The sequence below is a fragment of the Micrasema longulum genome, unplaced genomic scaffold, assembly GCF_059751315.1.
Source record: "Micrasema longulum isolate JH-2025_06_02 unplaced genomic scaffold, ASM5975131v1 h1tg001794l, whole genome shotgun sequence".
NCBI classification, from domain to species: domain Eukaryota; kingdom Metazoa; phylum Arthropoda; class Insecta; order Trichoptera; family Brachycentridae; genus Micrasema; species Micrasema longulum.
In genome coordinates this window covers 32,532-104,620 of record NW_028278968.1, presented here as the reverse complement: position 1 = coordinate 104,620, position 72,089 = coordinate 32,532, and the positions used below count along the sequence as shown (strand labels likewise).

The 72,089-nt window shown below is 32.8% G+C and overlaps 1 protein-coding gene across 3 annotated transcripts; it reads left to right on the top strand.

Annotated features, from left to right (window-relative positions):
* Nucleotides 1-15,441: 15,441 nt before the first annotated feature.
* Nucleotides 15,442-63,954, top strand: LOC148273963 (organic cation transporter 1-like). Of its 3 annotated transcripts, none has more exons than XM_088237866.1 (10): nt 15,442-15,658; nt 38,194-39,030; nt 44,315-44,418; nt 47,299-47,492; nt 48,572-48,692; nt 50,890-51,025; nt 51,132-51,822; nt 59,303-59,434; nt 62,206-62,387; nt 62,997-63,954. In XM_088237866.1, exons 2-10 carry the CDS (start codon nt 38,482-38,484, stop codon nt 63,189-63,191), a joined length of 2,304 nt encoding a protein of 767 aa, XP_088093992.1. In that variant the 5' UTR covers nt 15,442-15,658; nt 38,194-38,481; the 3' UTR covers nt 63,192-63,954. The 3 variants fall into 3 exon arrangements, with proteins under 3 accessions (XP_088093992.1, XP_088093993.1, XP_088093994.1); XM_088237867.1 differs by lacking the exon at nt 15,442-15,658 and adding an exon at nt 37,602-37,775; XM_088237868.1 differs by lacking the exons at nt 15,442-15,658; nt 38,194-39,030 and having other exon boundaries at nt 44,329-44,429.
* The last annotated feature ends 8,135 nt before the right edge of the window (nt 63,955-72,089 follow it).

Here is a 72,089-nt window from a genome sequence, read left to right as displayed (position 1 = left end):
ACTAATTTATTTCTACAAAGTTGTTGTTCTCTTTACAAACTGCATTATGTCAATTATGTGTGATCATATTGCGAAAGATATACCTTTAAAAAAATATACTGGGATCATTAATTTATTATTAACAACTGTATTAAGAACATAACATAAAATGCATCTAATTCAGGCTTAATACATTACAAAATCACATACACAACAGATAAATCCAACAAAACAAACAAACCATCACGCCGTTTCCACATAAGGGTAGGCAGAGAGGATAAAACGCCACATCACTCTATCTTTGCATACAGATCTGGCTTGTATGACAATGTGGTAGAAGCTAGGAATTTATGCCAGGATAGACGTGTGCGGCGGCCCATTTTCACTGCCTATCCCTACGGGGTAGTGGCGTAAAGGTAGTAATAGTGGTAGTAGTCATTGGCGATTTTTCCAATATCACCGGCGCGGCGAGGCGCTTTACATGAATATTATTTTATAATATCCAGCCAATGCTCGACTGTAAGAGCATTTCAGCATATTTGGTCACCGCTTTCAACTTGCGGCAATAATAACATCGTGGAAACTGGGCCATTGTTGTATCTAATTAATATTCACGCACGACGGAATCCATTACATTTATTATCCGAGAAAACGTCTTATTTACAACGGGTTTTGAAGCTGTCCATGCATATTTTTCACGACTCGATTCTAATATATTACTTCTTCTGACAGCGAATCAAATGACGCGGAAGAGTTATCGAGGCCGAAAAGTGTAAACAAACAAATATGAACCTAAAAATAAAACGGCGTCAAAAAATATATCGTAGATATGGAATACATATGATGTATTGGCTCCAGACCTTGAATATTAATAAATCAAGTTGATAAACAAAGAGTTAAATATGATGAGGTCATGTAGGGCAGAGCGGGTCTAAAGTAACACGGGTACAAAGTAACAACGCCCTTCCTTGCTCTTCTGTAAATAATAGCGAGAAACCGAATCCGCAGTTTGAAGCACTACACCTCGCAATTTACTAGTTAGCTGTGTCGCAAAGCGTACGTCTAATATAAGCCCTTTATCCATAATTTAAAGCTTCATGCAAGTATTAATTTTCCTTATTTTTTAGATAATGTGGTTAAACCATTTTAGCCACATTATCTAAAAATACATCTATATGTAATCAATTAAGTTTTAAATTATTTTGAAAAAAAAAATTGCTACCAGTGTTACACAATTTGTTTTTTTTTTTTTTTTTTACAAGAACAGTACTACAGTTTCGGGAGAGTACTCCTCCTATTGACGGGTGATATAAAACTAAAAGTACATACATAATATTGTTGTTAATAATTTGAACTTAAAATTTATGTCTTATTTAAATGACTTAATTTTCGATGTCATTCAAGGAATTCTTTATGGTTTTTGTAAAATTTGAGATAACACTTTAAAATCGTGGTTTGTGGTCCGAAGCAACAAATTTATTTACTCCAAGAACGCCAGAAATAATGACAAAGAGAATGTCGTGGAGGATTATTTGGCTGAGAAAGATTGCTTTTGCTTGATATGTATGGAAACGTAATCAACTAGTCTTCTCGGAGAAGAGTGCGTACAATGTATTTACTGCAAAATATGGACTCACGAAGAATGCACCATGGTGGAGGGAATCTTTGTATGTCAAATTGTGAACCTGATTAATACATTTTTGAAAAAATATTTAAAATTGTTTGTCTTTTCTGAGATTAGATTAATACGCAACACGTTACGTTAACCGCGTTACGTTAGACCCCGATAGGGTCCAAAGTAACACTTACTAGAAAAGTCTCAGAAAATCCTCAATAGTTTCAAATACCATGAGTAGGCAACACATTAAATTATAGATAAATATGCGCAGTCCCCGACTGTTTAACGAGTTTTATTTTGTAGTCAGTAGATTAGATTTAGCACAATAAGTTCAAAAAATTATTTTTAAAATACTTCAGACCCCACTTTCCCTACCTTATGTTTCCGTCAAATTTTACCAAAGTAAATACTGAAATATTTGATCAAGAGGTTTTGCTTGTTACGGCATTCCTCCGAGAGTATATTTGTATGTGTGTATATAATACAATACAATATATTGTGTATGTATTTGTATTATAACATTAAAAATATATCTTTACTTCTTATATTTACAAATTCAAAGTGTTAATTTAGTATATTGCAATGTAAAAATATGTGTACATTTAAATTATGTAAGATCATGATATTAATCTTAAAATGAGTTTTTTAAATAATTTATTTATCATATCATACACATTATGCATTAATATAAAGTAGCTTTTATGTATAACTAATAGATAATATAATATACAGGGTGTTCTTTAAACCCTGTCACATCCGAAACCACGATGATCAGTATGAGCAAGAAGACATATTGGCACATTAAAATATTTTTTTAGAACGAATAAAATTTAAAAAAATAAAATATCGAAAAAAGCAAATGGTTGCTTACTTCTGCAGGGGTGAAACGAGAAGGGGGAAGAGGGGAGTCTGATACTGCGCCGCGCTCCCCTCACTTCTCCCCTGCAGAAGTAAGCAACCATTTGTTTTTTTAAATATTTTATTTAAAAAAATATTTTTTTTTTAAATATGCTCAAATGTCTTCTTGCCCATACCGATCATCGTGGTTTCGGATGTGACAGGGTTTAAAGAACACTCTGTATATGTACATATTTATATTGCCAGCGGAGTGGCAATATCAACAAAAAAGTATAAATTAAATATTGAAAAATAACATACATTTTTTTTTATAGAATTGTAGATATTTATATTTTTTTTTATTGTTGGTTTATCGAATTGAATTGAATTGAAAAAATGAAACTTTCTGTTTATCAAAAATATTTGTAAACTGTACGTCTGAAGATAGCAGTTAAAACTTGGCTCTTTCTAGTTCCCATAATAAACAATTTATTTTTAAAAAAGCAATGGGAACACGACAATGATAAATATCTATCTATTGTGTGTAAAAAAACCACCGCTCTAGTGCCACGACCCAGGGAGAAAATATAATAAGTTGAATTACATACCCAGGAGTTACAACAACTCAAATCGGGACATAAATAATATTAACATTTAGAAAATAACACATATTGAGAACAACAAAAAAACAAAGCAAGTTTAGCACCTTTATAACTAAATATAGCACAACATTATATACGCCTAAAACCACTTTCTACACAAGCAGAATATATATAAACAAAAAAACGCTTTTAAGAATAAAAAAGTAGTGAATCCACTAAGGGAGATAAGGTCATTAACATCACATGATATGCAGATGATGCTGCCGTAGTGATGATGAGAACATATCCATCTCAGTTAGTAAACATCTGGATGCCTAAGAAATGTCGTATAGTACAATGCACACATGATTATTGGAAACATAATTCGGATACACAAAACGTGTGTCAGACCAAATCATGGTGTATACAACAGAGGCGAGGATAGATAGAGAGAAAATAAAAAATACGAAAAACCAAGTAGAAAAACTAAATAGAAAAACCAAATAACTGCTCAGAAATTCGGAGATGAAAGTGCTAAAGGCAATCGCAGGGAAACCCAAAAGAGGCAGAATCAGAGTCAAGAAGTTAGACGGTTTCCCTATTCTAAACATACAAAGGATTTCACGAGCCCAAATGAACCGCGATTCGGAATGCGATAATAATACCGACGAACACGTGATAATAATATTAAAATATTCTCACAAAACACATTACTCAAACTAAACATTTAAGTTCAAATAACATTATAATTAATGAGCTGCCATTTTTCATTCATCTACAAAGAAATAAGTAGAAAAAATATTTTTACCGATCAAGCAAAAAATAGCAAATCATAATAATATAATATGTATGTACATATATTTTTTATTAATTATTTTTTGCATTTTATAAAACACTAGCGGACCCGACAGACGTTGTCCTGCCCGAACGTTGGCTTGCCTGCTATTTATTACCATGGAAAAAGACTTTTCATTGATAAGTAGGTACCTAGGTACTTGTTTATGGTTGAATTCCAAAACATAAAATAAATATTTTTTCAAATATGGCATTCTTTTTGCAAACGTCAAATTCCGGTCTTCTCACCAACAGAGGGGTGTACTTATGTTGGAATACGATTTTAAAAAAAATGATTGAATTTAATATTATTCTAGTATTATCAAAAATCCAGTAAAAATAAATGAATGGGTAGGAATTTAAGGAAATAATCGGATTGAGATCCACAAAAAAACAAATGCTGATTGTAAACATTCAAAAACTATCTTTTTTATACACAAAAAAACAACATCATTCAATTTTTGTAAATGCATTCTCCTCGAAACCCTGGTATATCGATAAAAAAAACATTTATGCTCCTTACTTCTTTTTTACATATTGGATTAAAAAAATTAATATCTACGAACACGCACAGTTCGAAGATCTATATTTCTCTGAAAACCGCACGTAAATCGGTTAAGCCGTTTAGGAGGAGTACGGTGACATCACACGTACAGAGGAATCATATATTTTTATTTTTTTATTTATTTGTTCATATTTTTCGCTTACAAACTATAATTAATAATAAAAATAATGTGACCTCACTGGGGTTTCCCGTGCCGAGGACACTTAACAATTTAGTTTTTTTAAAATTATATTTGAGAATAAACAAAGAAGACTAACTTAAAAACAAATATAATTAACAAATATTCAGACAGTTTTAAAAACAAGGTATTTATGTACATCTATATTATTTATATTACAAAACACACAATGAAAACAACAAAAACCTAACATAAGCTATACAGTTGTGGAGCAGTTGATTCAGCATTAGTATGGGCGAATGAGACAATCCATTTTACTTCTACCTAGCTCCACTATCCATTTTTATAGCCTTTTTAAACATTTTCTCATTACCAATTACTTTAATAGATAGTGGAAGTAGGTTATAGATTTTAATTGAATAATACTCAAAATCCATTTGTCCGAAAGTGGTATTAGTTTGTATTTGTTTAAGTTGTTTATGTGTTGAGGATCTAGTGATTATATTATTTGTATGTGATGTATTGTGGGGGTTATGTCTTTCATTTGAGTAAGAGTAGTTTTTGAATCTATAAGTGAGTATTGTTTTAGCGTATAATTGTTTTGGTGTCATAAGTTGTGATGGAATATTTCTTCAGTAGATGTCTGTATCGGGACTCTGAGTATTATTTTAATTATGGATTTGTGAGCAACAAATACACTATTTAAAACTGTGTCACTCGCACCACCCCAACCGATTATACCGTACTCCAAAATTGATTGGCACAATGCAAAATAAATCTTTAAAAGTTCCTGTACATTAATTATATTTCGAATTGTTTTGAATATATACGTTATATGTAAAGATATATTTTATTTAATATTTTAATTTTTCAATTCAATACAAGATTTACAAAAAATATACACACATACATAATACATTTAAATTGTATTTTTAATTTGTGGATGTGACCACTTTATAGCCCACAGGCACGTTCTGGAGTGTCAGTGTATTATTTATTTTATACATAAGAGTACTGGTGGATTTTTTAAAGCTGGCGCGTTCGCAATACTTACACAAACGCATTGTGTAGTATCTGTGAATAAGCCCATGGCATGATATCGCACGGCATACGCATTATGAAAATAATCTGTCTCTCTCGCGCTCAGGCGCGCTTATGAGCGTGACATAGACAACTAATGCTTTGTTAGTTGCTAATTATACAGTAATAAAATATACACAGGATGCTTCTGCGTTCGTCTGAATTTTGCTGCGATTCTTAATAGTAAAAATATAATACTATGTATTCGATGTATATGTATTTAGGCTATGGATTAAAAACATTGGTATTTAAATATATATATTCATTTAATCAAATCATGTATAGGTCGATTATCTAGTGCTGGGCGCTTTCGCAAAACTTACACAAAAACATTTTTAATTATATATATTATATATCCGTACATTATGTAAGGCTGAGACGAGCATTATCGACAAAATCAAGAAAGGAGCTCTGCGCTGGTTTGGACATGTAGAACGAATGGACAGCGAGAGAACGGCTAAGAATATTTACAATGCGAATGTTGATGGATGCAGAAATAGAGGAAGACCGAGAAAGACATGGCATGACCAAATCCAACAAATGCTTAAAGATGGACATGTCAAAAGTCGGAATAATCGGCGCGCGTGCATGAGAAGATGTATGAATGTAGAGGAAGCGAGATCTGTATGCAAAGATAGAGTGTTGTGGCGTTCTATTCTCTCTGCCTACCCTTACGGGGAAACGGCGTGATGGTTTGTTTGTTTGAAATGCTTTTAAAAATCTCTTTTGGATTCGAGCGAAAAAAAACACTTAAGAAAATGTCATATACCTACTCGTATATATTTTTTTTTTATGTAATATTTTGTGTTCATTGTAATAATAATTAATAGAGAATAATTGAAATATTGGAGAAAACATGTAAACACACTTATTAATAAAAAATAAAGATAGCACATTTAGTGATAATTCAATATGACCTTTTTTTAAATCAAAATCCTGATAATTTCAAATGCGTTTGTGTGAGTTTTGCGAACGCGCCAGCTTTAGTTAAACAATCAGAACTTTCAGTAGCATTGATATAAATGTTGCTTACCAGGTACCGAAAAATTGTAGTGTTTTTGTCCGTAATTTGTTTTTGTCATTGGTAGCAGAAGTACTTTCATATCTTGTTGTCCGTCGTTATGTCTACCAGATTTTATGGAAGTGTCGTTAAATAGTCCATATAAAATATATTTGTCTTATGCCTAGTACTGGAAATAGTGTAAAAAGTCTGTCTGTAGAGTGTTGATTTGGCTTTTTGCTGGCCACTTGCATTGAGGCTTTTTGTTCTTTCATTAATGTTTCTATTGTGGTTTTACTTGTTCATCCCCATCCTATGATTCCATAATTGATAATTGATTGTGACAGTGCACAGTATTATTTAATAATTATTGTTTTGTTTATGAAACGTTTTAAATAATGTGTCTTCATTGGGGTAACCTATGCCGAGGACACTTTACAGTATATATGTTTTAAAACATAATATGAGAATAGAAATAGAATCATCATCATAAACTCGACAGTTCTGGGTGGGCCTTGACTGAATCCAGGAGCCTCCTCCACTCTTGCCGGTCTGCTGCCCTTCCTCTCCAGTTCCTCACTTCCAACATTGTCATATCTGCGCTGATGCAGTCCATCCATCGCATTTTGGGCCTTCCTGGTCTTCGTCGTCCTTCGTCGTCCTTCGTCGCTCGGTAGAAATCGCATGGCTCTCTATTGTAGCGACGACGCCAATGGTTGATTTCTCTCACAGAGCCACATATAACTCTGAGGATTCTTCTTTCGAAAGCTGCAAAGGTTCCCTCAAAATTCTTTGTCATAACCCTGTTTCGGAGGCATATATCAGGATTAATTTAATCAGAGTTTTGTACAGTATTATTTTAGTATTTTTCCGTACTAGTTTGGACCGAAATAGCATTTGAAGCGCGAAGTAGCAACGGTTTGCAGCCATTATTCTCATCCTGATTTATTCCTGTGTATTGCTGTGAGACCCGGATCTTCCACATTCTGTGCTTTAAAATATTGTTTTTCAGTCTCTGTTGAGACCAATCTATCCTCGTACCGGTCATCAGCACCGGCCGTTTTGAAAACAGGTAACCCATTCAAATTTTAATCAGCACAAATACTCATATAATGTATTTACATTAATTATACTATGTATTTACATATTTCAAATAATCGTCGGATAAATAACAAAATCTAAAATCTGCCAAAATCTAGTAAAATAATGTCCCCTCAAGCTGCTTGTAAAAAATGTTCCCTCAAGCTGCTAGTAAAGAATGTTCCCTCACGCTGCTAGCAAAATAATGTCCCCTCAAGCTGCTATTTACTAAAAGATGTCCCCTTAAGCTGCTAGTAAAAAAATGCACTCTCTTATCATCATCATTCCTTTTCCACACCTAATGGTGCACAGGACACTGCATTAGTACACCAATAGCAGCGTATCTTGATCATATTTTTTTGTTACATAAAGTTAAGATGATCAGTCTTAGGCTTCAGGTATCAATCCAGGGACTATGAAATATTCTAGTGTGAGAACACCCTTTAAAATAAATATTTCATATAAACCATGTCGGGAATCGAACCCGAGACCTTTTGCATGGTAGGCAAACGCACTGACCATTACACCACGAGGACGACTCTCTGTAAACTCTCTAGCTGCTAGCAAAAAATGTACCCTCAAGATGCTAGTAAAGAAATGTCCCTTCTAGTTGCAAATAAAAAAAATACCCGCTTTCACTGATTTATAATTTTGGAAAAGGAAATATGAATTTATACAGAAAAAGTACAATGATGAATTATTTTGCAAAAAAATTGTTTTACACTTACATTTATACAGGCATATAACAAAAAATACCTTTGAAAATAAATAATATAAAATAAATATCTCTAAATAGGGAAATATCACATACTACGAAAACCGCTAAAAATATACGAAATGGATTTAGAAAATTCATTGTGTTTTCAAAATCAATATGGACATTGTGAAATAATGTTTTCATATATAACTTGAAAAAAAAAATATGTCACTAGAAAAACGCGACATTGATAGTTGTGACGTCAAGATTAGTTGTGCCATGAAAATTTTAAAAGTTGAAAATGAACATGAATCGTGACGTATTAGGGGCGTGGCTAACGCAATGACCGTTTTTGCGGAAATTCAAAATTGCAAATTTAAAAATATTTTTTGTGCTACAAATAAGTAGCAAAACATTTTTTTTAATTGACAGTATTCCATATACCCTTATTAATTTTTAAAAGTAATGAAGAGTGAGATTTTCCTATTGGTCAAAACGCAGATTCGCGACTTAGTATTTGACCCGACGAAATACATGAGTAGATGCTTTTATTTTCTTTCTGTCTTTTGTGTATTTTGCATAAATGTCTTGTTTGTCGAGAATATTTAAACATAATATTATGTATACATATATACCTACATACCTACACTTGTCACACACTTTGTCTGAAGTTTGTACGATCTTGTATGGATATGGTAATTTATGCGAATGACGTCGTCAAGTAATAATTGCTGAAAAACTCATACATTTCTTTATAATATAGTGTTCAAGTAAAGCTATTTACAAAAATAATCGATAGTTTTTACAACGTTACTGAAAAAATATCGATTTAATAATTATGTTTTCAGGCAAATCTTACAGCTTATCATAAACTATTAAAAAAAACGTTTTACACTTACAAAGTTAATTAAGAAATAACAGACAGAAAAAGCAATATAAATTCAAAAATACCAATATAATATAAATAATTATTTCAAATCAATGAGCGAGGTAAATTGTCATCACCTCCATTTCCTTTACCTAATGATGCATAGGAAACTGCATTAGCGCACCAATGGCAGAGAATCTTGATATTTTTTTACACATGAAGGTAAGATGCTCAGCACTACGCTTCAGGACCCGTATTACTATTTGAAGTTAACATTGACCTTCAATTTACCTAAAGAGTACTAAGTATTCTGTATGAAAAATAGATTAAACTTACTTTAAAAAATATATATATATTTCAACAGAGAGGGAAAACATTTTTGAGAAGGGAATATAGAAGTCTAGGCATTTACAGGGCTTATGACCTGTCATTGGCTGGTTTAAGTGGCCGCTTTACACACTGTGTAATATTCACCATTGTGCCCATGTTTGAACGTCTACATTTCCTCAACTCTTCCATCTGTTGACTTTTGTGAAGTAAAAAAGATGAAACCCTTATCACATGCGAGAGATTCATCCGGCTGAACCAAATCACCTACTAGGCAACGCCTGAAAACAATTTTCCAATTTTTATATTTCTTCTTTTACCAGGTAGTAATTCAACAATGTTTGAGTATGTCCAAATGCTTGCAGACTGGCTGGATTTCCTCCCTAGGGAGTTATTCATATTTAAATTTATTGCAACAGAGAGGGAAAACATTATTGAAAAGGAAATATGGAAGTCTAGGAATTTACAGGGTTTATGACCTATCATTTGGTAGTTCAAGTAGCCCAGTAAATGCCAAGACTTCCATATTCCCTTCTCAAAAATGTTTTCCCTCTCTGTTGAAATAAACTTTTTTTTGTTTATTTACATGTTACCGACGAAGACGCTTTAAATTTACTTGTATACATTTTCGTACGTAAATATTGATTTTACTTTATTGGCAGGAGCTAACTCTGTTTACTTCCGATTGTAATAGGAAAATATCACATACATACTACGAATACCGATAAAAATATATGAAATGGACTTAGAATGATTAATTTTATTTTCAAAATCAATACGGATATTTTGGAGAAATGTTTTCATACATAAATTATTTTTTTATTTAATTTTAAATACGTCTCTAGAAAAACGCGATATGTTTGACCTTGATAGTTGTGACGTCAAGATTCGTGACAATGTTCTAAACAAATTTGTATGGTCATGAACAAATAAACATGAATCGTGACGTATTAGGGGCGTGACCAATGTAATGACAGTTTTTGCGGGAATTCTAATTGAAAATTTAATAATATTTTTTATGATATTAATAATTAGCAAAAAAAATTGTTTCACTGGACGTTATTTCATTGTGATATTTCCCTATTGCACCACTGGGGTGCTATTCTGAACCGCTCTCGCGGCCGTAGAAAACACTTTTATATCGTGAGTTTATATACAAAATACGCGAGATAAAAATATTTTCTACGGCCGTGAAAGCGTTTGGAATATCACCCGTGGGCCCTTACTTACTACGCAGTTTTTTCAAGACATGTTGCAAAAAATGAAAATTTTCCACAAAATATTAGTTTCATTTGCAGATTCATGTTATTGGCACCGAGTTAATGATATAATACGAGTTTACAAAAAAAGGCTTTAAATAGGGTTTCAAATGAATAATTCATGAAACTGACAATAGTTGCTAATAAGTTTTTTACGATTCAATTAATTTAATCCAGTCAGCTTCAAACTTTTGGCTCAAATAGTATTAATACAAAATTATTTAGGCTGTATGAAATATTATCTATACATATCATCATTGTGCCCCTCCCCGAATCCGATGATGTATAGGGCACTATTTCATACAAATATACAAATTTTCGTATGTAAATATCGATTTTACTTTATGCCGTCTCGATATGTCCCGATGAAGGAAGCGTTTGTAATCACAAACATGTCCAGGGGTGCAATAATGAATCTTCTCTATCCCCTAGAGAGTGGTTAATTTGGGGATATTTAGTTTTTCCATGCGACTAATATTTGCTTCATATATGGCCACACTGATGATTAAAAGTAAAAAAATATGAACACGTGAAATAAAACATGATGATTTTCATTTAGAACATTATTGCGGCCTTAAGCATTACCCAAAACGCTTAATTAGGTTGATTTGACCAAACCGTATTAGTTTTATTTCCGTTTTTGAAGCAGTTTTATACACCATTTGACGTTGAATCATCAGTGTGGCCATTATATGAAGAAAAGTGTCATTAGATAAAAAAAATAAAACCTTCAAATTGATCACTCTATAGGTAGAAAAGATTCAGAATAGCACCTCAGTGGTGGCTCTTTTCTACCATAGAGAATGATTAACTTAAGGATTTTTATTGTGCTTTTTTGTACTTTTTAAGCGTTTTATTATAAATATGTCGAGAGGAGAGAAAAATAAGTAAGTTTTGAAGTCGAATTAAATTCCGACATAAGTGTCACTTTACTAAAACGAACGCCTAGATGTGAAAATAATGTCGCTAGGTTGTGTCATATTAACAAATTAGAATATCTAGGGGTTAGACACAGATTATATGCGTCAGAAAGTTACCACTGTAAAGTGGCCACTTTAACCAGTCAATGAAAGGTCATAAGCCCTGTAAATGCCTAGATTTCCATAGTCCCTTCTCAAAAATGTTTTCCCTCTCTGTTGAAATAAATTTAAATAACAATTATTTTATTTATTTTCTCATAAACATATCTACTATAGAAATTAGAAATTGCAAGTGGCAATAAGTCTGCCATTTAACTGTGTATACTATTATTTTTATTTTGTATGTATGACATTGTATATTATGGTTAATAAAGATTTATTATTATTATTATTATTATTATAAAACATAATTATCGAAAGTCAAATAAAATGGGAAGCTGAGCATAATCGCTTATTTTGACAATTCGCCCCTGGTATGTATACGGAAATTATCTAATTAGTTAATGAATATTTATTTATTAACTTCTTTCAATCTTAATAAGAATTTAAAATTTTCCGTTTTTCAAAATTGTTTATGACATTTGTAACACCGTACGTCAGAAGACGGCAGACAAAAAAAGACGTTTTTTTTAGTTTTTGGATGATCCTAAATCCTGTAAGAAACAATTTATAAAAATAGAAAAACAATAGAGACATGCCAATGGTAATCAGTGTGTAGAAAGATCATTAATGTAGAGCCATAATCCAGGGAGCAATTTCAGGACTACGTTTGTATGAAGAAAAGTAAGACCCCGTTTACTCTTATAATACACCAAATCAATATACAGATAGACATATTTAAATTAGGATTTTTTAAAAACATATTTGATTTAGAAAACACACAGTCATAAATGATAAGTATTAAAAACAAACATTTTATAACATAAAAAGACCATTTCAGTTTTAATAAATTAAGTAAAAGATGGAAACATTAAATGTGACAAAAAAAAAAAAACAACTTTAGTGAGAAAAGAATAATCGTTAATATTTACGTTTTCTATGCAGGTAATTATTGGTAGTAAATAAAAATACAGAATGCACACTCTGAGTCATCCATGCACAAATATATGAACGTATGCATATATACACATGCATTCGGATATCTACGTGCATATAAAAACATACCCAAACTCATATATTACACGCGGTACATATACATATTTTAAACCACTCAAGATGTACATTCAGCAACTATCTCAAATAATCAACTCCATGAAGGAATTTTTCTGTATAAATGAAATATGCAGTTGAAAATGCCTACATTAATACTGAATCCATTATACTTTTTACGGGCACGTCTAACAAATGCAAATGAGGAATAATAGTGAAATATATATTTTTAAACGTTTTTTGTGTAAAAAAGGTCTATGAATGACTGTTTTTGCCCTCGTGGTGTAATGGTCAGCGCGTTTGCCTGCCATGCAAGTCTTGGGTTTGATTCCCGACATGGTTGACATGAAATATTTATTGAAAAAGAGGTTTTTACACTTGAATATTTCATAGTCCCTGGACTGGTACCTGAAACGTAAAATTGATCACCTGTTAAAAATTAATCGAGATATGCTGCGATTGGTGTAAAAATGCAGTGCTTTATGCACCATTAGGTGCGGAAAGGGAATGATGATGAAAATTTTTGTTTTGCTAATTATTAGTAGCATAAAAAATATTTTTGAATTTGTAATTTTTAATTGCCGCAAAACCAGTCATTCCATTGGCCACGCCCCTAATACGTCACGATTCATGTTTATTATTTGTTCCTGGCCATTGAATTTTTTTTAGAACATTATCACGAATATTGACGTCACAACTACCAAGGCCAAACACGTCGCGTATTTCTAGCAATGTATTTTTATTAAATTTCTTTTTTATGTTTATGTATGAAAACAATTCTCCACAATATCCATATTGATTTCGCAAACACAATTTATTATTCTAAATTCATTTCATATATTTTTATCGGTATTCGTAGTATGTGATAGTCCCTATTAAATCTGGAAAAGCGAAGAGGACAACAGAAACCAATATTTTGGAAACGGTACGGCGAATCAACCATATTGTTGAAAAAATTAATCACTTTTTTGTAATGATTTTATAGAACAAATCAACTACACGTCTTTTTTAAACTTTTTGAATTTACCTACTCTGGATGATCGCAGGAAAATAACTGACCTAATATTTCTAAATTCGATTGTTGCGATAATTTATTAAATATTAATATACCAACACGTAGAACTAGACAAAATAGTCTTTATTATTGTCACCCTTCTCAAACCAACTATCTTTGTCACTTACCTATACCGCGTATACACAGACGAGGAAACGAATGTACATCTCATATTGACCTTTTTAACTCGAGTCTCTGAATTCAAAGCATCTCTTTATAAATATTTTATTATGTTCTATAGTAACGATCAACGAATTATTTGCAAAAGCTACTTATGCTAATGATCTGGTGTTTATTCATTTTATATTTTTTATATCTTTTGTATGCTGACATACATTCATGTTTGTATATCTATTTCTTGTTATTTTTCTTTTCCTTTTTATACCCGTGTTTTAAAATTGCTTTTTTTGTTTTTAATTTTTGCATATCTGACTAACTCGTTATATTGTGAAAGGCACTTGTGCCGTATAATAAATAAATAAATAAGTAAATATTGAATTAAGTGAGGTCAAAAGAACCCAACAAAATATAAACACTCGTTCAGCAACACAAATTAACTGTATTGTCCCATTTGTATCAACCGCCTTTGGTAAAAAGCAATACAATGTAATTGCTCCAAAAATATTTAATGATTTATTGCCAAATATAAAAGACTCAAAATGTAAAACCAATTTTAAAATAAAAATAACTGCACATATAAATAGTGTAGCGAGAGATTTTTTTGAAATATATATTTAAATAAAAAAACGTGTTTTTTTTTATAATTGGTACACATATTATTTATATTTTTATGTATTTCATTGCTTTATATTTGTTTTATTATATATTATACTATTTTATTTATGTTTAAGTGACATGTATTCTTGGCACATATATATTTATTTTATATTTGTATAATAACGATTTTTTATTTCTTACATTTGATTAGCTAGGCATTTATAATTAAGTAGTTATAGTTTTTTTTTATGTTATTATTTTATTAGTATAGGACTACTTATGCTCTAAAGATAAAAAATCTCCATCTTAGAACAGGCTGTGCCATGTTAGATGGAGACTATCATAAACAGAGAACACTCCGTTTTCATTTTAGATTAATTGGTTTTATATAGATTCCCTGTTATTAAGTAATAATATTTCCCTGTTAAGGATAAAAAAAATTAAGGATTCGCCGTGATCATTTTCAATGTTACCAAAACGATATTCCAGCTGATGATGCGAATGGGGTTCGAAATTACAAAGGTTGGTGTATAAAGAAAAATTAAAAGATCTCAAATTAAATAGCATGTTATAAAAAATATGAATTTCCCACGAGAGCTTCTAGTTTTTCCAAGATCCATAACTTCACCAATACAGCTAATGATTCTGTGCAAATGAACAAAGCGATGTAACGAACAGTTCTATTTCTGCCTCAGAGAAGTTATCGCGGATCCAAGAGAATATCATTTCAATTGATAAAACATAATAATGAAAATAATGTAATAAAAATAATTAAATAATGAAAAAAATTAATTGTTATGTAAAACAATCAAACATATTAATGTTACAACAGTAAAAAACAGTGTTTTTAGAGAAACTCAAAAGTGTTAAGAACTTAAATTAGTGTATTTGTAAAAATGTGAAAAAATCAAAGAATGCCTTGTATATCGGGAAAATTGTGTACAATTTGAAGTATTAAAAAAATGTGGATACCAGGTATTTTATTAAAACCATTTAACGATTTAATTGTTTTTAAATGATTATTTATTTATTTTATTAGGTAAACAAACAGTATGCATAAAATGTATTGTCATTTTTGTATTATTAATGTAGGACACCCATGCGCATACTTAAAAAGTTTGTACTGAAAACACAATAATTCAAATTATTTTAAATAAAACAAATTTAGAAAATCAAAAATTAAATATATATTCATAATAATAATTTGTCGGCCTTGTGGTGTAATGGTCAGCGCGTTAGCCTGCCATACGAGAGGTCTCGGGTTCGATTCCCGATATGGTTGATGTGAAATATTGATTTAAAAGGGTGTTTTCACACTAGAATATTTCATAGTCCCTGGACTGGTACCTGGAGCGTAAGACTGATCACCTTACCTTCATGTGACAAAAAAAGATCAAGATACGCTGCGATTGGTGTACCAATGCAGAGCCCTATGTACCATTTGGTGCGGAAAGGGAATGATGATGATGAAAAATAATAATAAATGAAATAAATGCTTCTCTTAATATTTCTATGATTTTTTACTTAAATTTACTACATAATTTACGTAAATCTAGAGTTATATTGGTCGCAAATTCTACGTATTGTTTTAAATAGTTAGTTGACGCGTTGTCTGTTGTAAAACAGACGATTTTTTCTGTTTGGTCTAGATGGCATACGGAATTGAAGTCTATAAGTAGATCAGGAGAATCAATTTTATTATTTATTTATTATTAACATATTACAACAGAGATGAAGAACATTTCAGAGAAGGTAATATAGAAGTCTAGGCATTTACAGGGCTTTTGACCTGTCAATGGCTGGTTTAAGTGGCCACTTTACACACTGTGTAACATTCACCATTCTGCCTATATTTGAACATCTATATTCCTTCAATTCTTTCATCTGTTGATGTTTGTGAAGTTATAGAGCTGAAACCTTTATTTATGCGAGTGAGATTCATCTAATTGAATTATTTCACATGCATACTAGGCAACGCCTGAAAATGTTATTTTTTCAATTTCTATACTTCTTCATGGACCAGGTAATTTATCAACAATATTTCTATATTACCTTCTCTTAAATGTTCTTCATCTCTGTTGTAATATGTTAATATAAACAGCTCCCCAGGGAGTTGAATCCAGTTCATGTCTACAAAAAATTTGGACAAACTCAAAATATTGTTATTTATTTATTTATACTTTTACATTGTTTGTATTTTTTTTTTTATACAGAATAATGCTCCCTCACCGGGGTGTCCCGTGCAGAGGGTAACATTTTACAAAATATGAAACATGTCTAAGATTAGCTATTTAACAAAGTAAACATAATATTAACAATAAAAAAAACGTAATTAATCCAATTAACCTAATTATCATTAACACAATAAACAATAAAAAACTAAAATAATAAAAAAACATAACCAATATATGTAGACTTATAGAACAAATTTCGTAAACAGTACACATATTTTACCATATACTATTTATATGCTGATATAGAGTCAATGTTAAATATTTCTAATCTACAAAAACGTAGAACTAATATTGACTCCATATATATGTTCGGCATACTAAATGGTATAATCGATGTTCCATCATTACTGGGACAAGTAAAATTCAATATTCCGACTCGTAGATTGAGAAACAATGAAGTACTGATCATCGATCAGCATATAACAAACTATGGCCTTAATTCTCCAATGACCCGACCCGTCTTTGTCATATTGTTAACTCGAGACAAGATCTGGACTTTTTTGGTTTAAGTTTACAACGATTTAAACGAGCACTGAATAAAAAATCCAGATCTTGTCTCGATGTCCCTTATGTTAGTCAATGCTTCTTTTCTTATTTTTTAGTGTTTTTAACTGTTCTTATGTTGTTATATTTGTCCCTACGTCCACCGTCTCTAGATAGTAAAGTCTTCATAAACAAATTACAAGAATTTATTAGAGATACTGTTTTTTGGGAAACATTAAGTTTTCCTTTGTTCTTCTAGGTTTATTTTTTGTTTCTTATATTTATTTATTTAACAGTAACAAACAGTCAACAATGATATAATTACATAAAAAAATACGGTTTAAAGACAGACCAGCGAAGTTTCCAAATAAAAATCATACATATTAAATTGTGGTACAACAAAAGGGTGTGTGTGTGTGTTTTTGTATGAGAGTGAGTGTAGAGGTGTGTTTGAGTGTATTAGTGTGAGGGTGTTCAGGTGTGTGTAAGCGTGATCATCATTAAATAGTAAGTAGGAGCGTATCGCAGCCAGAAAGAATGAGTCTTAATTTATTTTTAAATAAATTAAGGGGTATGTTGAATATATCAATATATGAAAAAAAAAAGCATTAAAGTTTGAGCAAGAACGATAGAGGAAAGAGTGTTGTGCATAGTTAGTGCTATAGACTGGCAGATGGAGTAAATACTTTTTTCTTGTCACGCGAAAGGGGACATTAAGATTAATTTTGGAGAGTAGGTTAAATAGTCTTGTTTATTATTGAATCATTTATTTAAATAGCAAAATTCAGATAAAGTGCGTCTTTTTTCAAGGGTAAAAAATCAATTTTGATTAAACGAAAATATTTACACTGTGTATTTTTTTGTATTCTTGATGTAACGTAAAACTGATAAAAACATGTATACCCACGCACAGGCTATGCTTCTGTGGGATTTTGATTTCTTGTTATTTTATTCTGTTTTATGTTATTTTTGTATGCTGTGTACTGTAAGAAAAAAATAACATAAAAAAAACTTATTATTTTATACAAAATTTAAAAGAAAAATAAACTGAAAATCTACACTGTACTATGAAGAAAAGAGGGGGATGGAAAGGAAAGAAGAAGGAGAAAGGAAAAACTTGAATATTTAGATTACATTTCAGTCTTGATTAAAATGTAAATAATGAAGGGGAGACTCTGACATCAATAGGTAGATTATTCCACAATCGAGCAGATACTATGTGAAAGAGGAGGCCAAAAAAATTAAGCGGTGAATGGGTATCTAAAGGGTTCTCTCGTTACTTGAACGAAGAAGTAGTTCAAGTTGTGATAGAGGTTGGAAAAGCTCTCACAGATAAACAGGCAAAGTGAGATTATTTCAAATATTGTGAATAAATGGTAGAATGTGTCTTCTATGCCTGATATTGAGCCAGTGTAGTTGCGTGCAATATTCGGTTATGTGGTCAAATTTGCGAAGATTAAAGATAAAATGTACACAGACATTCTGCAATTCGACTTATCAAGCAGTTATTTATAAATATAGATATAGATATGTAAAGAAATAATGTTTTTTTTAAAAAGGCTTTATGCCTATTCATTATGTACACGCTAATGTTTTGAATTTTGGTATTCCGGTTTTGCATTTATTTTTTATCTTATAATTGCGATATCATGTACTTATTTTTTGCGTTTTTTGCATTTTTCTAAATATTATTTGAAAACATAGCTTATATGTATTTTTTTCGCTCCTTTTATTTATATTTTAGTTAGTAGTAATTATTATTATACAACAATGTAGTGTTATAATATGTTTTTATGTAAAGGATCTTTACCGACAAGCCATATTAATTAGCTTGGTGAGTCCGGTGAAAAAAATATTAAAAATGTTTTTTTTTAAATAATAAAAATGTAATATTGTATGTAAATAATAAATAAATAAGTAAAATTCTACCATTAAAGTTCAGTATTAGCATCTTTTCCTACATTTTTTTAATGGCTCAGTTAAATTTAATAGGTCTTTGAAAGAAATGTAACTATGACTGAATGTAAGATTGTAGTAAATGGAGATAGTTTGAAACAGGTCGAAGAATTTGTATATCTGGATACTAGAGATGGAAATATGGACGAGGATATTGAAAGGAGGGTTAGTGCCGGTAACAGAGTTAATGGTGCCTTAAAGTCTGTCGTAGCAAATAAGTGTCTATCGCAAGAGGCTAAATTAGCAGTTCATAATGGAGTTCTGGTACCAACCCTAATGTATGGAAGCGAAGCATGGAGTTGGAAAAAAAGGGACGAAAGTAGACTGAATGCTGTTGAAATGCGATCCCTCAGGCGAATGTGCGGAAAAACAATGTATGATAGGTGCCCTAATGTCGAAATTAGAGCAGAATGCAAGGCTGAGTTAAGCATTATCGACAAAATTAAGAAAGGTCTTTTGCGATGGTTCGGTCATGTGGAGCGAATGAATGATGAAAGAACGGCTAAAAAGATTTATGATGCGAATGTGTCTGGTTGTAGAAGTCGAGGAAGGCCGAGAAAGACATGGCATGATCAAGTACAACAAATTCTTGAAAGTGGTCATGTGAAAAGTCGGAATAACCGACGTGCGTGCATGAGAAGATGTATGAATGTGAAGGAAGCAAAGGAAGTGTGCCAGGACAGAGTGGTGTGGCGTTCTATCCTCTCTGCCTACCCCTCCGGGGAAATGGCGTGATGGTTAGTTAGTTAGTTAGTTAGCTCAGTTAAATTATAAATAATGTTTCAAACGCACATAAATTCCATGTCAAATCAAGACATGTTACATAAATATGAATCAATAATATTTTGTTTGAAAAGTATAACACTATTATTGTGTCATGATATAAATACACTATAAAATAAAATGATAACATAAAAGAGATAACATAAAACACATTTCGATCGTCGTACTAAGGAGTTAAACGAATTATTAATAAAGAGCTTTTTTTAATTGTAATTAAACTTTTGAGAATTTAAAATTCAATGAAAAGAATTTCGAATTTAGGCTTTTGTTGGTTGACCTGTATTGCCTGGTTTTTTTATAAACTTAAATAATATTTCATAATAATCACTCCCCGCACCGAATGGCGCATAGGGCACTGCATTGGTACACCAATCGCAGCGAATCTTGAATTTTTTTATTACATGAAGGTAAGATTATGAGCTTCAGGTGCCAGGCCAGAGAATATGAAATGTTCTAGTGTAAAAACACATTTTCAAATTAATGTCTCATGTCAACCATGTCGGGAATCGAACCAGAGACCTTTTGCATGATTGCGCTGACCACTAAATCACGAGGCCGACAAAAAATTTGTTCTTATTATTTACCCAAATAACTTTTAGGCTATTTCGTAAAAGTTATTAACAACTGAATTTAAAAAAATAGTATTCGAAGCACTAACTTCGTTAGTTTCCATGTTAAATAATAAAACTAAATATTTGCTTTATGTAAAATCAATAAAATTTTCTTCATATCTGTTATCTCTTGGGTTGAATTCAGTTATGGTTTCCAAAAAAATGATAGGCTGCTTACGTCATTGGATAGACTTATTGTTGATAAAACCAGGTGATCCATCGAGTATAAACATTAAAAAATATTATCAGGCGTTGCCTAGTATGTAGGAGAAATAATTCGGTCAGAAAGTCACCCGCATTCCCGCTTTTTAACTTCACGAAGATCATCATGTGGAAGAATGGAAAGAATATGGATGTTTAACCATAGGCGGAATGATGAACGCTACTCAGTGTGTAAAGTGATTAATTAAATGATCCAATAAATGCCTAGACTCCTCCTTATATATATTTAAAACATTTAAGAATTAAAGCTGAAATAATTTTAAGCATACTTTTGAGAAAAATATATTTTTTAATTTAACCGTAAAAAAACATTCGTTATTTACATTTTTATTTTTTTATTAATAAATTTTACAAAAAGTACATGTTTTTGTAAAATTCTAAACATGTCTACTTTTACACATCTAGTAAATGTTATCACTGTACTCTCCAAAAAAGAGACTAACTCTTGTGCTTGGAGAGCGACTTACACTGTTGTTTATTTATGGGAGTTTATATAATTTTAAATACGAGTGCATGAAAAAGAAAAATAAAAACATAGGATATATATAAAAAAAAAAAAACATAAAACAATAATACATTTATACTAATTAAAATTTAATGTTGTTTTTACAAGTGTTTAAAAAATTTCTTTAGATTAGCTTTAAATTTATTTATTGATATTTTATTTTTAATAGTTTTTAAAATAATATTTTATTTTCCTCCACATTATCTTTTAAAAAGCTTTAATTAATCACATGTGTATATCTGTACCTCAGAGGCAGACGGATGCAAATCCAGAATTTGATGGAATGACATTTCGATTTTCGTATCCAGTTTATGATCATGTCCATTGATTTTGAAGAATTCTAAGTCTTATAAAGAATGAACCTATGTATTGAGATACTGAAAATACAAATTAAAGTAGATTTTTTAGGCTTGTGTTGAACATTTGACGTTTGGATTTGCATCATTTTGCCTCTGAGGTACAGATATTATACAAGAAGCGAATTTCACATTTAAATCTCGCTCTTTCATGACATTGGTCGTAGGGAGTCAGAAAAGTTGATGCATGCCACGGATTGGAGAACCTTACTGGATGTCAAAAATAAAATATAAAAAATAAGGAATAATTAAAAAAAATAATATTTATAGATGACAACCATGAAGTTTCGCATAAATAAATTGTCTATGTTTTTATGAATGTATGTATGTATGTGTATGCGCATGGGTGTATGTACGTGTGTGTGTATGTACATGTGTATATATGTGTATATTTATATATATGTGTGTATTTTTTTATAATTTTTATTTTTATTTTTTATTTTTTTGTTTTAAAACCTTTATTTTAGCCTAAATAAACTATACATTCAGTAGAAAAATGGAACACTTAAGGTTGAACTTGCCAAAAAAGAGTCTAGCTCTTGTGTTTGGCAAGTTTACAAAATAACATAAAAATAAAACATAAAATGCAAAACAAAATAATAAAATAAATAAAAATTTAAACAATTTTAAAAATTGAGAAAAATATAACACCAAAAAAAATATTAAATAAAAACACAAAATTTGTAAACACGGGCACATATTAAACATACATCTCTTTTTTTAAAATACAGTTAATGTTAATTATGTCAAGAAGCTTTTCTTTAATTAGTATATATGTGTATGTCTGTATGTATATGAATCAAAATGTGTATCCGAATAATTTTTATATTTTGTTTGTCTGTGCTCTATATTAATTTGTTAACTATTATAATATATTAAAATGTAATTGCCTAGCTTGGAACGGGGTATGTACCCTTGTTAGCTGGGCAAAGTGAACATGGAATTGTATTTTGATAAAGAGTGTGAATAAATAAATAAATAAAAAAATATAAAAAATACCATATTGCTGGTGTTGTCGATACATCTAATAGTAGAATGCCTGGATTTTTACTTCGAAACTCTAGATATAGTATTTATGTTTCTTCGTGTAACTGTTGTAATTGGCTTAGGCCGTAAATATAATAAATAAATTATGACAATGGTGAAGGTGTGTAGTAGGAATTGCATGTTAGTGTAATACGTGTCCCGTCAGAGACGGGTACGTCTCGACACTAACTGGTAGACGTAGAAAAGTCGGTTACTGGTAATACAAATATTAACTAACAATAAATAAATGTTTATTTTAAATTAGTAGGAACAATTGAACGTAGTTATGCAGAAAGCACAGTCCACAATTTTGAAAAAATGAGATATTGATGTAATCGGGTGCGGGAAGGTCAATTCCATGTTCTGCTAAAAACAGCCAGACCACTGTCGTACATAAAACTGTAGTAATCACCTTCTGAAAATGGTGTCGAACACACAAAAAGAATTTCTCGATTTGCAGAAAACACCCACATCTCCAGAAAAATCTTATGGTTTTTTAAAATTCGTTAAAACTGGTCAAATACATAATTCGATTCTTGTTTGTAATATAAAAAAAAACTTATGTATTCATTGTTTATCATTTGTTAAAGTCGAAAATATTCCAACTGTTGTTTGAATTTGATAATTCACTCATTTCCACAATATCAAGTTTATTTGTAGCTGCTCGTCAAACTATTATTGACAATTAAATTTCATAAATTAAAAAAAAATACTTGTTTATTTTAATTACCTTATACTAGTTTTTTATTTTTTACTATTATATCAAACTGCACTGTAGTATTGGCAAATACGCATTTCATAGATACATATTTTTATTTCTTATTTTTCGTGATAATATATGCTTGCTTGTTTATTAATTTAACTTAAAATGTCTTTCTTGCTTACCGTAACACATTATTTATTGTTTGCCTTACAGAATTTATTTCATAAGTTTATATCTTTGCATTTTTTGTTTATATGCTTACTGTTTTTTCTTGCATACCTTTATTATAATTGTTTTTTTTTTAACTTTGTAAAACTTTTTATCATATCCTTTTTAACTAATTTCTCAATTTTTTCTGTATATTCTGTTTGTTATTTAGTATGTCAGCATGTATTTCATTTTTATTTTTTGTAAATGCCTTTTGGGCGTTAATGAACAAAATAAATAATTAAATAAATTTCACAAAAGTGCTATTATCTCAGTTTCATTTTTATATGGCTGGCTGCTTTCTGCATAACTACGTTCAATTGAAATTCGTAAACCCCAAACTATTTTTTTTCAGGGAGAGTAAAAACTGTTTCAACCGCTTCAGTAAGGAATCTCAGGGTAATAATTCGCGACCCGCTTATAGAGACGCTCTTTCGGTTTGGCAATTTTGGTTTGGTTTTTGGTTTAACAACAAACGTGTAACGGACGGTTCGTCGCTGCGCCTGCAACTCTCGACCCGAGTACCTACGACACGTTATTTTGCTGTATACTCTAGCAAACTACGTGATTGATAATCCTTAAATGGTTTTTGTGCGTATGGGAGGCTCCTTTACTTTACATTATTCTGAGGTGCGGATTTACAAGTTTAACTCTTAAAAGAGTGTGGTAAATAATCCCTTTGCGCACGGTGATGTAACATCGTGTTACCACTAGTAAAAGACGGTATATTCTAAAGTTCAGACATTTAAAAAAAATTAAAAACATGGAGACATACTGCTTAATAATTCCTTTTCCATAATTAATGCAAAAAAATATATAATTTAGCCCTGTTATAGCAAAATAAATAAAAAAACACAAATACGCCACTCATGTTACGCGCGTGCGTCCCCCATCATTGTCATCAACCGACTGATGACTAAATCTGTTTAAGACGACACCTGCCGCAGAACAGCGTCTCAGCGTCTCTGTCTTGCTTGATATGACTTATATCTTCGTGCTCTCCCTTGTATAAGGTATCTGTATAGATGTGTTGCTGAATTAGCAGACATTCATTCTTCGCGTTGCAAGGATAAATATTTTTTGTATTAACATTTAGCATAGTTATACAAATGTTACTTTCCTAATCGAGTGTGAAAATAACCATTTGAGGATTACAAAAAATATGAATTCACCTTTTTTTAAAATAAGAGAGATATATCAAGTCTTGTGTCCTTTGTCGACTAGTGTGGCATCACAGCCACATAAGGGTTAACACAAAGATAGATTATTTGAAGTCCCAATAAAAAGTACCAAAATGTACCAAAATATGATATTTGACCATTTGTGGATTTACGAGTTTTACTAGTTAGGGTGACAAGATTAATTCTTATTGGGTGATTGTACATAAAATAAATGCATATTTGAATTACGCGTTTTTTTATTATTTTTTATAAATTCATTTTAATCGTGGAAGTACTTATTTGACAACTTCCACTTGTCTGGAGACATTCAAATTAATTTAGGGCGGCAGAAATGGCCAGCAAGGAAAATAAACACTTTTCTTTATTCGTCCTAGAGTGGGGGTAGGTGGGGAGGGGATAAACAGGGATCGGGAGGGGGGATGGAAATATTCAAATGGAGAAAGAAAAAACAAGGCCTGAATGAAATACATTGAATTAAACTTTTGGCCGAGGTCCCGAACGAACAAATAAAATAATTATATATTATTGTTATCAAAAACATTTTTCACTTTGTGGTATGACATTTTACACTTATTTGTTTATAAATTTGTAATATAAGATGTTTGAGTAATAATAATTTTTCAGAATTCGCAAATCATCTTATATCCGAAAACCATGAATTTAATCAAGAAACGTGTGTAGAAATTTTGCATGTCAATAAAAATGGTTTTCGTTTAGATAATTTAGAACGATTAGAAATTAGTAAAGCCATTAATCAAAAACTTCAAATAATAAATAATCAATTAAATTTAACTTCGAGTCCTCTTTTAAAACTATTTCCGTTATGATTTATTTTATCTTCTTTCTCTGTCTTTCAATTTTCTGTCTCTTTCATACAATATTTTATTATATAAATAGCAACGCGTGTAATTATAAGTTAGTTAAATTTCCGACGATGAGGTAGTAACCTCAAAACCGGTCGAAGTGTAATTAAAAAAAATTTAAGTGGTTTATACAAATTAATAAACAAATAAGTGTAAAATAATTATAATTAAAAAATACTTAATTTATTCTGCCTTTGTTGTGCCGAATTTAACAATACTACTGCAATTCGCACATTGTATGATACACTTGTCCTCAGGATACTAGAATACTGTTCCATACTTTAGGACCATTCTGAATCAAACCACATCCTTGGATTAGAAAAGGTTCAAAAGCGGTTTTTCCGATAATTATATCTTAAAGAAAAAAAATAATTATCCATCATTATTTCTAGCAGGGACGCTAGATTAAAACACCCTCGAATCTTGTTGTCAATTTTTTCCGGGAAACATTTCTATAAGCTGATTAATGGAAGTATATATAATCAGAATATACTGCAAGATATCAGTTTGTATGTCCCCAATAATTATACTAGAGCGAGATCTCATGCACTGTTTTACACAACCAGAAGCACGCACACTAATGCAAGTCAGAATTCACGGGCATTTCGATTGCTGAACACGGCTTCTGCGGATAATATGTATCTATTTTTCTGTTCATATCGGCAGTTTAGCAGCTATCCGCTTTCTATTCATTAACTTCTACATTATATTTACAGTCGTCAAATAAAAAAATATATATTTTATTTTAAAAATTAAAAATAAAAATCTTGATTCACGATGACCGGGGCCTTTGACTGAGTATTTGTATTGATAAAACAGTAATATATTCGAATTATATATTTTTTCTCAGTATACAAACAAAAAAATATGATACTTTGATCTCCACTTGGCCCCCAAGAAGGTTTAAGAGAGGTGTCGTTTTTATTGTTTTAAAATGAATGCTTCCGGTCACACGATTAACACAAATATTAAAAAATTCAATCCATTTTTAACCAGTCACAAATAGCTGTTGTAGAAAATGTTATAAAAATCATAAATACGCCGGTCATCTTAAGCTAGGGTTTCCTAGGACAGCGGTGTCCGTATTTTAACGGCCGTAGTGAGCAGTGATGCGGTTGACAGCCGTCGTAACGGTGACTAGAGAGTGGTTTTCTATAAAAATGGTGTTGATAACACCGTTAAAAAATAAAACTACTCTCTATTCACTGCTACGACGACTGCCTACCGCATCACCGTTCACTACGGCCGTTAAGATACGGGCACCGCTGACCTAGGAAACCCTAGCTTTACGGGCGTGCGTACGTCTCCCATCACTGTCAACAACCGACTGAATCTCTTTTCTCACAAACACCGGTCACAGAATAGCGTCCTTGTCTTTCTTGTTATGAGTTCTATCTTCGCGCTCACTTTTATACGATACTACCCATATTTATTGCTGTATTGGCGTCACATTCATTCTTCGCGTGGCAAGGATAAATATTTTTTGTATTAAAATCCAGCACAGTTATAAACATTTTACTTTCCAAATCCGGTGGGAAAATGTGCATTTAAAGATTACAAAAAATATAAAACAAGAGAGATATATCAAGTCTTGTATCGTATGTAGACTAGTTTTTCTTTTTCAGTAGCTCAATCACAAATAACCATGGAAGTGCTTAAAAACATGCTAAGCATTTGAGCGATCACAATGAACAATAATGAACATGCTTAAGTTATCGCAGTCATAAGTCAACGCGTTTGTGATTTCTAAGTCAACGCTCGTGTCGGTTTGTTTTTGGGTTTCCTCGTAAATAAATACAGTTCATTGGCGAAAAATCGGCGTTTACTATAAAATATAATACAATATATTGCATTTGCAAAATAGTAAGGAGCATCTAATACAAAAATGTGAAAATTAAATTACAATTACTATGGCGATGGCTTTTCTTGACATTTAGCTTGCCAACCACCGGGTAAATGCAATAAATAACATGATAAATAATAAATCAATAAATACAAATAGCAGTTTTGGAATATTTTTCATATTTACAACGGTAAAATTCAAATATGTGATTGCGCAGCAGGATTATACGTCGTGAAACGCAAATATTTTGACATTTAATATTGGGTGTTCACGGATGTTCCATTGTGATTGCGAATACGATATTTAAATTTATTTCAACAGAGAGGGAAAAAGTTTTCGAGGAGAAATTTGGAAGTCAAGGCATTTACAGGGCTTATGACCTGTCATTGGCTGGTTTAAGTGGCCACTTTACACACTGTGTAACATTCACCATTCTGCCCATGTTTGAACATCCACATTTCCTCAACTCTTCCATCTGTTGACTTTTGAAATAAATTTAAATATGAACAACTCCCTAGGGAGGAAATCCAGCCAGTCTGCAAGCATTTGGACATAATCAAACATTGGCGAATACGATATTTTACACAGTCCTATTTTACACGCGCATCAATAAAATGTTTTTTTTTATTCTTGACATATTTGATGCCAGTCATGTCGTTTCAAGTTCATTTCCCGACAAGGACAAGTCAATAAAAATGTCTTTATTTAAATAATTTACAACTGAACCAAACCGCAATCATTGAACCTTGTCATTATATTTTTAATTGATGATCAAGATAATTAATCAATCCAATGCAGTTAGGTACCGTAAACAAGCGAGACAAAACGTCTATGGATGTTGTCTTATTGACATTGTCAGAGATGAAAAACATTTTTAATAAGGTGGATTCACAGAACTTATGACCTGTCATGTGTTTGTATAAGTCACACAAGGGGTGCAATTTTGAATTTTCTCTATTCCTTAGAAAGTGGTTAATTTGGGGTCATTTATTTTTCTATGCGACTAATTTTTGCTTCATATATGGCCACACTGATGATTAAACGTCAAAATTATGAACACGTGAAATCAAACATGATGATTTTCATTTAGAGTGATGGTATTTGAAAGGGATAGTGAGGTTACTGACTGTATAATAAATGTTAACAATGAATGTCTCGAACAAGTAGAAGAATTTGTGAGTCTAGGAAGCATGTTTTCAAGAGATGGAAGAGTAGAAGATGTTGAAAGGAGAGTGAATGCGGGCAACAAAATGAACGGCGTACTAAGCACAGTAATTACGAATAAAAATATGTCAATCGAAGCTAAACTGGCAGTGCATAAAAGAGTTTTAGTCACAACACTTATGTATGGAAGTGAAACATGGAACTGGCAGAGGAAGGATGAAAGCCGAGTGAACGCGGTTGAAATCTCTTAGGCGAATGTGTGGGAAATCAACGTATGGCAGGGTTACAAATGATGAAATCAGGCGAGAGTGTAAATCTGAGTCAAGTCTAATTGATAAGATTAAGAAATGGTCTCTGAGATGGTTTGGTCACGTAGAACGAATGGACGACGAAAGAATGGTAAAACAAGTATATATGGCGAAAACAAACGGTAACGTGAGACGAAGACGACCGAGGAAGACGTGGCATGATCAGATAAACCAAAATCTTAAGTCTGGTCATGTCAAAAGCAGACAGAACCGAAAGGCATGTATGAAAAGATGTATGAATGTGGAAGAAGCTAGAAATGTATGCCAGAATAGACGTGTGTGGCGGTCTATTCTCTCTGCCTACCCCTACGGGGAAATGGCGTGATGGTAGTAGTAGTAGTAACATTATTGCGACCTTAAGCATTACCCAACGCACATAATTTGGTTGAATTGACCAAACAGTATTCATTTTATTTCCGATTTTAAAGCTGTTTTATACACCATTTGACGTTTAATCATCAGCGTGGCAATTATATGAAGCAAAGTATCGTCGCATAAAAAAATCAAGAATACCACCACTGGTGCTAAATCACAGATGTTTCATTAGAAAAATTCATTGTTCCCTCTCCGCACCTAATGGTGCATATGCCACTGCATTGGTACACCAACCGCAGAGTTAATTGATCGTTTTTGTTACATAAAAGTAATCTTACATTCATCAATCATCTGATCAGTCTTACGCTTCCGGTACCAGGCACGGACTATGAAATATTCTAGTGTAAAAACATAAGTTCAAATAAATATTTCGAATCACCCATGTCGGGAATCGAATCCGACACCTCTTGCATGGTAGGCAAACGCGCTGACCATTAATTACACCACGAGGCCGTTAGAGTTTATCACTTCGATTTTAATGGTATAAAAGTTCTCTTTGAAGAACAGTGGTATAAAAAACATACGACATATTCAATGTATTTTTTTTATACTAGATCCGTGGTAAATATTAATTACAACATCGATCATACGATACAGACATAACATTTTTTTACACTCAACAATCAAAGAAATAGTAGTAATTGATAATTTAAAAATAAACCTTGACGAAGAAGCTTGTTTGCTTTGAAACCGGTCGGTAGAAAAAAATAAAAGAATAGTGGTTAAAAACAAAGTTGTTTTATTTATTTTGTTACTTATACTTCTCTTACATTTTTTCTACTAATTCTTCCCCAAAAAGGTTGGTTAGAATATTTATATTTTTCTTGGGTTTTTTCTTCAATTTCACCTCCAAAAAGGTTGGTAAGTATTTTTATACTTCTTTTGAGTTTTTTCTATTAATTCTTTCTCAAAAGGTTGGTCAGAATACGTATCCTTCTCTTGAGTTTTTAAAAATAATTCTTCCCTAAAAGGTTGGTCAGAATACGTATACTTCTCTTGAGTTTTTTAAAATAATTCTTCCCTAAAAGGTTGGTCAGAATACGTATACTTCTCTTGAGTTTTTTAAAATAATTCTTCCCCAAAAGGTTGGTCAGAATATGTATACTTTTCTTGAGTTTTTTCTATCAATTCTACCCCAAAACGGTTGGTTAGAATATTTATACTTTTTTGAGTTTTTTTCAATTAATTCTTCCATAAAAAGTGAGTTAGAATATTTATACTTCTTTTGAGCTTTTTCTATTAATTCTTCCCCAAAAAGTTGGCCAGAATATTTATACTTCTCTTGATATTTATACCTTATACTTCACCTCCAAAAAGGTTGGTTGGAATATTTATACTTTTCTTAAGTTTTTTCTATTAATTCTTTCCCAAAAAGGTTGGTTAGAATACTTAAACTTTTCTTGAGTTTTTACTGCAATTTCACATTCAAAAAGGTTGGTTCGAATATTTATACTTCTTTTGAGCTTTTTCTATTAATTCTTCCCCAAAAGGTTGGCCAGAATATTTATACTTCTCTTGAGTTTTTACTTCTATTTCACCTCCAAAAAGGTTGGTTAGAATATTTATTTACCACTTGTTCTCTAAACCATTTAAATAAATCCGTAGCATGTGATAACAAAGTAAATTGTTTTACTCAAATTACAAATTAAAAAAGAAACTAATTTATTTGTAGAATGACTTTGTAAATCACCCTTGATGTATACTACGAAAATGGCGCTATAAGTTATCCACAATAATAATGACTTTTTTAAACTACTAGTTTTAAAAACGACAACAAATACGCAAAGGTGCTAATGGACTTAGAACTTCGACTCACCCCTGAAAAAAATCCTCTCGGTAAATCGTTTGAAACATAATTAACGAAATAAATTAGGCGGTATCGTAAGAATAATTTTATGATTAATGTTTCTACATAGTAATAAAAAAACGTATCAACTGGATAAATTATCACGTTTGTTTCGCTTGACGACAAATTAATAAAATGATTTTATGAATTTAAATTTGTAGAGAGTGCTGACGTATAATGAATAGACACGTTACTTCCTTACTAAATGCATCTCAGCAACAACATGCCATCACGCCGTTTCCCCGTAGGGGTAGTCAGATAAAATAGAACGCCACATCAGTCTGTCTTTGTTTATTTATACATGAAGTTTTATTAGACAGGAAGACCCACGGACTTTAAAACGGTTTCGGGTATGTGGAGGAATGTACTTTTAGGTGCGGAAGAGAAATGATTATGATAATTGTAATGAAAGCAGAAAAGATTTTTTAATTTTTTTAAAAGAAATATTAGCGTTTTTATAATTTACCCAAATATTTCAATTTTAATCGCCACTATTAGAAAATGGAAATCGTTCAAATGAGCGATTATGCACAGCTTACCATTAAATTTGACTTTCTGCAATAAAGTTTTTTAGTAAATATGTTTGTAGGAAAATAAATCAAATAATTATAATTTACTATAAATTACCACAGTCGTTTATATCTTCATACAAAAAGCTCTATAATGTGCGTCCAGCTCTCAGCCCGTTCTCAGTAAACGATGTATAGTAGCCGGCATTAAATAAAGGACATCAGGTTTAAGAAAGAGACTGCCAGGCTAATCGGTTTTGTCCCTGTCACACAAATCCGGTATGTATGAATGACAAAGACGACGCTCTACAAAGTCTGTAGTCTCTTTTATAAGCCCGATGTACTCTATTTTTTGCCGGGTACTGTAACTAGCCGATTATCTCACATACAAAAAAGAACACTATTTTTTACATCTTTAACCCAGTCGCGTTTTTTCAGTACTATTACTAATATTATTGAAAGATTTTCTATTTGGAAACTAGTATTTCGAACATTATTTCTAAAGGAATATTTTTCTTTGATATGATACCGTTGACATATTATGTATCACATAGGACATGTGGCGTTCGAAGTGGCCATTTTTGGCATTATTCGTTTTAAAAGGAATCGGCCAGTGCAAAGAGTTGACATTTCAATCATAGCGGAAATATCTGCTGAATGTCATTGTGATTTTTTAAATAAACTTTTGTACAAGTTTAACAAATTACAACAGGGAATGAGAAAACCTTAAAGAAGGGAATATGGAAGTCTAGGCATTTACAGGGCTTATGACCTGTCAATGGGTGGTTTAAGTGGCTACTTTACACACTGTGTAACATTCACCATTTTGCCTATGTTTGAACATCCATATTTCTTTAATTCTTCAATTTGTTGATTTTAGCAAAGTTAAAAAGCTGAAACCTTTATTGTTGTGAAGAGACTCATTTGACTGAATTATTTCACATACTAGGCAACGCCTGAAAACAATTTTCCAATTTTTTAAACTTCTTCTTAGACCAGTTGATTTTATTACAATATTTGAGTTTGTCCAAATATTTGTAGACAAAAGACTGGATTTTGACTCCCGTACAAGTGTTGTATTAAAATAGTGTAGAATAAAGCTACGCATATGGCGAAGTTAATAATAATTGAACATATTTATACAGAAAGCAGCTAGCCATAGAAAAGTGAAACTGAGATAATAGCCATTTTGTGAAAAGAGTGAATTATAAAATCTACACAAAACTTTGAATGTTTTTGACTTTAACAAACGATAAACAATGAATACATAAGTTTTTTTTTTATATATTACAAACAAGAATCTTATTGTGTATTTGACCAGTTTAAAATATTTTTAAAGTACCATAAGATTTTTCTAGTTTTTTGGGTGTTTTCTGCAAATTGAGAAATGCCGTTTTTGTGATCGACACCTTTTTCCGGAGGTTATTAATACAGTTTTTATGAAAGCGGTCTGGCTGTTTTAAGCAAAACATAGAATCGACCTTACTGCACCCGATAACATCAATATCTCATTTTTCCGAAATTGTGGACTGGCTGCTTTCTGCATAACTACGTTCAATTGTTGTATGAGTTGATTTCCACAGAGCCTCAGAAAAAATAGCCATTTATAAATATATTACTCATATATTATGTGTGTAGGAATAGGTAGTTGAGGGTTGGTACGAGTTCCTAGCCCAGTTAGAGATTGACAGAGAAGACATGAGATTGCTGTTTGATGTTTATTTATTACATGGCGAATAAATAATGAATTATGTCAGGCGAGTGTTTCGGCGATGAGGAGTTGAAGTAACTGCACTTGAACTACATGCTGGAGCTGAGTGACGTCGTCCAGCTGCTCTGACTGACTGAATTGAACTTGTTGGGCCGACTGACTGAACGGGCTGACTGACGTTGGCTGCGTCCTGTGGTCTCTTTATAGACGACGTTCCTTTGAAGTTTATTTCTTCATGGTAGGGATGATGTGAATGTGTCGCAGAACAATGCTTCCGGTTAAACGTGCAATACTATGAGTTGCATTATACGAATGTATTGGATTCGATAGAAAATGATGACATTGCATCGTCGGTCATTAGTCTACTTAAAATGAACTAATTTAACACGTGTGTGTCATCGAATATGGACTATGGACCCTACATTTATGAACATTTTTTGTCGATTACCTATGAAATAAATCACTGCTCGCCACTGGTACAGCGGGGTTCGAGCCTCGGACCCCTGATCCGTGAGTCCGCAACACTAGCCACGGGACCGCGTACCGATTCGGACTTGATAACGAGATTAATGAGATTAATAACGAGATTTCTTGGGTGGGTGCTCGTGAAGGAATTTTGTTATGCTGTTTGCATATTGAGATTATTCCGTTGATAAAATATATTAGGTAGATAATATTTTTCACAATCAAATTTATCAGTTGATCAATAATTTCATAAGCACATTTTAAAATAAGAGTACCAACGTAGCACAGTGGTAAAAGAATGAATTATTTAAGTTAGTCGACTAAAACTAATATTAAAATGATCCGGGGTCTACAGTACTCTATAGTTAAGAGAATAGTACCAGCAGGGATTTACGAATAAAGAAGTGATAATGTTCTCCTGTACAAAGCAATAAAAACTCAGGATTACTGTGGCTTTGCATCATTTTAGAACAATTTCATAGTAATACATTCAAAATTCCTCTCAAACATAACCATAATACACGCTTCACGTATAATGATGGTTTGGTAGTACCAAAAGTATGCAATAGAACTCTCAAATATTTAGTACCTAGCATTTTTAATTTATTGCCGAAAGAACTTAAATTTAACTCACAATGTAACAAGAGCAAAATAAGAGAGTGGCTACTCGATCAAAAGTTTATATTTAAATAGTAGCTTACGTGTAAATATTTTAATTTTTCATATATTTTCTTGTATTTAAAAAATAAATTAATAAAAAAATAAAAATATTTGTATACGCATGTATATTTTGATCTTTCCGGCTGTAATTATATATTTTATTTGTTGTTTTTATAAATGTAGATAATATTAAATAACACTTATTTGTTTATAAATTTGTATAAACCACTTTAATTTTTTTAATTACACTTTGACCGGTTTCGAGGTTACTACCTCACCGTCAGGAATTTAACTAACTTATAATTACACGTTAATTTAACTAACTTATAATTACAAGTAAAATGTCATACCACAAAGTGAAAAATGTTTTTTAAAACAATAACATTAAATAAGTTGGTATAAATATAATCTCCAAGGATTTTAGTTTTAGTAAAAATATAAAAATTGAAATCTGAAAACTGTATAGTTATGTTAATGAAATAAATTAAAAAAATATATAAAAAAGTGAAGTTTCATTGACCAAGTACGGAGTTTATTGCCAAAAATAGTATGAGTAGAGTACAGTTGCAATACAAAATCATAAAAAATAAAAAAAATAAGCGCCAGCCGTACAAAGTTGTTACCTAACAAAATTAAATATTTTACTGGACTTCCTCATTAACACAATATTTTTATTAAAAAGGGGTTAAATAGTAAAAGTAATAAAGAATTAAAACAATATAATTCAAACAAGACTATGTGTAATGGCCAAAAATATTCCTAGGTACTGTTCTGAAGCTACGATTATATTATTATAAAATTATAAAGAAATTAAAAACAAAAACAAAAAAATACATAAACAACTAAACAACCTGGACAGCTAACGATCTTTATTTAGAAAATCAGGTTTAAAGTCAGAGTTAGGAGAAATACGGAAAAATCATCAAAAATAAGAGAAAATAAAATGAAGAAGAATAAAAAAATAAAATTTATAGCACCCGCTTTTGCCCTATACATTTTTTCGCATATTGTTATCCGTTTCTTACGAGATAGTTACGTATAAACAACTCCTCTAACATATGGTATAGGTTTGCATATTCGGCCGCATTCCAATGCGATACCCTCCAGCCACCCGCGCTCACCTCAGGCCCCGCGAGATCCCTAAATTTCTCATCCCCCCTCGGATTTTTAGCCCCAGAAGTCAGAGTATTCCGGGTCGTCCTCTAACCTTTCTGCTTACCTAACTTCTTGGTACTTTTTGGTAAGGACACTTACTCAGGGCTCTCCTAGCGAACCAGCTTGCTTTCCTTTTCTGGAACTCTTTGGTACTAGGCTATGCCCTGGCTCTCATCCCGTACAGTCATATTATACTGTCAACCCTTGCTAACCTAGTTGCTTGCCTTGTTTGGCTCATCCGGGTTCTTTGGTCAGACATATGATTTAATTAATCGAGATCCTAGTAATTGATCCCGAGTACCTACTCAGTGAAGTACGAATGCTGGCTGTTCGGCCCTTTCGCTAACTTCTGAATACGGTGCGAGACATCATATTACTAGGAAGAGCTAGTCCGAGGCACACACGTGTTTTGGACACCCGGAACCCGAGATCACCCCCTGTTGTGAACAACAATTCCACTGCCTCTCAATCTGTAAAATCAGTGCTTGTCAACCTGTGTAACCAACGATATTGTATCAAGTTAATTTCCTAGTGCTTGTACTGTATGTAAATTATGAACTGAATCAATAAATATCTTTAAATATAACCAGACGTGTTATAAATTATAAATTTTACTTCAAAGGCAGCATTAAATTCATGGGACGTCTTTGACTTCCTATTTAAAACAAATTCATTTGAAAATTCTTTGAATTGATGTTAATTATGAAAACAATGATTGGGTTTAATAAACATGGCATTTGGTGTCAAAAAATGATCATTTATTAAATTCACACTATTTTTCAGGATATCTCAGTTATTTGAAAAAATGGTAGTATAACTAAATTATGACCACGTAGAAGAGCATGTACCATACAAATAAAAAACGAAAAAACAAAAAACAGTTTTATTTAAACGTTAAGTGGTATATGTATAACGTTTATAGCAACGAGGTACCATTGAAGATCATTGAGTTTTGTGAAATAAGCATCGTTTTGTTTTTTTAAAAACCAATAAAATTGACTTAACAGAGCTTTGCCTCAAAGTTTTTGTTAAATTACTCTAAAAAAATAAAATCACGTACACCCTTCTACGTGGGCATAATTCAATGATATATTGATTCTATCTATCAAACTCTAACAGGAATTATTTACAGTGATTCAGTACAAGTTTGAAATTACTCGCAGTGACCCTTTTTGGGATCTTCAGATTTTTTAAACTATCAGACTCTTTCAGGATTTGTTCCCCTATCTGGATATAAAATTGTAACAAGCGGGAATTCAGGGCATTGTTAAGACTGTTTTACAAAAAAAAAACTATATTTAACCTCACTTATGTACAGGGCACTGCATTGATACGAAAATATGAACGTAATATGATGTTTTTATCAGGATTAGTAATCAATATAATCTTCTTATATTCAATGCAGACACTGTCAGTGTTAACAATGCTGACGCGTATTAAAAAAGTCCATTATTTGTCCGATCTTCAAGTAATACTTTTTGTTGAACCATGCCGCGACTTCCCCCGAAATTTGACTCCGGTAAGATCAGTGATAGTAATATAAAACTACGAAATCAATAAGTACAAAATATGTTAATGTCTTCTGTCGAGATGAGTTGACCTTTGTTACTGATTAGTCATTTTATTATTTACCTACCTACGATGCACGTGTGCTGTTTTCGGTGTCTAATAATTATCTCTTGCGATACACTTTAAATAAGTTTTATTTTGTATATTAACTACTTCTTCCTTGCTTTAACCTATGTGGTCTGTTCTCCAGAGGTTTGTTCCTCCTGTGAGGTGGATTCCCAGCTATCCTTTCATCTTTTGGGAGGTCTTCCACGAAGACAAGTCTCGCCAGGCTAATTAATCAATGCAATGTAAGGAGTCTGGTGATGTCCGTTCTTTGGACATGACCGTACGATATTACCATATCCTCAGCCTCAGGTATATATTTTATTCTGGTGTTCCTCACGCGATCTCTTAGAGTTTTGCCTGCTTTCATCCTCAGCGTCTTCATCTCGGAGGTCCTAACATATGTTTAGTCATGATTATGTTTGGCCTCGTTTCAACGCGTTATGTCATTATTGGTCTTACGCATGCTTTGTAAATTCTCATCATATTCTTTTTGGAAAAATAAAGATATGGCCATTAAGAAACGGATGTTTATTAGCATTGTTGTGAAATGTTTTTAAGATTTTAAAAATAATAAAGTATTCTAAATAGTATGTTTACGTATTTTAATATTATTAATAATGATTTAAGTGAGGAGTATAAATATGTGAACTAATTACTAATCACAAAGATATGATTAAAATAAAGAGTTATCATTTATTTCATCTGATAACCTGCATTTTGATTTCAGAGATAAGGACGACGCCTATTTCTTCACCGAATGTTTATATGGAAGATAGTGAACAACATCAACTTTCATAAACAGTAGAACAACTAGTAAATCAAATAAAATAAAATTAAACCAAAAAGTGACAAAAACGAATTAACTATCATATTTAAAAGTGGCAAAATGGAACAAAGATATAAAAAGTGCTTTACCAAATGTACAATAAGTAATCATAGGAAGTGTAAAAGTGAACAAAGACATATTTTGTGAAATACAGACATTTTTAATAAGTGAAAAAGGCAACTCGTAAACATGGCTGCCGTGGATTTTGACAAAGTTTTAGTTATGGTAGGCGATCGTGGAAAGTACCAAACGGTCATGTTTTTCATTCTTTGTATTCCTGCAACGATTCCTGTAGCATTTTTAGCATTTTCGAACGTGTTCACAAACGCCACACCAGATCACTGGTGCCAACCACCCCCAAAACTAAAAAATCTAAATTTATCAGAAGCTGAAATAAAACATTACACCATTCCGTTTAGAATCAGGGGTGACGGGGAAAAAATCTACAGCAAATGCGAAATGTATGACTCTAATTCTTCCGACATTTTTAGCAGGCTTTTGACAGAAGCCGATCGGACGTTCAGTGACAGTGTTTTGAGGGGGAATTCGGAATTAAGCGGGAAATTTGACAGAACTTTCGACGACAGTGAAAATTATTCAAATAGACTTTTTAGGTTAAGTGACGAATGGAGAAGATCGTTTGACAAAATGGCGGAGGAAGGGCAGCTGAAAACAACCAAGTGCAAATATGGATGGGTCTACGATAAAACGTATTATGACGCAACATTAGTTACTGAAGTAAGTATTTTTTTCCAAATGTCATCATTATCATCATCATCAGCAGCAAGGATGATCTGTAACAAATAGTCTCTAGAATGTATGATATATATGCCTGGAGAGTGAATTGGTGATGAACGAAAGCAAGTCAAAAGTGATGGTATTTGAAAGGGGAGTGAGGTTACTGACTGTATAATAAATGTTAACAATGAATGTCTCGAACTAGTAGAAGAATTTGTGAGTCTAGGAAGCATGTTTTCAAGAGATGGAAGAGTAGAAGATGTTGAAAGGAGAGTGAATGCGGGCAACAAAATGAACGGCGTACTAAGCACAGTAATTGCGAATAAAAATATGTCAATCGAAGCTAAACTGGCAGTGCACAAAGGAGTTTTAGTCACAACACTTATGTATGAAAGTGAAACATGGAACTGGCAGAGGAAGAATGAAAGCCGAGTGAACGCGGTTGAAATGCGATCTCTTCGAACGAATGTGTGGAAATCAATGTATGACAGAGTTACGAATGATGAAATCAGGTGAAAGTGTAAATCTGAATCAGGTATAATTGATAAGATTACGAAAGGGTCTCTGAGATGTTTTGGTCATGTAGAACGAATGGACGACGAAAAAACGGAAAACAAAAATACATGGCGAAAATGAACAAATGAACGGTAACGTAAGACGAGGACGACCAAGGAAGACGTGGCAAGATCAGATAAACCAAAATCTTAAGTCTGGTCATGTGAAAAGCAGGCAGAACCGAAAGGCTTGTATGAAAAGAAGTATGAATTTGAAAGAAGCTAGAATAGTATGTCAGAATAGACGTGTGTGGCGGTTACATTCTCTTTATCTATCCCTACGGGGATGATGGCAGTAGTGGTAGTAGTAGTAATCATCATTATCGAATGGTAGGCAAACGTGCCGACCACTTTACAACGAGGCGGGCTCATTTTCCTTGGATTTCCTTATTTAGGATTCTTATCAGAGCAACTATCAAGTCGTAAAAATTCGTCCAGGGCTCTAGTTCTAACAAAATTTCAATATTTGTGTTGGAGTAATAGTATTATTAATTTAAAAGAAAAATTAACCACGTCTACTAAATCATCTAACCTAGCATGACTAGGGCTTCCAATCTCGTTATACCGGGATCTAGCATAATTATCTGATCCCCTTTGAAGCAAGATTGCGTGTGCGAGATCCTGCGGATTTGCGAGATCACAAATTAGGAGAAAACAGTTTGACGGTAGCTGCAGGATTGGCCGTTTCTTTAAAACGACGTATTTCACAGCGACGCACAAATATAACCGCTCTACTGGTTTATTTACAAAATTCTGGGAGCTACCAAGCCTTGAGTGACGATTACGTTTCAGCTTGACACCGAAAAGTCGGTTTTGATGGTAACTAAAGGAGTTTGCTTTGAGAATACAGTTTAGCGTATCATAATCATCAGCTACTAATAATACGGGCACCAAAGATAATGACGACGACTAATCTTTTTCTGTTCTGGCTGAAGAGACTGCCCAAACTGCCCCCATCAATGACGAGGTTTCTTCACGAGTTCCTAAAATTTCATTGCAAGAGAAGTAAGGGCTTATTCTATCATATACTTTGAAAATAAACTGCCCATCACCATCCACCATCAGTTCCATACGATCCATAATAAAAACAAGGAAATAGCCATATGTGGTGCTTTTGGAAGTATTACAAATTTACAATGCGTACTAAAACACGCAGGATCCCGCGAGATTGAAAAAACTTTGGCCCTGCAAATACTGAGATTGGAAATAAGCTGTGGAATCGAAAGTCCTAATCGTAACCTAACCTAACTTAACAATTACAGAGCAAAGTTGTTATGGCAGTTTGTACTCGTAAATATTTTTATAAAATTTTCTAAAGCAAGGTGTTTTTATTTTTAGTTGAAAACAATTGTGTATACCCTTACGGATTACTAAATTAATTATTCTTTCTAAATTCATACGCATTGATATTTTTTTGTCATCTTTTGTAAAGGTTGTCTGAGTCATTTGTTTAGTTTGGTCTGGTAGTTTATTGTAAAATTTCAGTCCCCGGTTTATTAGTCTCGACTTATCGACTGTCCTTGTCTCGCTTTAGAATGTTGTATGAGATATTGTTCAGCTATTCTTGTCTTTTGACGTTTTATTTCAACAGAGAGATACTTTGTATTGCTATACAGTATGCTTTTCATTTACAGATAGATCGCAGAACAACATTTTTCTGTGTCAGTTTTCAGTTTAGCAATAGCCACCCGGACGCTCATTGTTATTAAGTTTAATATTGAGAGGTGTTGTTGAAAACAAAAATGAAGAAACGAATATTGGCGGGCAAGTCCCGAAGCGTCCACAGGAAAACAAAGATTACCCTGTACAAGACCATTACTAGGACTGTACTGGTGTACAGATACGAGATACTGACACTGGAATTAAAGTTCACTGAGATGCTGGACATATTTGAAAGGAGACTTCTTCGCCGAATCTGTGGTCCCGTGAAAAATGGAGAAGAGTAGCGCATTAAGCGAAATGCCGAATTGTATAGCCATTAATGAAGGCGCTAGTATCTCGACACATATAAAACTGCTCAGGTTGAGATGGACTGGACACGTACAAAGAATGTCAAATGCGCGAATTCCCAAGATAGTCATGACTGGATATTCACGGGATAAAAGAACTAGGCTGAGGTAGAACGTCAAAAAGATGCAGCACATCTTCCACAAGCAGCAAATTGGAAAACGGTCGCTGAGGGCAGGCGAAGATGGAGGCAAAAGTTAAAGGAGGCCAAAGCTTGATTTGGGCTGTAGCGCCATCGAAGAAGAAGAAGTTGTTGAAAACATTTTTTCACGGTTTGAAATGTCTGTTTACTCGTAGTATTATGTTTACGTTAGCGCTAGAGAAATATGCTAAGCGTTTTGGATCGATAGAGATGTGATTGACATTTGTGTGACCCTGATTAAAGAATCGTTTTACTATGGACTGATATAATACTTCAAATATTGATAAATAACTAGGACATACTCTAACACAAGTGTAACTATATTTAGAAGCATCTTGATAGTATCACAATAATTGTTTTTAATGTTATTTTATAGTTAAAAACATAATAAAGACCTAAAGTTATGGCCAAGTAGAAGGGTATGAAGGATCGGTTTGGAAATTAATAAAACAAAGATTATGAGTCCAACAAGAATCGACATTTTTATCGACAATAATAAAATCTAAATGGTTGAATACATATACCCAGGACACAGTCAAACTTGGTACAGATAACCAGATAGCAGAGTTGCTAAGAAGAATTGGGCTAAGTTGGGCTGCTTTCGGCAAGCTAAAGTATATTTTTGAAAATAAACAAGTCGTAGTATGATTAAAAAGACAAGTCTGTGAATCGTATATATTACTAGTGACGAATTACCGACTAGAAACTATTTCCGTGACACAGAAAAGTGGCCAGAAACTAAAACACACGCAACTATCTATGGAAAGACAGGTGCTCGGTGTATGTCTAAGAGACAGAAAAAGAAGTGAAGAAATAAGGCACCGAACCGGAGTCGTATATATCATTAAAAAGAGTGGAAACAGAAAAATTAAAGTGGCAGTGGGCAGGACACTTGGCGAGACAAAATGATGGCAGGTGGACACCCAGAATAATAAAGTGGAGACCATGGGCAAACAAAAGAAGTGTTGGAAGGCCACAAAAATATGGGTCGATAACATATTGCCTCGATAGCCGGTAAAACATTGATGATACAAGCGGTTGTGGAAGAAACGGAGACATTTTGAAGAGGCCATTAGGGGAGAGAACAAGGCTGAAAAAGAATGACAAAGTACATATTATGTACTTCTGGATTACCTTTTTTCTACCAGAATACAGGGAGTTCTTTCAAGCAGCTTTGCTCCTTCGCCAACTTCCTTGTGCTGTGCTGTGTGCGGTACGTGGTGAACAAGCCCTAATAAAAAACGTTTCAAAATAAGATTCTATTTTTAAATTGCAATTATTGTTATCAACTGTCACATATTTGTGATATTCAGGATATTTACTAAAACAATAATTAAATAAGCGATTGCAAAATGTCGTCGCACTTTTTATATAAATGCGTCATACAATAACATAAATAACATTATGATAACCTCTTTCAACGGCATTCCTAAGAAAAATACATAACATATAAATCGCTAGTAGTGATGGAACAAAATACTGTATTTATTTATTTATTTTATAGATATTTTTTTTTAAGGAATAACTCGCTAAGCCTATATTTTAGAGGCTTGTCAGCAGGTCTGAAAGAAAGGATACGAAAGGAATTTATTAACAATACACCACAACACCCAGACTAAATGAGAAATAATCTTTTGTTGGATTTTTTCTTGCAACTGGCGGGAATCGAACCCGCGACGCCAGTATGTTTCGGAATCCACCCGAAGTCGCTTTGTAAATAGCAGACGTGTCGGATAGAGATACGCGTTATCAAAAATCCTTTTAAAAGACGTTTATGGCTTAGTCGAGATAATACAATGAAAACGAGAATGTTTATGTTTAGTGATGTTAGTAGGCGCTACTCAGGGGGGGTTCGCGGAGTTAAGAAATTGAACAGTGCTAAATAATAACGAGCGCCCTAGTGATTCCAAAACATCCTTAACAGGAGACGTAGTTCCGAGTGATACCGGAGCATCCCGAATTGATAAAAGGTGGGGTATTTACGAATATGCGTCCTGGGCTGATATTCTGAACGGTATAGCGCGCGAAGAGATCGCTCTGTTAGCGTGTATTTAGTATGTAAATACGCGCTAAAAGCGCGTTCTCTACGCGCGTAATTGCGTTCAGAATACTACCCCTGGACGAGTGTTTTCGATTTAACCCTGAAATAGGAAAAATTGAGTGAAGATAAGTCCGCCTCGTTGGGTATTTGTCGGTTGGCGCGTTCGCCTGCCGTGTTAAGATCCCGGGATTTATTCCTGCCCTGCTATTCCAAACGCTCTCGCGACCGTAAAACGCACTTTTAAAGCGCGTATTTAATATGTAAGTACGCGCTATCAAAGCTTTAGTACGGCTGCGAGAGCGTTTGGAATAGCAGCTCTGGCAGAGTCAAAGCTAGTTTTATACTGCATTATTTTACTCAAAATTACATAGACAGCTAAACCGTTGCTTAACCTAATTGCACAATCCCTGTCCGCACGGGTCCTGCAAGACATTTCTATTGTCCTACAGTATCTGGAAAGCTTGAAGAGCTGTCAATAGGCGTTGTTTTAATATACAATTTTTGTCTACATTACGTGTTTTATATTTTTTATTGTTTTAGTTGGATCTGGTATGTGATAATAACTGGCTTCCTCAGACCAGCACAGCTTTGTTCTACGTAGGGTCCCTCTTTGGGAATGTAATCTTCGGCTGGGTGGCAGACAGGTATACAACAGGTTACTTACATTTTTTAAATCTCTATCTTCCTCTTTTTTAAATTCTCCTAAGAAAGTTTGGAATATTTTTGGTAAGGTTTTGCCAGTTTTTTCCTGTTCTGAAAACATATTTAACTATTCTTCCTTTTAAAACAGCATGTCGTCAAAGGTGTAAAGACTATTTTTATGCAAATTGTTTAATATGATAACATTCTCAACGTCATGAAGTGTGACATGGTCAGGTGGATAAATCTAAAATATTATAAATCTACCCTTAAGTTAAACCTAAACTTTTCCATAAAACTAAGTAGACAGACGACAAAGTATTTTCTAAAGTAAAATTAAAACAATCTACAGCTGAATTTTAATAGCACAGAAGAAATAAAAAAATGATTATGTTTGAGTGACATGTGAACAAAAGAATTCTATAGTAAAGGGTTTGAACAACGTTTGAATAAACATATTTTAACCATTTTAAAACCTTTATACCACAAAATTTATGTAAATGTTTGTATAACAAATATTTTTGATTTTATTTGATTTTTTCTTTACATAGGTACTTGGTTTTTATACGAGTACAAATGTACTAATTTTTTTTCTCAATTTCAAGAAGCGTAATCTGCTGGTCAAAAAGTAATTATATTTTACCAACAATATTTTGAATTTGTCCAAATTTTAGTAGAAAAGAGCTGGATTCAACTCCCCGTGGAGCTGTTAACATTAACATATTACAACAGAGATGAAGAGCATTTAAAAGAAGATGTCTAGGCATCTACAGGGCTTATGACCTGTCATTGGCTGGTTTAAATAATTCAATTAGATGAATCTCACTCGCATAAATAAAGGTTACAGCTCTTTAATTTCACAAACATCAACATATGAAAGAATTGAAGTAATATAGATGTTAAAATATGGGCAGAATGGTGAATGTTACACAGTGCGTAAAGTGGCCACTTAAACCAGCCAATGACAGGTCATAAGCCCTGTTGATGCCTAGACATCTATATTGCCTTCTTTAAAATGTTCTTCATTTCTGTTGTAATATGTAAATGTTAACAGCTCCCCAGGAAGTTGAAACCAGCCCTTGTCTACAAAAATTTGGACAAACTCAAAATATTGTTGATAAATCCACCTGGTCCATGAAGAAGTATAGAAATGGAAAAATACAAATTTCAGGCGTTGCCTAGTATGTAGGTGAAATAATCCAATTAGATGAATCTCACTCGCATAAATAAAGGTTTCAGCTCTTTCACTTCACAAACATCAACAGAGGAAAGAATTGAAGTAATATAGATTTTCAAGTATGGGCAGAATGATGAATGTTACGCAGTGCGTAAAGTGGCCACTGAAAACCAGCCTGGATCATCAGGTCATAAGCCCTGTAGATGTCTAGACATCTATATTGCCTTCTTTAAAATGTTCTTCATCTCTGTTGTAATATGTTAATTATATTTTACTTACATAAAACTTTTGAGTAACAGAAAATTATTGTTTTTTCCAATGTTTATTAACTTATTCTTTTTGATAACGCGATTTCGAAAGAACGCCGTTTTAAAATAGCAAAATCGTAGGATTTTCTAATTTCTTATCAAATTGCAGCCTTAAATTTTCAGTAACAACTCACCATAATGTTTTTGAAAATATCATAAAATAGAAAAAGATATCGACTAAACTGATTTAATTGTTGAAGTCTTTGAGGAAAAATTAGTAAAATATAGAACCATTTTCAATTTTATCAAACAATACACGTATTTATGAATTATTGAACATCTTTCTTTTAATCAAGATAAAGTAAGAATGATTTAGCGAGACTATAATTCTTGTATCAAGGGTGGAGACTATGCCTTAATGGATGCTGGTGATAGAATTACCCCTTTATCATACCAGAGGAAAATTTTAAAACCATTTTCTTTATTGAATAATATTTATTTTACAAAGAGTTGAAAACTATTTATTAAAACCAAAAACTTACAAAAGTATATGATTTACAATGAAAGCATCCACCCCTTTTACGAAACTGTTCATAAAGTATTTCTTCAGTTTCGCATATCAATATCATTTTTTTAAAAACGAATTAAGCAAAAATTTAATATTTCTTTACAATCAAACCGCGGCAATAACAAAACAAAGAAACTTTAAAATCTTTTATTGTACCCCCTTACTGCAGTATTGTCAATTTGTGATTAATCAAATACACATGGTCAGCACAATCACTTTTTTCTAATTTCCCAGTGAAGGAATACAGTGTTAGTTCTAAATTGAGACCGCGGCCGCACGCTCCAGATCCCGCCTCGGAAAGGAAGAAGAACGTAGTAATACAAACAAATCAAACAATGACACAAAACCCAAATACATATAGTCAACATTAGAATTATTTGCCCTCTACAACATGCACTCGAGCAACAGAAGAAAAACAATACGTATCTATACCAAATCACAGAGGAACATCAAATTATCAAGAAACTACTGGCAAAATCCTAACACAGATTCTAACATGATCCCTATCGAACTCAGGCGAAATTACTTCTCGTCATAATACTGAATTCCTCGCAAAAACCATTATCCTAATACCAACAGTAGAAACAATCCTATGCAAAGACCCTAATCGTCCTAACAATCTCTAAGACCTTAGAGCAGACGAAACGGGTCCCAGAGCATGGTCAGCGCGTGGTTCTCTTGAGTTAGTCTACTATTTAGATTTAAATTTACCACTTTACTTCTATGGGACAAGAACAACACAGACGGACAAGATGGACAAGTATATGATTTGTAAACAGTTACAGTGGTTTTCCCTATTTGTTGATTTAAATGCTTCAGTTTCTTGACTCTAACATTGTTATTATTATTTAAGACGCGATTTCTTTAAAATAAGTTTTTCTTTATATTGTAGATGGGGAAGACGAAGATCTATGTTGCTGATGATCTTCTTGGAAGTTATTGTTTCCATAGCGACGTGTTTTTCAAAAGATTATAACACGTACATGATATTCAGAGCGATTGGAGGACTATTTTTTCCAGCTCTCTACCAAATTCCATTTATACTTGGAATTGAAATGATGGGACCAAGCCACCGGACTTTTGCAGGTGACAAAAAATTAGATTAAAAATTATTTTTTTAAATTGTATCTTATTATTTTAAGTTAACCAACATATTACAATATTTTTAGTTTGTCCAAATGTTTGTTGACAAAACGAAACTTAATGACTCCCTAGGGAGTGAAATCCAGTTTTTTGTAAACAAGCATTTATACAAATTCAAAATTTTGTAATAAAACCAACTGGTTCAAGAAGAAGTTAAAAAAAATAAAAATTGGCTTCAGGCGTTGCCTAGTATGTAAAATAATACGATAAAATGAATTTCTTCACAACAATAAAGGTTTCTAAATAAAGGAATTTAAGAAATATGGATGTCACATAGTGTATAGAAAAGGCCACTTAAACAAGCCACAGACAGGTCATAAGCCCTGTAAATGCCTAGACTTCCATATTCCCTTCTATAAAATGTTCTCCATCTCTTGTATAATTTGACAATCAACATATGTAAAACCAAACTATTGAAGAAAAACGCTGAACTAAAAGGATATTGTTAAAAATAAAAATAAAACAGTATTTTTTGTGAAAGTAAATTATTCTATCAAATCCCAAAAGGAACACTCCCACACTACCAGAAGTCAAACTAGAGGATGGCTCATGGGGTCTATCACAAAGTCTAATTTCGGGCAAAGAAATTTCAGGTTTCTGGGCCCCAAAATATTCAATATGTTACCAAAAGATAGCAAAACCATGACCCGGATTCAAATGAATAAATTTGTAAAAAAATTGGTTACTGGGTTAAGGTCGAGAAAAATCGGAAAATTTACTCAAAATACATTCCTAAATAATAAATTAATATTGTATAACTGTAAAATAACAAGTAGGTAGTATTCTTATTAATTATTTTTTGCATAAAAATGTCAACCTTAAAACAGGTTGTACCTAGTTATGCAGACTAGACATAATCCAGAGAAATCTATTACCTAAGTGTGTATGTAGTAGATAAAGTCATTGTTATTTTTGTTAATAAACTTTGATTATTATTATTAAATTAATAATTTGAAATAATGTTTTTCATTTTCAACACAGTAAGTTATAGCTGCTTATTTTCTTTATATGTTTGGTTATAGGAATGCTGATCTGCATGTTTTTTGCTGTAGCGATGTCTATTTTGGCTTTATTAGCATTTCTGATAAGGGACTGGTTCAGATTGTCGATTGCAACTAGTGTTCCTTTCCTGATGCTCTTCAGGTAAATAAAACAATTTCATCAATCTAAAAATAAATACACGGATGACAATTGGAATGGTCTGTATATTTCCTTCATCACATTTTGTAAAAAATACTGTTTCGGATGGTACTGGATTAAATAATCTGTGATAAAAGCGATCTTATTTATATTTCGGGACCTTTCAGGAAATTAACAAACATTTATTTTTATAAATACACTTTATCCCAATTTACTTTTTATAAATGCGGGTGAACAAGGCTGGATATCACTACCTAGAGAGTTTTTAAGATTTAAATTTATTGCAACATTCTCAACACCTTGTATCCCGGAGCAGTGTAAACACGTGATTATATAACCACGCGTTGTGTCCCGGTCCCGTGTTTTCACATGATTTACCAGCTGTTGAAAAAAGTGCATTTTATTGGCATCTACTGACTTATATGAGTACTTTTTCGCTGCTGGTAAACCACGTGTTTACACGGGACCGGGACACAACGTGTGGTTATTATAACACGGCTCCGGGATACAAAGCACAAAAAAAGGAGTGAGACGCTGTAGGTATATGTGCGAACATTGCAATGTGGCTATTCATAAAGGCCAATTTTGGCAAAACCATCAAACAAAAGACTTATTAAATTATTTCAAATAAATATGAGAAGGTAGAATTGATTAAATCTAGTATTTTCATAATTTTGACACGTTTAAGAAACACTTCAAAAAGCATGAAATTTCACAAAAATGGGCCGGGCACAGGGTAAATTCTATGTGTGTTCGGCCGGTGCCTAAAGTGTTAAGTAGGGTTTTTAAAATATGTTTGCCTTTTTAAATGTTTCCCCTTTTCATTGCAATGAGTTTCAACTAATTGATGCGATATTTGGTTTAAATTTTGTACTTCAAGCTAAATTTAGATCAATTGTTGTGTTTCCAGTTGTTTCAGGGTCGCAATTATTTGAATCGGTTCGTGGTCCCGAGGTAGTATTGTGGACTCACGGACCAAAGGTCCCAGGTTCAAATCCCACTTTACCACAACTCGATTTCCATTTTTCCAGCACAAGTTATTTACGACTTTTAGGAAATGGTCTGAAAATGTTTAATATTTGAGTAAATAACAAGAACTCAAATATTTATCTTTAAAAAAAATATGAACGCTATCTTCATCTGTACATATCGAGACGGTTCAACCGAACTTCTGTACTATCTCTATCTACCTCGGTATGTTCTACTGAATTTTCATCTCGATGTCATATGATCGAATAGAACCAATGAACGACCCCGAAAATTTGCTCTGTTTTTCTCACTTCATTAACATTTCAAATAAATTTCATTTATATTTTAAATCGGCTTCTGTGATAAAAAAGTGCCCCCTTCAAATACCCTACTCGCTTGAACATGACTTTTGTTAATTACCAAGACGGGATGCTTAACGATCGTCTGTATTTATCTACTGAGCAATTACAATGCCGGCTCCTTTAACACCTCGATACGTACACTCAGAAAGATAGTAAAACAGATGGAAAAATATAATTACTAAATTATTTTTTTACAGTGGCAACATTTTAAGGCTAGATGCTTTTGTATGGTAATAGGGCAGCATCTAGCCAGTCACTAGTCACTGCATCTAGCCGCTCGTTTTCAAAACTGACCGTTATGTCAGAATTTAATTCGACTTCAAAATTAACTTATTTCTCTCTCATAGTTTTAATAGGCTTTTAAGAACAAAAGTGCCAACCTTTGAACGATTAAAAATTTAAATAAATTGTAATTAAAGGAAAAGTTGCTCAGTGGAACAAAATTTTGTCACTTTTGTCACAATACGTATATAAACCCGTCGATAAGACCCATCGATACAAACCGATGTACTTACATCAAAACTTGATGCTGGATCGGTAGTGTATCTTCATAATCGGTCGGGAGAAATTTATCTTTAACTATGACGTCATACTGAAGCTACGTCATTTTAGTGCGTAGGTATGTGTACGGTGACGTACGCTTCCCCTTGTTTCATATCAATGTACCTACCCAAAGAGTCTTTGTAATCGCTCTAGAGAATTTATCTTTAACTATACCGACATGATAAAGGTATGACGTCCCTATCTTCCCTTCATAATCGAGGCTCTGGTGACATACGAGGATTTTCAGATGTTTTACGCTTTTGTCAATTGTATCACGTTGTCCGTAATACTTACCTATTTGGGATTTTATTATTAATGTATTTTAGTTATTACTGGATCATTCCCGAGTCCCCAAGATGGCTTTTGAGCCGCGGCCGATTGGATGAAGCGGAAGAGATTTTGCAAACAATGGCGCGATACAACGGAACTAAAATCCCAAAAAGATTGCTGCACCAATTACACGTATGTTTGACCAAAAACTCATACACCATTGAAAACAATACGATCCTTTTCATAAATGACTTTATTTTATATATTCATATTCTGACTGCTTCTAATTTATTTCTAGGAAGAAGCCAACGCAACGTCTTCTCTAATCTCAGCAGGTGAAAACAAAAAAAGTAAAACACCGAAAAACGGTATTCTTAAAGGATCTGATAAAGTTTTAAAAAACATAATTTTATTGGATAATGTAAGCTCAAAATCAACAAAAGAATGTGAAACATACTATGGAAAAAAATGTGATTCTGAACCATGTGGAAAAAGAAGAGAAACAGGAAATGATATGGCAGAAGATGAAACTGAATTAAGAAAGCCCGAAAACCTAAAATGGACTAGAAGGCCTTCAACGTATCCTCTAAAAAACGCAGCTTTAGAAAAAATGCATTTAAATAATATAAATCAAGCGAGAGATGAAAAAGGAAATGAAGATGTTAAAAAAGTGAAATGTGGTGAAAAAAATACAGAATTATGTGACGAAGATAATCGGAACGAAAGACGAAGTTCCGATATTATCAAAAGTGATTGTGGTATCGGTTTTAAGTGCGTTAGAAATATGAAATCGATTTATTTGCAGACGTCCTCTGGTCATTCGGCTGAAAAACAAGAGGCCACGATGTTTGATATTTTTCGTTATCCAAATATCAGAAAGAAGTTCTTCTTGTTGACTTTCGACTGGATTGCAAACGCAGTTGTGTACAATGGACTAAGTTACAATGCTACTAGCTTGGGAGTTAACGACTTCTTGGCGTTCTTCATAGGTAAGTTTGAAAACGGAATCCAAAGTTTTTAATGATTTACAAAGATTATTAAATACCAAACCTTGATTTGATAATAGCTACAGGTTCTTTGGTTTATAACTTACATATATTTATACAGACATAAATACAGTCTTTGTGAAGAGAATTTGACACTTAGGTACAAGTAAATGAAAATCTGTAGTTTGTGTGGTCAAGCTCCGATTTGCATTAAGCCTCATGCTTCCTCAGAAGTTTCAAAACGTATCAGAGATTCTAAACACCATGCATGCGAAACACAAGCATAGAAACTTCTTAAATCAAAAACATCAGATCAAACGATAAAGAGAGATCAATCCGGGAAAGCCAATCAAATTATTTTTCTTATTCTTAGAGGTAGGAGTCAGTGCTATGCAAGCTCCTGACGTCACTGAGATCTGTAAAAATATATTGTGAAGGGTCCCTGTGAATAGTTCTTGCCCTACAATCCCAGATCTATAAAGAATCTAAGTAATATACTGTGTGGATGGCGAGAGTTTACATTTTGCAAAATCTCCCCCTCCAAACCCAGATTCGTAGAGTATCGTGCTATTAGGTAGGGGTGAGCTCTTTAACGTCCTCAGGTTAATCCAGTGGTACCCCGAGGATGAGGCTCCTTTTATGATGTAAAGCATGTGTAAAGATTTTTCCTCATCTGCACTGCAGAACCTACATCTAGAAGTTTCGGAAAGGTTCATTCTAGCAAAGTGTTTGTTCAATCTGCAGTGCCCTGGGCGGGCTCTAGTGATAACCCCCACTTGATGAGACTGAGCTTTATTAGGTCAAAAGTAAAACGCCAGACAAATTAAGTCGGGCCTTAAATTTTGGCTCAACAATATTTTTTTAATCCTCTTCTTAGAATTGTAAACCGGTTATTGTGACCAAAAGTTATAAGTCCCATAGTGATTACAATAAGCGGATACCACACAGGTTTTTTTTGGAACAAAAAAGAGGTCCTACAATAATTTATTACCTTTGCACACAACTTTTTAGACACCAGTATAATTTATTTGAATATCATATGTATTCAATAACAGTTTTAAAAAAAAACTCCATAGTTTGGGTCAGTGATTTTCAACCTGTGGGTCGTAAAGCCATGCATGGGGGGTCGCGGTCGCAAGCTAATAAAAATACAATAATTTCAATGAGAAGGCTATGCCAGTTTATTTTTCAACAGTTTGTCGAATCGTGATTCCTATTATTGAGACACAAATAACAGAGATATTTTTTTATTAAAATTGTCCATTTTGAATATTTATTTTATGTCCAGCGTTGAAGAGAACCTTAGTTCACATAGGTAGAATGTAGTAGAGTATTGACCGTCGGACCAGTTCTCTAATACCGATATTTTTCGATGTTACAATTTCAAATATCGGAAATCCGGTATTTTCTCGATACTTTTGCTAAATATTTAATAAATACAGGTAAACGTCGTTTTGCGCCGGCTCGATTTACGCCGATTTACGCCGATTTGGTAGTTTATTTTTAGTTCAGTGCCGGAGTGGGATTCCCCGGTTCAACCGACACCAGATGACAGTAGGCGCTGCAATTCTAATAGCAGACACACTTTTACACGTTGTTTTATTTTTAAACGGTTACGCGAGCAGCTTATTATGTGTGTGAAATTGTTTCCGAGTTAGTTTTTGTTTTGTTTTTAAGAAAAATATAAAGGTATGATTATATATTGTATTAATATTGTGTAAGTCCATGGTGTAAATGTGGTTTGGACCATGAGACTCCAGACCATATATTCTTTGGCTGTCCAATAAGGGACAAACATAATATGTACTCCTCCTTAAAAAAATATCCTTACCCTATTAACATAGCATCACTCCTCTCCATCCTTGATCCTGAAATTATCCACCATATAGGAAGCTTCCTCTCAAAAAATACGATAAATTTTTAGTTTTTTTTTTCAAAAATGTTTTTTGATTTTTATTCATCTAAATAAATTGTACTCTTGGCAGAAATCATCCTTCTTAGGATGGATTGCCTAAATATATAAAGATTATATATTGTATTTTATTATTATTAAAATTTTACGAATATTAAAATATTTATAGTTTATGCCAATGATTCTGCAAGAAAGGAAGCACCAATCGAAGCAAATCAAATTGGATCCCTTTTTTTTTTAAGTGTGAGAATTAAATTTAGAACCAACGAACTGGTGCGTTAGTATTTATTATAAAACATTATTTATATCAAGAGATTATAATTTATTTTGTAAACGAATTTCAACTGTATGTATTAAATTCATTAATAATTTATTTTGAATATATATAGGATATTATGATGTATCAAATAAACATGTAAGATTGTTCTTAAGGTTTTGACACGGAGCCTAACCTTTTCTCTTCCTTTATATTTGTATTCATTTTACGCCGGTGTATCTCGGAATAGAACCCCAGCGTTAATCGACGTTCACCTGTACTTAAAATTATTTTTTTTTGCTTAATTTTTTTTCACAGTTTTCAGGTTAAAAATCAAAGGAATTCAACAATAATTATTTTAATTCACTCTTTATTTATGTATGTATTTGAACGCGACCGTTACATCTTTAACCTAACAAACACATACCGATCGTAAATCACGCTATTCTATGTTTTTAACAAATTCAACAAAATTTTAAATAAGTTTACGAACAATACAAAATTAGGAACTTTTAGCAAGTCTGGAAGCATTAAATCAAATGTCAATAATTAAAATATTCAGCGTGTTGCCGGTGGCTTGTATAGGGTTGCCATATTTTGCTAGGGTCTCGTCGGGACGTTCTGGAATGGGGATATGTAGCAACAAAAAAAGCAATTTTTCAATGGTTTTTCAGAAAAATAATATAAATGTTTTTCTTACTTTTTATGTGGTGCTTCAATTTATGTTTATATTTATATATTTTTTCTAACTTGATATTGACGTAATACTGTAATATTGATTCTACAGTTCTGGCAGCAGACGACATTTTTTATCGTTGCTATTTACTGGGCCAACATCAATTACATAACTTTTTTCAATGTGGTTTTATGAGTAGGAATGGAAATTAAATACTCGCTAAATATCAAAAATTGAAGAAAAAAAATTTTTTACAGAGCCCATCAACTTCCACTCTAGCGAGGCAAGATGAGCTTCAATTAATTTCTTAAGATACACCAATTGCTGGAACCATTTGCAACCATATTTACACCTTTATAGTCAGTACGGCCGTAGAAAATTTATGTTGATTAACAGCGTTGTACTGTGTACTGTGTAAGTCTAAATCGGAACATTATAAGTTTCATCGGGACGTCGGGACAGAGGGCTCAATAACGGTGACAGTCCCGATATATCGGGACGTATGGCAACCCTAGGCTTGTAGTACTAATGTTAACTAACTAAAACGACTAGGAAGCTACTGTCGCTACTGGCGTTAGTGACGGAGTTTGGTTGAACAAAATCAGCATTCTGATTGGTTTTAATGAGCGGAATGGCGTATGACGTGACAAAGAATCGCGTTTGAAGTTTGACACTTTAAAACTAGACGAATAAAAAATAAATTAAGGTCCTGGGGGGTCATCAGATTTTTTTTGACTCGTAAAGGAGTCGCACATTCAAAAAGGTTGAAAAACACCCGTTTTAATATTGATTTATTATATCAGGTATTTAATACAGCATTAGCCAATCATTGAAGAACATGTGAACATTGAATACTCGTATTTACAGAAGGTAAATGGATGCCAAAATATTTTTCCTTGTTCAGCGTATGTTAATTGATTTTAACATCCATGTTTGCTGTCTTAACATCACTAAAACACCATCAATCAAAATATACGATGCTTAATTTTTTGTGGTAAATTTGTTTTATTTATTTATTTAAAGTAAACAATAGCCACTACTACAAAAAATAAAATATTTACGAATAAACCGTAATAATTATATTATTTCATTATTATTATTTTAATTTTGATAGTAAAACTAGAAAATGAATAATGAATTTAGATTTCTTATTAAATTAAACGTCGCGCGTCAAACAATAAAAAAAAACTCTTTTTTACAGATTTAAAAATAAATAAAATATTTGCGTTCTTACGATTTACCCATAGAATTAAGAATAGTCCAGAAGGAGCGTAGAATCATATTTAAATACATCGGACTGTGTCCAATAATTCCCCCACTATGCCCTACTTTCGCCGCGCGTATTCGTGAGGTCGCAGCGTGATGTTGCTTGATAGGAAAAAAATTACAACATAAAAATAAATCAATCTGTTAATTTCTCTAATATTTTATCGTGCACGCGGAAATATTGATTGACACAACAGAGTAGAAGTAATAAGTAAAGGGTCATTTAATAAGAGTAATTAAATTAATGAACTTTTAACTTAAAATATTTAAAAAAATATATTTTACATAAAACGGATATTTTTATATCATGTTTAATAATATTTGATGTTTTAAAGATAATGTCGGTCAAATGTCCACCACAGAGTTGTTTAATCCGAGATCCAATTTTCATTCATTCTCTCATTAGATGAGCAAAGTAGGGTAAAAAAAATTACCACCCTGGCAACACTAACGAAATTTCCATTTTGTTTCTTCGAGAATCTGACAGATGGAAAAATAATTCAATTTTTAAGTAATACATTTGTTAAATACACATTCATTTGCTAATTACACATGAAATGTGATTGCATCATGTTTCTTTAAGATCTTAGCAGTATTTCTACACTTTAAAAGGACACAACACGGCATAGTTAAATTTAAATCAGGAGTTGCGTACTGAGCGACGTCTACAAAGAAACCAATGAGTCAAAACGTAAACCTACCCATTTATGAGTAGTTGGGTCGCCTTCTGTTTGATGTGCGTATACGGTTTCTGGACTATTCTGAATTCTATGGATTTACCCAAATATTTCAATTTTGGTGCCAATTTAAATAAGTTGTAAATAACTCACTAAAATATTTAGAGTTTGTCCAAATACTTGTAGACAAGGACTGGATTCAACTCCCTGGGGAGCTTTTATTTATTTATTTATTTATTTAACTTTTTGTACATAATGTTATTTGTACATTGGCGGGCTTTTAACATACATAAACTCCACAAACATAAACATGTGAAATAATTTAAGGAATATGGATGTTCAAATATGGGCAAAATGGTGAATGTTACACAGTGTGTAAAGTGGCCACTTAAACCAGCCAATGACAGGTCATAAGCCCTGTAAATGACTAGGCTCACATATTTCCTTATCTAAAATGGTGTTTGGACAGCTGGTAAACCACGTGAAAACACGGGACCGGGACACAACGCGTGGTTATATAATCACGTGTTTACACGGCTCCAGGATACAAAGTGTTAATAGACTTTTATTTCTTTACAAATGTTAAAAAAAGCGATATTTCCATTTGGCTAATAATTTTCATTACCGGTTAATATTGCATTTTTTTACTGAAGTGGGTGTCGTTTCCTTTAATTTTTTTTTTAATTTTTTAAATATTTTATTCAGAAAACATACAGTCATACATAATAAGTATTAAAAACAATAATTTTTTAACATAAAAAGACCAATTAAGTTTTCATAAATTATGCAAAAGATATAAACATGTGACAAAAAAAAAAAAAAGAATATCAAGTGAAAAAAGAATAATTGTTGACATTTGCGTTTTCCATGGAGATAATAAATTAAAATAAATGAAAATAACGAATGTACACTCCGAGCCATCCACGCACACACATGAACGCACATATAAAACATACACAAACATATACATTACATGCGGCACATATACATAGCATATATGCACATTCAGCAACTATCCCAAATAATCGATCTATGAAGAAATTTTCTGTACAAATGCAACGTGCAGTTAAAAATGTCTACATCAATACTGAGTCCGTTATAATTTCTACAGGTACGTCTAATGAATGAATTCGAGGTATACTTGTTTTTACAAGTTGGTACATAAAATAGGGAATTTAATCTAGTATAGCGAAGACGTCAACGGAAACCGATATTTTGTAAAAGATACGGCGAATCAACTATATTATTGAGAATTTTGAAAAGGAAAATTAAATCACATGTAAGGCGCCTTTTTTGTAGTGATTCTATATTAAAATTGATCAAAGATGCGCAAAGATTTTTAATGCACTGTACCATCCTTTAAAAAAGTTAAAAATAAATTAACGGATTCCCTGTGACAAAGCTTGAGGTAGGGGAGGGTGGGGCATGATGGGGCCTTTAAGGTAATACGTCAATAAAACGCGTTTCTTTTTTTAAAATCCTTCAAAAAAAGTTTATTTTTATAAACTTTGATATTTAATCTAACAAACCTGTTACAAAAAATAAGATAAAAAAACTATTGGAATAAATCAATTAAAAACAGTCGTAATTATCCCGTCTTGCCCCACTGGTGGGGAGAGATGGGGTACCGCCTACCGCGATTCGCAACTAGGACAGACAAGGATGGTGTCTTGGTTTTTTTCGTCTACTCCAGCGCATGAACAGTGTGCCCAGCTCTGGCACATTTGACACGCTATCCAGCCTTTATTTGACTCAACGTATGACCCTCTACAAAACAGGCACTGTGTATCATCTTCATCATTTATGGAAGAAGAGTTACGTCTTGATCGTTTCGATGGCTACTTCATTTTCATTAAAAACTGTATGTTTAGAACCCAAAAGAACCTTCACCTTATCTATCCTGTTATTATTTTGCCTGGCCAACAAAACTTTTCGCTCCAAAGTGGTTTGAGGAATTGAATAAAATCTTGCAGCTAGTTTATATCCTTTTCTCCCTTCTAAAATGTCTTCTTTATCTCGATTCATGCATTCCTTTGACCGACTCCCCCTCTTGATCTTTCAAACGTAGTTTCGGACCATATTCTGCTTACACAAAGAAAATAAAAACTGTTATTACATTGTGTTCAAGCAATGAGGTAAGATGGGGTACCGATACCCTGTCTTGCCCCTTTTACTATGCTTGTTAACAACGCTTATTGTTTACGAAATACAATTTCTCAGGAAATAATTGATGAACTTACTGTAAATTACAATACTTTGAGCTTGTAAAGCGACCATCAGCCAGTTAAAATCACAATATGTTTCCTTTAATGTCACAAGCAGCAAAACTCGATAAAATAACATAAAATTTGCGAAAAACACGTTTAGTATCGCTGCGTGTTGGAGCGTGCACACATGTCCGCTGCAATTGCATCATTGGTGGGGGGTCTAAGAAGAGCATCAAATGGCGCAATGTGCTCGGAGCTACTCGGCAGATTTCGGCTTTTATCGCAGGGCCCCAACCTGCCCCACTACCCCATCATGCCCCACCTTCCCCTACTCCTAATACAGTAAAAGAGGGAATTAATCAACAGAAATACATTTAAATATACTGGTACGTAGTTTTAGGTACCGCATAATATGACGAACGATCTAGTTAAAATTTTACTTTTTATAATACCGCTTTTCCGTTGATCGTAATCTTCTTGTCTTTTCAGCTGCTGCTATTGAGATCCCTTCCTCCATGCTGTCCTGGTGGTTTATGGATCGCTGGGGAAGACGATGGGTCCTCTGCATAGCACTGGCCACGGGTGGGATTGGATGTCTTTGCTGCATGTTTGTTCCGGAAGGTATAAACCAGTTTTTGGCTTTTTAACAATTGCGTTTTCTCGTGACACGAATAAGAATAATAATGACTTATTTTAGTCGGAGTCAATGTAACTGGGAGATTATGATTATAATTTGCATTGAAAATATTATTTATTTATTGTTCTTCAGAGTTAAAAATATCTGGTGATTTTAACTCGTTTGTCAGTAATATTAACGGCGGATTTGTTCTCCACTGTACAAGCAATAGCTACTAGCTACAAATGCTGAGACCACATGAGGAAAAAAATATTTTTTCTTTCCTGTAAAATATAATTGTTTTTTTCCTCTATACCATATGCTTTTTTTAATTAATTTTATTACCGACCCAAACCGTTCAATCTTAGAAGATCAGTGGCATATGAACATATTGTTGAATGAACATATATATTTTTTAAGAAATAAAAATTGACTAAATATCTACACTACGCTATGAAAAGAGGAGAGGGTAAAGAGGAAAGGAGAAAGGAAAAACTCAAATATTCATGAAGTGACATTTCATACGTGATATAAATGTAAATAAAGAAGGCGAGCCTCTGACATTAGTGGGTAGATTATTCCATAATCGAGCAGCTACTACTGTGAACGAGAAAGCAAAAAAAATTGAGCAGTGATTGAAAAGGTTTTCTCGTTACTAGAACGAAGAGATTGCCCATGCTGAGATAGAGGTTGGAAGAGCTCTCTCAGATAAACAGGTGAAGTGGGATTTTTAAAAATATTGTCAAGAAGTGATAGAATGTGAATGTTTCTTCTGTGCCTGGTGCTGAGCCAGTGTAGTTGCGTGCGACATTCAGTTAAGTGGTCAAATTGGCGAAGATTTAAGATATAACGTATACAAACATTTTGCAATCTTTCCAACTTATCAAGCAATTTAGAATTAGCATCTGGATAACATACATCTGTATAATCAAGGAGTGGAAGATGTAAGCTCTGGACTATGTAATGTTTGCTTAACATTAATTGGCTAGAAATTCTGCAATCTTTTAAGCAAGTGCAAACTGTTATAAAGTTTACGACTAACTTCGTTAACCTGATGTGCTTCCCGAAATGCCTATGTATGATAATACCTAAGTTTTTGACTAAAATCATGAATGGAATTTCTTTGTTATTTATTTAGAAAAGAAGAAGTGTGGTAAAATCCAGTTTTGAATTAAAAAAAATACCGCCAACCCGAATCATCAATCTCTTTTCGCACCTAATAGTGCATAGGGCACTGCATTGGTACACCAATCGCAGCGTATCTTGATAATTTTTGTTACATGAAGGTAAGATGATCAGTTTTACGTTTTAGGTACCAGTCTAAGGACTATGAAATATTCTGGTGTGAAAACACCCTTTTATATAAATATTTCAAATACGAACCATGTCAGGAATCGTACCCGAGACCTCTTGCATGGCAGGCAAACGCTCTGACCATTACACCACTAAGCCGACATACTGCCAACAAGTACAATTATATCAATTATTATTTTAAGATTGACGTCGTGGATGAAGAGAAAATAATGATCAGAGCTGTTAAGGGAAGCTTTGAAATTAATAGGATCATTTACCACACTCTACCTATGTGAACTGGTGTCTTTGTCATTCCACCATTGTGGATATAAAAACTCAATTAGGATATAGACTCCAATAAGATAATGATTTGGTTATTTGCGTCTCAAAAATAGAACCACCATTCGATAAATTGCTAAAAAATTAACTGGCACAGCCTGATATTATTGTATTTTTATTTATTTATGTATTTACGGACATATTTAATCAATTTAACAATGGTAAAAACATTTATTTATAATATATTTAGGTACAATTTAAATAATGAAAATTATAGCTAGGACAAACATTCAATAATTATTACTACCTCAAGACAAGATCAGACCTATCGTAGTGAATGTTTGAATCGAAATAGAAAGACTTACACCAAAATAGTCCAGATCTAGTCTCGAGTTTACAATGTGACACAATCAGGACATTGGTGCTTTTAAGCTATAGTTTGTGCTGTGATATCAAGGAATAGCACATTTTTATTTCGCAACCGGCGGATCGAAACATTAAATGCCACTTGTTCCAGTACCGATGGTTCATCAATTAGTAGACTTGAGATTTAAAACATTGACTCCTTTTTTCCGTAAGGATAGCCTTCCTTCTCGGGGCCAATCATCCATCCAATTTTTTTTAGAAGACGATGTTGCACCTATTCGGTATGATTTATCCGGCCTGCATAGAAGGGAGACTAGATCACGTAGGCATATTCTAAAAGAGGACGAACCTCAATAGAGTGCTTTAACTGCGAACGTATTATTTCTGCTAACAAAACCTAAGAGTTTTAGGGACTTATTAATCATAGTATCAATGGGCCGATTAAAGACAAGTTTACAGTCCATGATAACTCCGAGGACCTTGATAGACTTGACTGCATCTAAATCAATATTTTAGATATTGTAATCAAAGAAGATAGGTTTTTTAACTCTATTGATTGATATTATTTTGTATTTTTAAATATTTAGTTCTAAGTTGATGGCTTTGCATCACATATGCATTTGTTGTAGTGTTAAACCGAAAGCCTTCATTTTTTACTGTTATCTTGCTTGAGACCGCGAGGCCCCTAAGCATGGCTTTGCGACCACCCAGAGGGTCTTTAATCACAGATCGAAAAACACAGTTCTACGGGAATGCAAAAAAAAAATATTGAAATATGCAACCCTTGAGCAACCATATAAAAAAGAAAACCACGAAATAATTACAATATTTGTTTCAGAACGTGTTTGGATTACGGTGGCATTTGCAATGATTGGCAAGTTTGGTATTGCGGCTTCATTTTCCGTCTTCTACGTGTTTGTTGGAGAACTATTTCCTACAGTTTTGAGGTCTCAGGCCATGGGTCTTTCATCATTGCTAGTTAGCGTTGGACTTCTATCATTCCCGTACATTCTTCAACTGGTAACTATACCAAATATTAAATATTTTTTATCAGTTTCTTTTTGAGTGTCTAGTCTTTTTTTTCTTCATTTATAGTAGTTTTGATGTCCGGAATGGTCTAGCTGAATTTCAATAATTTTTAGTTCATTTACTTTTTTTCAAATCCATGGAGTTAATTATAACTGAATGGAATTTGGAAATATTCGGGGTAAACACAACTCTTTACTAGACTATTTGGACAGCTTCCATGAATACGAATTTAATTACCACCTTTTTGTTTAATCAACAAAGCTTTACAATTTTGAAAAACACATACATATTTATATAATATTTTACGCAATGCACTTGAATTTTTTATCTCTGTAATGAAACAAGATGATCGTGTTTGGAGAGGAAGTTTATTTTACAAATTTTGATAACAGTATTTTTTTCTGATTTCTGTAATTGTAAAAATATTCAAAAATGTATATTTTTATTACAGGAATCGAGGAATGCATCATGAAAATTAAGATGCAGTTGATTTCATATGTTTATTTAGTTTGGTTGTAGATTATTTTAGGTTTTCCTTTCACCTAATTTATTTTACTGTCGTTTATCTAAAATAATTCATTTTCTCCATTTCTCTTCTAGTCACACTACTCCAGGGTGCTACCGCTGATCATTTTGGGAATCCTTTCCTTGTCTGCATCAGTCGTGTCCTTGTTCCTCCCGGAGACTCTCAACATGCCCATGCCACAGTCCTTGGAAGACGGAGAAAACTTTGGAAAGAACTTCAAAATCTTCAGCATGCCGAAAAGAAGAACTAAAACGGACTGCGAGACATAATCTCAAATATAAAAAGACATTTCCTGTTGTCGTCACAAATCAGAGAATCAAGAACAAACTTAAATCATAAAATTTATTTTTAATGCAATATAATTAGATACTGACTTAGTGAATGAATGAAATAGTGGTTACGGAGTGCATAATTATATCTAAATCGTATTCGTTAATCAATTGTAAATATTGTCACGAGTAATTAATTACATTCAAAAGAAACTGATCTGTCTCAATCTGTTTGTATTAATGAAGATTCAAGGCATAAACATAGATGTTTATAAAGTTTATATTTGAAGCACTAACTTTGTGGTTATTCATTATAATAAAATAAATAAAACAACTTTGTTTTTAACCACTAATTTTTATTTTTCACCGACCGGTTTCCTACATTGGAAAAAACTAAAAAAACTTTAATATTAGAGTAAAAGAACACTTAAGATGCTTAAATAATAATAATTTTTCTAAATTCGCAAATCATCTGATAGAAAATAATCATAACTTCAATAAAGACACTGGATCAAAAGTACTTCATGTTGAAAATAAAATATTAAAATTAGACAACTTAGAAATCTTAGAAATTAAAAAAGCGATTCATAATAAGAAAACAATAATTAATAACCAAATAAACAATATTTCTTTTAGTCCTCTCCTGGCTTACTTCGAAAATAATGATATCAAATTACCACCCGTGTAAGAAAAAAACACTTGATTTATTGGGTCCACGTGTAGTATTTGATAGAACATGAACATGATAGAAATAAAATAAAAAGGAATCAATTTATTAGTTAGGTAAACCTTGACAAAGAAGCTTGTTTGCTTTGAAACCGGTCGGTGAAAAATAAAAATTAGTGGTTAAAAACAAAGTGGTTTTATTTATTTTATTATAGATGTTTATGTTATCATGCTTATTGCTGTGTCATCACCGTTCTGCCGTTGTTTGAACTTCCAAAAATCCCATGCCATGTGTTCAGTTAGATTTGTGTGCACATCTTCTCGACGTTTTAGATCAGCGTCGGATCGTCTAATAAGTCTCCTAATGTGTTGCAATTTTAATAGGCCAAAACAAAATGCCAAGCATTAAATTTTCTATAAATCCAGTTCTAAATGGGTGCGAATCCTGGCACCTTACTAAAACTTAAAACATCAAATTACTGAGTTTTAAGAGTGAGTGCTTGAGGGTAATACTAGGTATAAAGTGTTTTAATTTTATTACCAACGTCCGAGGAAGGACGCAGCAGTCTCTTATAACGACCGTCTTGAGGGTCCGGCGGTGGACCTGGCTTGCGGTGTCACGTGTTAACCCAACTTGTCTCTTCTTTACACCCGCGGGCTCCTGGCAATCTGGAAGGCCGTCGATCACGATCTTTCGGCTTTATTCAACGGAACTAATAGACGCAGAACTGTCGTGAAACGACGTGAGAGTGCTATCTGGCGATAGGGTCTCCCGGAGGCGTCTGGTGATGTCCACATGCTCCACTTAGGACTTTTAATCAGAAATGTGTTGCTATTACTAACTTTAAGAGGTGATAGTTAAGAGAACAGATACCTTGGAACGCACATACCAGAAGATGACATTATGCATTAAGAGCTCAACATGGTAGCAACTCAAATGAAAAAGAGAATGTTTATGTTGAGTAGCGTTAGCAAGAGTCACTCAGTGGCGGTTTTTTGGTATTACGAAATAGAACATTAAAAGCCCCCACCCACTTACGCAAATCTGTTTTAAAGGTCTTGTGGCCTCTTTTCAGATCCGTACATTGCAAAAACATTTTTTTTTAGCTTTAATAAAAGGCATTTTTTTTTTTTAAATCTGTGTTGTAAATTCGCGTATTTTATTTTTTAAATTTACATGTACTGCTTTTAATGACCGATCGCTTCAGAGCAACCTAAGAATATACCGTCAATTTGTCTGTCACCCTCAATCAAATTTTTCCAATTCTGACCGCGATGGGGTATGTTAGTTCATTAGCTTGTTAGTAAACTGGAAGAAACAAGTCCGATCGGGAAAACCAGAACCGTTACCACACCTCCACCAGCCAAATAATTCAAACCGATTAAGCAAAAAAAAGAAAATCATTGTTCATAAATTCGCTCTTTTCCTAATACCACCCTGTTCAAGACGAAAACATAGCATCAACCTGTTCAAAATCTAGCATCCTAGTCAAGACCTATCAACTAATCTATCAACTAACCTATCAACCAACCTAACAACCAATCTTATTAACCCCACGTAATATGAAAACCCAATTCTATCTAGGACAGTATCCCTAATAACCCACCACGGCGGCGAAGGAGCAACCCAGCCCGACCCCCGACCGATACACACCTCCCAGCCTTGTTAGTGTATTAGTAGATAAACCCTCTTCCCTTCTAGAAAACTAGACAACACAGAATAAGGACGAAACACGGCTAATTAATAACGAATGATCCCGAAACGTCGAGAACTGAAGACGTATTTCCGAGTGATAATGATTGAATATGCCTGTAGAACGCGGACCTGACTTGGGTGGACACGCGGGAGTTGGCCACAAACAGAGAGGTCTGGAAAGATTGGTGGATACCATATGCTCCAACTAGTGAGAGGACATGCACTAATGTAAAAATGTTTACAGACCATGATTTTTAAATTTAAAAAAAACTTTTTTTTTTGCACCACAACAGGCCAGGAGGCCTAGTTACAGTAGTGAATTACATCACAGAGCACCCAGGCTTGAGAAAAATCACATCTTATTTTTTGTGTTCACACCGGGAATCGAACACGGAACCTTCCGTGCGTGAATCAAGCGTCTTGACCACTTCACCACAGAGGCCGGATGTAGTGGTCATTTTAGTTGCATCCCGTGATAATATATTTGTATGTGAATTATTTATCATAGTATTTTAAATGACGAGTTTTGCTATCTTTACATATTTTTTTAATATCGATCGAAGATTCAAATCGTGTAAGATATACATATAATCAAATGTAATATGATAATTCGTCTTAGGATTGTGTTAAAAATATTAAGCATTTCACAAAAAAAATGTCAACAACTAAGCAATAAAGTAATTGTTAAGTTTATATTCAATATATTATACTGAAATAATATTTATTGATAAAACGTATTTTTTAAATAAACGTAAAATAAGTGTCTCTTTGACCCTACACGTACTGAAATTATAAAATAAAAAACTATTTACAAATGCTTGTGTTATTTCTCATTATCATCTTCAGGAAAAAATACGAAATGCTACGGAAAATTTGATATTTAATGTTTACTTACACCCAGTAAAGATTAAAGCATTTAACTGTACTCCGAACTTTTTAAAAAAATTATGAAAAAAATAATAAAAATGAACTAATTCAAATGACATCACAAGTTCATCTAAATCAACCAATGACAGAGTGTTGTGATGGATTTCCGGTTTCCGGGAAGCCAACCCACCAATCAGGACAACTCGCCGAAGAGAACAAGTGACGTCAGGTGCGGAGCAATAAAAAAAGTTCAAAACCTTAAAAAATCATAGCGATGATAATACGATATACATTTTTTTTGGTTAATTTGATAGTCTATAGTCTATATTGACAAATAATAAAATATATATTTACATAAAGATTTATTTAAATTAATCATCTTCCACATTATAATCACCGTTATTTATAGATTCGCACCCAGTGGTGCATTGGGCGCGGTATTGGTACTCTAATGAGGAACTTCAGTCCTATGGGAAATTGGATACAAAAAATGTTTTCTTACGCGGTGTAAAAATTGGAGCATTAAATTAATCGGCAAAGTTTTAAAAAAATATTTCAATACAAACGAACTACTTTGAACGACGTCACTAGTTCATACGAATCAACTTGGAGATTAATGGGAGATTTCCGGTTTACTTACCGTCAACGTACCAATTGGCAGAAGCGGGAGAGAACTCGAGACATCACACAAAACTTAAAAAATTATAGCGCTGATAATACGATACATAAAAATGAAAAAGAAAATGGCTTAGTTTCTTCCTCTTCTTCTTCTTCAGCCTTTTGTCCTCTATTGCTGCTACATTATTTGACGTTTAATCATCAGCGTGGCTATACATGAAGAAAAATGTATTCGCATTCAAAAAATAAAAATCCTCAAATCTCTTTCTTTTCTACGCCTGCGACGATAAGATCCATAATAACACCCTCAAACGATATCTTAATCGGTATATACCGAAACGGTATACTAAACTATATGAATAAAGTTAATATAGGCACCCGGTACCTCGACCATAGTAGTCGAACGCGCTAACCACTACACTACGAGGCTAAATCATTTTGCAAAAAACGTTAGAGATGGGCAAATCGATCAATGTAAATCGATCGCATAAAAAAATAATTCATTTGATGTTGTTCATGAAAAAAGTATAAATGTCTCATTTTTTGGTGAATAATTGTGTTAAACACACTATAATAGGCTTGTTTTCGCGTTTTTTAAATCAATTTTCGGAAACAGAGTTTCATGATTGCATGAAATAACTGATAAAATCGATTTGGTCAGTGATTAGTAATTTCCTATCACTAATGAATCTAATCAAGCTATATTTTAAGGACTATAGGTATGATCAGTCCGAGGTGTAGTTGTCTTTTTCGCGCAATATCGGGGAGGCGTCTGCGATACAGTGACAGAAAAGCTTTGCTCAAATTCATAACAATTTTTCGGCACTGCATTTCCTTTAAATTTTGACAAAAAAATATAAATAGCACCAAAAAATGGATAAAATTAAAGGAATAATTATCAAATATAGTATGTTACCGACATCTATTGAGCAATCATGGAAAATAGTCAGGCCATAATACGCATGCGCCTGTTTTTTTCACGATTGGTTTAGATCTTAGATAAAGCTTTACATTTTATTTAAAGATGGCAGTAAACAATGTAAACGTAAAAATAAAAAATAATAAATAAAATAAACTGGGTGTCATGAACATTAATTTATTAATTTATTATTGTTGAAATCATATTATAGTCTTTAATAAAGTATGAGATATGGGAGAAGAACATAAAAAAAAATATAAAAATACATAAATGTATAAGTATTCCTTAGAAAAGGCATTGCCCATAAAGGAAATGATGGATCCTTATAAATATTCTGCTTTTTCGCACTGTTTCGCTTTTTTAAAATTTATCTTTGGTGCATAAGTAGAATATTGGTTTGTAATTTTGCTTATGCGATTTTTTTAATATGTATGTAAATAAACAAGTTAAAAGAAGAAGCCGTCATACGGTTTTAAATCATTATCATCCCCTTTCCGCAACGTATGGTGCATAGGGCACTGCATTGGTACACCAATCCCAGCGCATCTTGATTATACTCTTTTAATTTGTATTGTGTAAAAGCGTAAAATGTAAATGTAAAGTTTCTGGATTTAAAAAAAAATCGGAAGAAAAAACAACTGGATTTCAAAAAATTTATGATTTTAAAGCAATTTCTGTAGTTCAAAAAAAGCCTGGATCTCATAAGAATTTTTGAAGTATTATTAAAATAAAAAAGAATATAAAAAAAAGGATTTTTCAGTGGCAGGATTAGATATTTTATCAACAGAGATAAAGCTGTTGAAAATATGGAAGTCAAGGCACATTTCAGAGATGATATGATTTTCGCACACCCAAAATATTTTTAGTAAAAATCATCTGCATTATTTTGAGTTTGTCAAAATGTTTGCAGACAATGACCGGATTTCATCTCCTAGGGAGTTATCAATATTAAACTACAACAGCGATGGAGAATATTTTAGATAAAATATGGAACCCTATGCATTTACAGGGTTTATGACCCGTCATTGGCTTGTTTCACTGGCATAAAGAAAATCGAATGAAGATAAATAAGGCCGCCTCGCAGTGTAGTCGTTGGCGCGTTCGCCTACCATGAATGGTGAATGTTACACAGTGTGTAAAATGGCCACTTTAACCAGCTAATGATAGGTCATAAGCCTTGTAAACACCTTGTCTTCCATATTCCCTTCTTAAAAATGTTTTCCCTCTGAGGCAACAAATTTAGACCTAAATGACTCCCTGGGTACGAAATCCAGCCAGTCTGCAAACATTTGGACATACTCAGCACATTGTTGACTGTATTTTGAATTAAAAATCTTTACTCCACGTATTCAATGTAAAGAATATTTTTTTTCACAGTTTTACTTATAATACTACTAACGTTTTTACTAGAACAAATGTGCATAATGATAACATTTGAAAAAAATAATATTTTGGTAAATAGCATGTTCCGGCTAAAGGCTAGGGCAGGCTCAAAATTTTCCAAAAATTTTCAGGCGAAGCCTGCTCTGGCGTACCTCTGTTTACGGCCCTGATGCTTAAATTCCCGTCCCGGGTTCGATTCCTGCCGGTAGGACGAAAAATACTTGTTTAAAAGGTGGTTCTACATTTTATTTTATTTATTAGGGGTATCAACAGTAATACATGTAAAAAAAATATAAAAAATAAAATATACAGAGAATAAAACCAATGACAGATATCCACAGAAATACATTAAATACTCGTACAATACATGCTAGTGTGTTTGTGTTAGTGTAAGTGTGTGAGAGGGTGGGTGAGTGGGTGTTATTATTGAATGAGGATGGACATGTGTGTAAATATTATTGAACAAGTGTCAAAAATATAAAAATATATAAAATATTAAGAATTAGAGATAAAATAAGATTTTACTACAGAAACTAAGTATAAGAAAAAAAAGTATGTTTTAAAACGCGCATTTCAAATGTTAATTTGTGACAATCAAACGAATCAATGAGGGGAAAGTTTAAATTATATTCACGAGCTAAACGTATAACGTGGAGAGTTCTGGGCATAGTTCGTACGAACTGCTGGCACATGAAATAGCGAGCTCGACGTGTGACGGGTGCGGTAGCCAGGGACATTTAATAATAACTCAGACATAAGAGTTGCAATATTTTACCTTACCTTTTATGTTTAAAACATGTTTAATTAAACCAGCCAATGACGGATCATAAGCCCCGTAAATGCATAGGCATAGTATAGACTACCGTATCCCGTTTTCTACAATGTTCTCCATCTATGTTGTAATACGTTAATCTTAATGATTCTCCCTGGGGTGAAATCCAGTCCTTGTCCTCAAACATTTGGACCGACTCAAAATATTGTTAATTTTAGTTTACCGGATTAAAGGTAGCCTTCCACTTTCTAACGTTCCTGCACGATCCGACGCGACACGACACGACATGGAGCGACAGTTTGTCATTCGTTTCTAATGCAAGTTTAATGTTGGAATGTCAAACCAATTTTATAAATTGGCTTCTATATCACTATTAAAGCGGTACGAGAATGAGAGAGACAGTCAATTACATAAAAGAGACAGAGATATCGACTATTGACCATATTACCATGATTCACCCAAAACATTTTAATATTGGGCCCATTTTCAACAATTCACTATTCAAAAATGGAAATAAAGTTAGGGTTCGAAGTTCGGACTTTTATACTAGCCACGGGATCACCGATTGGATAATTTATTCTCATTTATTATTTCTTCATCTGGACTTGACAAGAGTCGGAATAATCATCAAGAAATAAATGGGTAGAAATTATAAGGAATTTTAGGAAAGAATCTGATTGAGATCCACAAAAAACAAATGCTGTTTGTAAACATTCAAAAAAGAACTTTTTTTATACACAAAAAAAAAATATCTTTCCATTTTTTTGCAAATGCATTCTCCGAAAATGCAACTTTGGTAGATCGATGAATAAAACATTTATGCTCCTAACTTATTTTTTTACACATTCGATTGAAGATTTAAATAACTACGAACACGCACAGTGCAACGATCTATATTTCTTTGAAAACCGCACGTAAATCGGTTAAGCCGTTTAGGAGAAGTTCAGTGACATCACACGTACGGAGGAATGATATATATAAAGATGTGTACGCTCTATCTACCACTTAAACCATTGTTAATTGGTAATAAATATTTGTGTTTAAATTATTTTTAAATAAAGCTTAAGTTTTGCGCAATTTTTCTTTTGAGCGTCTGTTTTTTGGTTGGTTGAAAGATCCGGTTTTTTGCAATGCTAATGTGAACACATTGTTTTTATAATTCAAAACGCGTTTTAGATCTCTTTTTCAATCAAATAAATTCTTTAGATAAATCTATTCAATTTACACTAGAATTAGGCGGAAATGAAATTAACTTTTTAGATTTAACAATAGAAATTATAAACGGTAAATTAGATTTCAGTATATTCAGAAAGCCCACATTCAGCGATAACATAATCCATAATTCTTCACGTCATCATATTTCACACAAAATGTCCACATTTCATTCGTTAATTCATAGATTATTAAATGTATCAATGTTAACAAAAAATTATTAAAAAGAACTTAATCTTATTAAAATATTAGCACGTAATAATGACTACAAAGAACCCCTAGTGAATAATTTAATACGGAAAAAACAAAAGAAAAATACAATGTCTCAATCATGTGCAGGACTTACATCTATCGACAAAAATAATAATAAAAAGTGGGTAAAATTAAATTATATCGGAAATAAAAAAACAAGTTTTACATAAAAATAATCTTTTAGTTTCATTTTATAATAAAAAATCTTTGGGCCAAACATTCATTAATAGTAATGCTCAAGTCGACAAATTGCAAAATAGCGGAATATACGAACTAACATGTACTTGTCCTGGTTCATATATAGGACAAAGCGGGAGAGCTATTAAATATAGAGTGAAAGAACATTTAGCTTCACATAGATTAAATAACGACTTATCAAACTATACATCACATTTAAATGAATTTAAACATACTTTTGATAAAACAAAAAACATAAAAATTTTACATGTAGGACATAAAGGTCAAAAGTTAGATAGATTAGAAATTTTAGATATAAATAGGATAAAAAATAAT

Coding starts and splice junctions, on each gene's coding strand:
- LOC148273963 (XM_088237866.1), top strand. CDS start 38,482: ATGGCTGCCGTGGATTTTGACAAAGTTTTAGTTATGGTAGGCGATCGT. Junction 51,026..51,131: donor GATTGCTGCACCAATTACAC/GTATGTTTGACC, acceptor ATTTATTTCTAG/GAAGAAGCCAACGCAACGTC. Junction 51,823..59,302: donor CTTCTTGGCGTTCTTCATAG/GTAAGTTTGAAA, acceptor TTGTCTTTTCAG/CTGCTGCTATTGAGATCCCT.